We start from the raw sequence: 72,089 nt of genomic DNA, 5'->3' as shown, positions 1-72,089 counted from the left end.
CTAGTGCCTCCTATTCTCCTTGATTATTTGTATTAAAACATTCTTTAGCTCTACTAATTCTAATGAGAATCCACTATAATAAATGGTTCTCGAGAATCCACTATAATAAATAGTTCTCAATATAATTCCCACAATGTAAATAAATAATTGTAAACCTTTCCATTCTATTTTTGAGACTTCTATCAGTACTCACTAAATACATTCATAAATTGATAACCGATAGTGGAAGCTAGCAAACACACTAGATTGTCAAATAACTAAACACCAATAGACTCCTATAAGTACTGACTAGATACATCGTAAATTGACAACGGCTAGTGGAAGCTAGCAAACACACAAGTTAACAAACACACTCTCCCTCTTTCTTACTCTCTCAATGGAATCAAGTAATGATCATGATCAATGAAGCTTACCATTATATTCATAAGTGGAGTCATTATATAGCTGATGATTACATTACAATGATCACACAAGAACAATTAGGCAAGAAGAGGTCACTTAGTCAACTTGCTTTACCATTATATTCATAAGTGGAGTCATTATATAGCTGATGATTACATTACAATGATCACACAAGAACAATTAGGCAAGAAGAGGTCACTTAGTCAACTTGCTTTAGCTGAACAGAGCTCAAAATAGACAATATAAACATAAGCTCTTTCTACAAAGTTTACAAGGTTTTTATATCCATCTAGGATTTGGCAACAACTACAGACTTACTACACCCCATTCTACAATTGGTTACATTTACTAGCCACATGATCATGTTCTAGATTCCCTCCTCATCCTTCCCACTCACTCTACTAGCTCGTTTTTCCTTATGCGAACTTGAACCAACCCTTCAACGTTTCGAGTGAGACATTCAAAGAACTACCCAACAAGAAGCTATTTTATGATCTTTTACACCCAACAAGATAAGAATGCCTCATCGAAAACCATTTTGATTCCATCTAAGACCTATTTTTGAGAACTTGTGAGAATATTTTACAACCTAACAAATATTTCCCACCCTATTATATCTATTTGAGAGGCTTTCGATAAGGAAAAGGCCACCTAAGATCCTTTCTCTAGGAGAAAAACTTTTTGTGAGTATTTATGTGAGAGAGACAAAGTGATTTCTTGCAATTTCTTTAATGAGAAAACAACTCATTTGTAGTTCGCACAAAAGATTATTTTTCAATCAACTGTTCTATTTTAAAATCACTAGCTAAGATAAGTGGTTGCCAGAAATGTGGGCCAGAGATAGGGAAACATCGTTTCCCCGATTCTTGGATGGTGTGCATGTTTCCCTGTTTCTTGAAGGGGTGGAGGCAGACATTGAACTGACTAGCCAAAGATGGTGCGGAGAAGACAAAGTTCAAGGCATAACTCTCGGATTACAATGGATAGAAGGGGGATTTTGGCGAGGATGGTGCGACAGATGACATGCTTAATCTCTCTCTTATTGCATGGTGGGAGAACTATGTATTTTTTCAAGTATTATGTTAGCCTACCCTTGACATTTCCTTGCAGTTGAGTTTGCTATTTCCTCCCATTTCTTGGGGTTTACCGTTCCCAAACCGGTAATGTTTCATGAAACCTAGGCCAAAAATGAAACTGCAAGAAAACAAGGCAAAAGTTCACATGGACAATTTTAGCCTTGACAAATAATATCAAAGACAATGCTCTCTAGCTACTAATTTTGTGAAGGTTTTTAAGTGGATTCTAACAATGCACCCCCCACTATCAATGTCTAATGACCTACAAATATATGAGAACCACATGTATCTTCATAATTGTGTGTATATGCGTATGCACGACACATCATTATCCATGATGGTAAAAAAACTTATAGATCAAGTGATTCGTTTTACTGTACGCTTTAGATATTATGAATCAATTATAAAACCATGATACTCCTTCAATTCTAAATTATAAAAGTTCCTTTATACTTTACAGACAGCAAGCTTACTCATGGATTGAATGTCTAAAACTCATTTTAAATATCCAATTGAACTCAACTGAATCAATCTAATGGGACATTATTGCATTCGAAAGTAACTAAATAGCAATCAATTAGGTGGATAAAAATTATGCCTTTAATAATTCACTTGTTGTGTGTTGATTAACTTAACCTCTTCACCTCTTCTTTTTAATGGACAAGGGTGACAAATAGTACTAAGTTAAAGCACAATTTTAGACCTTGATTCCCTCTCAGTCCACCTATTATCTTTGGTGGAGGCCTCACAATGAACTATCTTCCTCACAAGAACACTTTCTAATTCTTTGTTCAAAGATAAATTAAACTAATTGCAAAGCTTATAAGGCCCGGTTTAAAAAGCATGGTTGCTAATTATTCCTTGTAAACCGCATGCCTGCGTTACAATCAAGCACGCATACAAACATCTAATGTAAAGCAACACAACTAGTAATCCCCATTAAAGACATGGTGTTCACAGTACTACTCCACGAACCAGCAGCATTCATATGCAAATATCCCCTGCACACCCAGTGCTCATGTGAAGGGAGTGAATCATGGCACTTAAGGGGCTCTGATCACTCCCTACAGTAGTTACAGACAGCAAAGAGTGCTGTCTGTAACTAGCTAAGCTTCTTGGTTGCCAGAAATGTGGGCTGGAGATAGGGAAACGTCGTTTCCCTGATTCTTGGATGGTGTGCATGTTTCCCCGTTTCTTGAAGGGGTGGAGGCAGACATCGGACCGACTAGCCAAAGATGGTGCGGAGAAGACAAAGTTCAAGGCACAACTCTCGGATTACAATGGATAGAAGGGGGATTTTGGCGAGGATGGTGCGACTTATGTGCATGGTGGGAGAACTATGTATTTTTTCAAGAATTATGTTAGCCTACCCTTGACATTTCCTTGAAGTTGAGTTTGCTGTTTCCTCCCATTTCTTGGGGTTTACCGTTCCCAAACTGGTAACGTTTCATGAAACCCAAGCCAAAAATGAAACTACAAGAAAACAAGGCAAAAGTTCACATGCACAATTTTAGCCTTGACAAATAATATCAAAGACAATGCTCTCTACCTACTAATTTTGTGAAGGTTTTTAAGTGGATTCTATCAATGCACCCCCCACTATCAATGTCTAATGACCTACAAATATACGAGAACCACATGTATCTTCATAATTTTGTGTGTATATGAGTATGCATGACACATCATTATCCATGATGGTAGAAAAACTTATAAATCAAATGATTGGTTTTATTGTAAGCTTTAGATATTAAGAATCAATTAGAAAACCATGGTACTCCTTCAATTCTAAATTATAAAAGTTCCTTTATACCTTACAATATAGCAAGCTTACTCATGGATTGAATGTCAAACTCATTCTAAATATCCAATTGTAAGCTTTATTGTAAGCTTTAGATATTAAGAATCAATTATAAAACCATGATACTCCTTCAATTCTAAATTATAAAAGTTCCTTTATACCTTACAATACAGCAAGCTTACTCATGGATTGAATGTCAAACTCATTTTAAATATCCAATTGAACTCAACTGAATCAATCTAATGGGACATTATTGCATTCGAAAGTAACTAAATAGCAATCAATTAGGTGGATAAAAATTATGCCTTTAATAATTCACTTGTTGTGTGTTGATTAACTTAACCTCTTCACCTCTTCTTTTTAATGGACAAGGGTGACAAATAGTACTAAGTTAAAGCACAATTTTAGACCTTGATTCCCTCTCAGTCCACCTATTATCTTTGGTGGAGGCCTCACAATGAACTATCTTCCTCACAAGAACACTTTCTAATTCTTTGTTCAAAGATAAATTAAACTAATTGCAAAGCTTATAAGGCCCGGTTTAAAAAGCATGGTTGCTAATTATTCCTTGTAAACCGCATGCCTGCGTTACAATCAAGCACGCATACAAACATCTAATGTAAAGCAACACAACTAGTAATCCCCATTAAAGACATGGTGTTCACAGTACTACTCCACGAACCAGCAGCATTCATATGCAGATATCCCCTGCACACCCAGTGCTCATGTGAAGGGAGTGAATCATGGCACTTAAGGGGCTCTGATCACTCCCTACAGTAGTTGTTACAGACAGCAGAGAGTGCTCATATTCTATGGGTGTAGAGTGTCTTCACGGGACAGTAGCCATCGAGACACATGATCTTTGCTGTAATCATAGCACTCAAAACCACGCGGCCAAGCGAGAGACACATACAAAAGGGAAGCTTTCCCTGCAATCTGCTAGATCCACAGTCAAGCACGAGAAAAACAAGCAGACACACAGAAGGCTTCACAGCGACTGGCACCGACGCCTCCATAGCAAGCGAAACCCTAAAACTCCCGACCTTCAAAGGGCTGCTCTAGAACACAACTTTATAGTTGAGCAGTAAACCCCTCCTCGCCCTTCGATCTTGGGAGATCCAATGGTTATAAGCAACTTGAGAAGGCAAATCAGTTTGTTTTTTGGTTTTTTTTTTTAATGAGAGAGAGAGAGAGAGAGAGAGAGGGGGGTAGATATTAATGGCGATAGAATGCAACACGAGGGCATATATGACCAACGGTGGGACTTGAACTCGGGTGAATTATGGCCTTTATTATAAGAGCCCTCGCACTAGCCAATCTGCCCCACTTGTGGGTGGCAGAGAGAGAGAGAGAGAGAGAGAGAGAGAGAGAGAGAGAGATCAATAAAGAAGCTCTCCCTCAAAGCACACACATGCACGTACACACACACAACAAATACGAATCGTGTACAAAAGCGAGACACACACATGCAGAGGATGCAATTACAGCTTGCATTAAGAGAAAAATGCTCATATGCATGTCATACAGATATAGGTGGCTCAATTTTCTAAAAGAGAAAATTATTAGAGAAACCCTTTCAAAAAATTGATGCCACATAGTTATTCACACTCTTTACTTATCATTAAATATCGACCCTTACCCATTGATAATCAATTAAAAGTTATATCTTGCCAATAATGCATGTTAGCTCAACTTTGCTTCCTTCCCCCTCTGTGTTTTCAAGACCCCAGTGTAGCCCTTTATATAGTAGTGATGTGTGCACATAGACTAATAATGTGTAGAGGCACTCTTTCCCTACTTAGGACATTTTTTTCCCTCAAGCATATGTACACTCTTATCAATGACTGTGTAAATGACCTTCCCATGTCACTTCACTTGTACTCTACTGATTCTCATCACTCAACATTGAGTGTTGTGCTTCTTTATAATCTCTGCTTATTTGTTGCATATGTGTGTGGGTTGCTACCGTAGTCTCCACTCTAACAATTGGTAGTATGAGAGCAGGTTTTTTGGCTCTCACCTCCTTCATTTGCTCCCGTCATCACCTCCTTGAGTTGCTCTTCTGATTTGTCCCATATTGAGCTATCCTCTTAGGTGGAGAAGGTATACTTATAGAGTGTTGTTATAAAAAAGTTGACAAAGGTTTTGTAGCTTTTAGGCCATTTCAGGCTCATTTCGAGGCCCATTCGCATGTTTTAAGGTTTTTGCAGAGAGGCTTTCAGCAGTGTGCAAACATTTGGTCAATTTTAGGCTTTCAACAATGTGCAGCAGCATAAATTTGGTGTGCAAACATTTGGTCATCGTCGCTTCTTTGTTATCATCGACATCGCATCTTTGAGCATCATCATCATTCATTGTCATCGACTTTTGCATCCTTACCACAGTAACATTTCTACACTTTACACTCTACCATTTGTTATACACTTTGCAGGTCTCTTCATCATAAGCGATATGTTGGTAAGCCATCTTGGTTGCATTGAGTGGGCATTTACAAAACTTGCGGGTTTTTGGGATATTTGCATTTTGTGCTAAGATTCATTATTTGCAAGTTGAATGGCAGGCAGTGATGTTTGGAATGCTTTCCATGGAGGATAGGCTTGATGGGACCAACTACATGTTATGGTTTTATATGATGTGCCATCTATTGGTTGTGCCAAAGGGCTTTGGAATGTTGTTATTAGCATTGAGGCATGCCCTGTCTCGCCAGCGCATGATAATAGGGATACTTCATATGGTGATACTAGTTCAGATTTAACTGTGGCATTTGCCTCCACACCTCTCACACAAAACAAGCTTGGTGGGATGATGGCAGTAGGGATTTTTAAACACATACATTGGTAACACTTTCCGTGAAAAGGAGCATTATTCCTCATATTTGCTCATGTAAAACTATCAAGGAGACTTGGGATGCACTTACTGTGCTTTACCAAGTGTGTAACAAAATGAAGCACCTTAGGCAATTAGAGTGCAATCATATGAATAAGGGAGACTTGATGTATGAGTTTCTCACAAGGATCAAATATCTCAAAGAGCAGCTTGTATGATGAGTCTTATCCAAGTAGTTCATTGGCGTCTACTATTCTCGCAGCTTTATCGAGTTTATACCAGAGTTTTGCATCCATACTATGCCAATGCCCTTATGTTTGATGAGTTGGTTACAATTCTCTTGCAAGAAAAGCAATCCTGATAAACTAAACCAGTATATGTATGTGGGAGATCAGGCATTTGTTGCCACTCTCAAAAGCGTAAAGGCAAAGCCTTCTCTTAAGGAAGCTATAAGACAAAGGTAAAATCAGCTCAATCTTTTAGAAATGATGATCAAAAAGGGGTTGATAAGCCAATGAATGCAAAAAACAAAAACAAAAACAAAAAAATAAAAATTAAAAATTGGAGAAGGCGCAGAAGAAAGAGTTAGGCATGGTGGCAGCGGCAAGTAGTTGATACATCAACACCAAGTGATGAAAAGAAGAAGTCGTTGAACTATGCACAGGATGATTGGCATTCATTATGTAGTGCAATTATGACCCTTCTATATATGATGCATGCATATCAGTGGACAAATCAATGTCTCTAGTGTTTCAATAGTGGTGCTAGCAGGCACCTTACTTCTCAGCGTGGGTTCTTTTCTTCCCTTGAGTCTTCTCCTTAAGAAGAAAGAGAGGTGTCCAAGAAAAGTTTCCTCCACCAATCTCCCTCATTAACTAACCCCCCCTCCCACTTTAGTTGTTTATGGCATGATGCCTAAACAAAAGTTTATAGGCATAAATCCATATGTGTCTCACTTGAAAGTGTTTGGACGTGTTGCTGATTTTCAAGTTCTTGATCAAGTGAGAGACAAGTTGGATCCAAAGGCAGAGAAATGCATCTTTATTGGTTATACTTTGGAGCAAAAAGGTTATAGATGCTACCACCCCCAGGAGATCAAGTAAGCAAAGATATTTTCTTTGATGAGATGAGTAGCCAATATGCACCTGAAGGAAATTCAAGATGTAGATGTAAGAAGTAATGATGCTAACCCACATGTAGATGTAAGAAATGTTGATGTATCATCTCGTGGTACTACAAGTGCTGGCATGTATCACGCAAAGGGAAGAAAAGGTAGATCAACCTTTTGTGCCTAATCTATCATCATGTCACTCTTATGTAAATGGTGATTCTAGTGGCTCCGAGCAACATAGACTTGATTAGGAGCTTGGCATTCCATTAGTGGTGGTTACTGCACGTGCATGGAGAACCATGGCTGTTTTGAGGACACCTGGCAGTGATCTAGGTGTACGTAGGTCTAACATCCATCATATATCAACCTTTTGTGCCTAATCTATCATCTAGGTGTACGTAGGTCTAACATCCATCATATATCAACCTTTTGTGCCTAATCTATCATCATGTCACTTATGTAAATGGTGATTCTAGTGGCTCCAAGCAACATAGACTTGATTAGGAGCTTGGCATTCCATTACTGGTGGTTACTCCACGTGCATAGAGAACCATGGCTGTTTTGAGGACACCTGGTAGTGATCCAGGTGTACGTAGGTCTAACATCCATCATATATCAACTTGGAAACCTTGTTGACAGGTTGATCATTCTCCTCAGCTCTAACACATGTGGTTGACATATCTCATAATTGATTAAAAGTTCTAAAAAGACCTTAGTATATAGGGCTTAATTCCCTATGGCCTCCCTTATTTCTCCATCAAGGTGGCATGCATGCGATCTGAGGGAGGGGGCTTGACCTATTGGTGGTTGTGTCGTTTGTTTCTTGATGTGCTATGCCTGTTCTTCAACTCTAACATGGTATCTGAGCTCTATCAGAGCCATCCCGTTTGCCGCCCCTGCAACCCTTGCTTCTACATCTTGTGTACAAGCTGTAGGGGGCATCGGCCAAGCCAAGCCCATGAGCCTCTATGCCCAAGCCTGCCATGTGCCCCTGAGCTAAACTATGACTGGAGCTAAGCCAAGCCTAGGTGCCTCTTAGCCCAAGATATCGCCAACCATCCCTTGTGGTCTAGCCTCTATCATGGCACCGTGTTGGTTGGAGCTGGCACAATACCTATGCCATAACTCTAGTACACTAAAGTAGCTATCACATAGCCTATAAACCACTGGAGGCATATTGTCCATAATCTCACCTCTTAGCCCAAGCTATCGCCAGCCTCTAAGAGCTAAACCATCCCTCGTGTTGTAGCCTCTATCATGGCACCGTGTTTGTTGGAGCTGGAACAATTACTATGCCATAACTCTAGTACACTAAAGTGGCTATCACATAGCCTATAAACCACTGGAGGTATATCATTCATAATCTCACCAACCATGCCAACAATTACGTAAGTGCAGAAACCAGGTGGGTCATCGATATCAGTAGTACTAGTTGAGCTCGATATCTGAGCTACCTTCACACAAAGCTAGAAATATGTCTAACCCTTGGACTAGTTCTTAATGACATATACCCACAAGATCACTCTCAGCCTGTTTTGATCCCAAATTCACCAATTCAAGCCAAACAAAAAAAAAGGCAAAGCTAGTATACCAGTGTCATCAAAATGGCCTCAAAATTGGTGTGAAGATGCTTCAAGGTTCAAGTCGCAAATATGTAAGCTCATAGTTTGGAACAAGATGAAGGGGGGAATTTTGGAACTAGGCATGGAAAACAAGATGATTTCTATGCCACATCAATTCCAAAACTGAGAAACCCTAACCCAGAATGCAAGTTGCCAGGTGTGGTCTATGGGGTATCTGTGCCAATTCTTGTCTAAATCTGCCTCACCAAGTATGAGATATTAGATGGCAAATGCTCTTTTCCCATAGAATTTTTAGTAGAACCTGTGTCTAATCAGACCTAGAGATGACCAAATAGGGAGAGTCGTAGTATTTCAACGTAGGTTTAGAAGGTGATTAGATCTGGGTAAAGAATCATGAATGATCAGCTAGCATTTGAGTAGATTAAAGTGTAATTAGAATTAAGTTTTAGTGTTAGAGCTCTCTTTCTCAGTATGGCATAAAGAGCTTCTTTGGATAACATATAGCTCATAGGAATATACTGGTAGAGCACTTTCAATATGAGCTCCAGTAGTGTTGTTAGCTACAACAACAAGTAGACCGTAGAAAGGGAAAAGATAAGAGCAAGGAGAGAGAAAGAAGAACATTGTACAGCCTACAGTAATGCTAGACAGTTCTAGAATGAACATAACCAGCTTAGCATCTTCTAATTATCTTTCCCATTCAGCTCTGATGCTTCAGATATTAAACTACCCTCAACGTCCACTTCATACACTGAAGTCTTTAAAAAAACCCTTCACACCACTTCTGACACAAGAGGTTGTTCACATGCTTATCTTTATGGACTTGCACACATGCTCTCATTGGTCTCCCCAATGAGAGCATGCTTATCTTTATGGACTTGCACACATGCTCTCATTGGTCTCCCCAATGACAACTTCAAGATCTTCATCACCATCAGCTCACTCTATATCGATGTCTTCTTCATTAATGGCCTCATCTTCAATAAATTCCTTACCATCATCATCAAATATCATCATAAAAAGTTTGGGAATCTACTACATCATTGATGAATATTTTCACCAAAATTTTGGATATGCTGCCAATATGAGCAAGCAAAGGACTGACCATGAGTTAAAAAGTATTGAAATTTCATGACCAAATGAGCACATGGTGTGTGGCAAGTCATTGGGCTTTCATGTCTACCATGAGCTTTTGTAACCATCAATGATGCACCTCACTATGTGTAGGTGTGTGGCAAGTCATTGGGCTCTCATGTCTACCATGAGCTTTGTAACCATCAATGATGCACCTCACTATTGTGTGGAGGGCATATGGATGGGCACTAGCACTCTATCATTTAGCATGGCACTATCACTCTCATTTAGCGTGGCACTAGCACTCTATCATTTAGCATGGGACAAGTCACCATCCCAAAGTGAGGATAAAAAACCATCTTGGAAACCTTTTAGAGTCTTGCCTTGCATTTGGGTCATTAGTTTATTTCTCTCGAAACAAAAGTATAAGATCTATGACACTCTAGGATCATTATATCAAGGGGGGTGTTGAAATATTGATCTTGGATCTTGAGTTTGGACAAGGGGAAGCATAAACCTGGGGCAGGGCAGCACAGCAGACAACTGTCTAAGCAATGGAAATGGATGTGATGCTCAAAGCTAGTCATGAGTTACATGATTCACAGGGTTGTGTTGTTTATGCATGGAAACCCTTAGAAACCTAAAGTTTGGGTTTCACATGAGTGTGTCCTTTCATGTAATGGGCAACTGTGGGCAAGCGAGCCTAGCCGTGCCTTGGAGGTGATTCACATGCTGAGCTTGGCGAGACTCTGGGCAGAGCTACATGAGGCAATGTGCATGAGTGTGTCCTTTCATGCAACGGGAAACTTTGGGCAACCTAGCCTAGCCATTCCTTGGAGGTGATTCACATGCTGAGCTTAGAGAGAGACTCTTGGCAAAGCTAGATGAGGCAATGTGCAAGGACCAAGGTGATAGTTGGCATCATAGACAATACTCCCAATGGCTAAACTTCACAACATCATCTCCAAGAAGCAAGCATAGGTTGCATGGAGAATGTGATTTCACATGCTACGTGTATGGGGTAAGTGCAACAATGAGAGAGTGTTACATGGATGAGTCATGCACACAATCCACGTGTATGGAGCATTGAATGGTGAGATATGGTGAGCTAAAAAAAGATTGGCAGTGGGTTGCAAGATCCACATGGATCAAGTGGGGCTAGGAGAGAATTGATTACATGGGAATGGGCAAGGAAACATACTAATAAGTTTATGCATAATGGCAAGCTCCACAAGTTCACACATTCACCTCCATTTCCCTATGGCAAGCCATCACATCTACTTCTCTCTGTAGTGGTGTTTCACCCCTCTCCATCCATTACTTTAGGCAAACTGCCACAAATTTGGGACTATGCCTCATCAATACTAATGGGATATTCATTGGTAAACTATTAAATGATAATGCGATATTCATTGGTAAGTTGTTAAATGCTAAGAGAGCTCCTCTAATGGGATATTCATTAGTAAACAACAAATGATAAGGGAGATCCTCTAATGGGATATTCATTGATAAACTAATAAATGATAAGACGGCTCCATTCATTGGTAAATAATAAATGATAAGGGAGCTCCTCTAATGGGATATTCATTCATAAACTAATAAATGATAAGAGGGCTCCACTACTAGTGGTCTCTCACTCAACACCTTCCCATGGTTTGTATTTTTATGGAGGGAAATTGTATTGGTTTACCATCTCATAATTACATAATTCCTTAAGAATAGCCATATTGGCCATTCCCTTCTTGGAGTCATTTCCAACAACCTGATGATCCTGACTTTTTCACTTTGACAAGGTATTTCTTAGATTTGAGATATCTTTTCTTCTCACAATAGATGGCTTTTCACTGGAAAATATTTGCACTATTAGTCACAAATTTGTCATCTTTGATTAGAAGAGTTTTCGGATGAGTAAGTGAAGTAGGAGTAGGTACAGACATATTTTTTGGTTGAGAAACCAAATGGAGCTAGGTGAAGCTCTACTTGGTGAGACATAAGTAGAGGGAGGAACGGGTAGAACAGCCAACAAACCACTTTAGGTGTTGAAGTTTTGTCATAGTACTAAATTCATTGCCCCACTGCCTAATTGATAATAAGTGGAACAGATAGGGCCCCAACAAACCACCTTAGCCATTGTTGAAGTTTTGTCATAGTACTAAATTCATTGCCCCACTGCCTAATTGATAATAAGTGGAACAGATAGGGCCCCAACAAACCACCTTAGCCATTGTTGAAGCTTTGTGATAATAGCAATGCCAGTGTCTCTCATTGATGCTACCCAACCTCAAGAAATGACAATTGTGTGCCTATAGCAAGTGGTTAGTTAAAAAGGCCAATAAGGCCACTCAAGGTCCCTCTATAAAATAATTTGTCACCACAATTATTCCATGGGGGGGTGTTATACTTCAAATGAGTAGTGAGAATAATATGTGAATGTAGATTAGTTTAAAGAGATAAAGTGCAATGTATAATATGAATATGTGAATGTAAATTACTAAAATAGTTAAGAGTGTAAGGTATGATATGAATATGTAAATCATGTGTGCGTGTGTGTGGTACACACGCCTATGTGCAGGCACACAAGATTTCCCCCTATATTTTCATGCATGCATGTGTAGGATCAAATTAAGATTGTAATATAGTTTAAATATTAAAAATTTAACAAAAAGAATATCCATATTATTGACCTAAATTTGTTATTATATAATCCTTAGGTGAGTATGATACTATTATCATTTTGATTTCATGTAGTGTTTTATTTGGTTTTATCATTGAGATGTCATTGCGATGCAAGTATAATGTGACTAATAGACTTTTCAACTCTAGTTGTTTAAAGTAATCTACAAAAAAGATATGTTTAATGACCACATTGATATGATATGAATTTTTTAAAGTCTAAAATGAGACTAATTTTTCAGTTTTCTCATTATAGACTAAAAGAACATGTGACAAGCTCATTTTGTGTATTTACTGTCATCTAGGAGAACTATCGCTAGTATTTTTTACAAAAAGATATGTTTAACAATTACATTGAACGCTAAGAATTTCGCAAGTCTAAAATGAGACTAATTTTCTACTATTCTCAATATAGACTAAAGGCACATGTGGCAAGCTCATTTTGTTGCTTTAGTGTCATGTAGAAAAACTATCTCCAACCAATCTTAATGTGATGATTCAAGTTATTCTTCACTTGGTTAAGTGCAACTTGTTGAGATTTATATATAAAGAATGGGGAGCACAGCTTGAGATGGTTGGTACATCAATGCATTTTAATAACAACCATGTTGTGATAGTCAACACAAAAATCAAAAAGTGATCATTCACACTTACCTTTCTAGGGAAAAAGTCACTTGACATATGCATCATGTAGGCATGAACGAATGGTTAGCTGATGTTAGATTCAAAAGAACTTTGATGTGAGTTTTGCAACTTATGAACATGTGAACTTTTTTTTTCTTTATAAAATTTTAATGAATTTATATTGTGTACATCTTGCGCTCAATACACCTAGTTAAAGTACCTCCATCAAATTTTTAAAACAAAATGAATGTTTACATGCCACTCTCACTCTCTTGGTTTTTCTTTTTCTTTTCTTTTTTTTTCCCTTATGTAAAAGCTTGGGTCACGTTCCTCTACACGAAGACATGCATACAGCGAGGAAGAGTGATATGCCACCTCGTTAGTTGAGCTATCAATTAAAAGGTGGTTATGAGTAAGCATTATTGTTAATTTGTAGGGACATCAAGTTAGCATGTTTGTATGATAGACATGTTCTACTAGTTTATGTGCCTAATGTCAAACTACGAGTTTTGGGTAAAACTATCACAAAGTTTTCCTCTATTAGTTCCTTAATGGAAAGGTTACTCTAGCAAAGTTTTAAAAAAGAGTAATTTCTTGATGTATTTCAAATTTCACTAGAAGAAGAGAGGGGGATGGAAGATGCCACATTACCTCAACCTTCACACTAACTTTAGTGGGAAAAAAAGGGGGAGGGGTAAAAGATGATGTAGGCATCTAATCTTTGACTCCATCTTCACACAGAAAGTATTTTGTAATCTCCAAAATGGGATGCTTACAAGAGATAATAAGTGTTTTATCTTTTGATTATTCTTGGAATTGGTAAATATTTGTCTCATTGGTGACACATAATAAGACTAAATAAGGGATGGAAAATCAAATAGAAAGGATTAAATCATTTGACAAAGCTCCCTTATTAGGGTTTGGAGACTGGTAGAACACTCTTTTTTTTTAAACACGCATTTTCATGAGGTTACTTTGTATACCAACACACAAATCTTGCATGGAGGTCAAAAACTCATCACACAATTGTTCCAAGCTAATTTCAATTCTAGATTGCATTGACCAACACAGAGAGTGCCAATCAAGGTTGATTTTTGACAGCGAGATCTCCCTTGAAAATGACAAGACACTTGCAAGTTTTGATTTTTTTTTTCAAGATTAAGTGCATTTTTTAATTGCTCTTAGAGATTTTTTGACTACTCTTAGAGATTTTTTGGTGTTTGGCCGAAAATCCCAAAAAAGTGCATGACGACCGTCAAAAATTAAGCCTAGTGCCAACATAGGAGCATAAGAGGGGGAGAAGAGGAACAATGAAGAACTTTAGTGTTTGCTATATTTCCACCAATAATATTGTCACATCACCTTGCTTTTAATGGAAAAAACGGGTAGGAAAGCTAGTGTGGTTGCTCGCATACCTTAAAAATAGTGCCACGTACTATCTCCTAGTATTTTGAAAAACCATCCATTTGATCTAATTGAACAAACTCATATCATCTCAAAACCTTGTGATTCATATGACCCAATTTTCATACTATCACACACAAATTGTGGATGGATGTGAACTTGTATAACTATGGCAATTTTGAAGGTTGATGTTAAAATTAATCTCTACAGTCACTTGGGAGCTATTTGAAAAATCGGTTAGAACAAGGGAAAGAGGAAGTTTTTTCCTCTCTTTTTTTGGGAACAATAATTATATATATTTATATTAACAAAAGTAGAGGCAGTTTTTTCAAAGGAATGGTGCCCACTTGATCAAGCTAGGGATTTCCAAACATATTTATGTAATAATATAAATTAATTGTTTGGTGAGAAGGAAGAATGTGAAGTTGAGTGGGCAAACAGTTTGTTTGTGTGGGGACCCCTTCAACAAAGTGAGTTGGAGCCTCCACCGCTTGTTGCCCTTCCTTTTTTTTGTACTTAAGCTCTACACAATGGAGAGTGTGACACTGTGAGAGAGAGAGAGAGAGAGAGAGAGAGAGAGAGTGCGTGTGTATGTGGGTGGTGTATGGGGTTAGGAGTGTTAGTGTATTAGCAATTCCATGTGCTTGTCCTTTGGCAAAGCTTTAGCCTTGGAGTTTGTGCAAGTGGAAAGCACTCACTCCCAGAAGTGGGAGGCACTTCTCCTTTCTCTTGTTGGTTCTCTCGCCCTTTGAGAAGGTGGTAGCCTGTTGGGCTCTCTCTCTCTCTTCATTACCATCTCTTGTTGGGTCTCTCTCTCCCCCCCGCCCCCTTGATCCCTCCACCCAAACTAGGCTATGGAGATTGTTGCCATTGCTAGATCTAGAGTGCAACTCTTGCCCATGGCGCATTTGCCCTTCCTAATGATGGTGTTGATGCTTTCTCTTACACCTTCTTCCAATGCACAAGCTCCCCTTGCATCCCCCATAGCCTCTCCAAGCCCAGCGCCTGCACCTGCCCCCGCCTTCTGCAACATAACCCAAGTCATAGAGAGTGCAGGCCAATTCTCGAGCTTCCTCCAGCTCTTGAGTGACACCAAAGTGGGGGAGGGGTTCCAAAACCAAGCCAATCAGACTGATGTGGGCATCACGGTGTTTGCTCCGATCGACAAGGCCTTTGTGAGTGAACCAGCTGCTACACTATTGAAGAACATAACCCAACAACAGAAGGTGAGCTTGTGTGAGTATCATGCTCTTACCAAGTGGTACCCTCTTGCATCTCTGCAGCAGACAGAAGAGAACATAACAAGCACATATGCAACATACAATGGAGGGGGCGGGAAGTATACCTTGAATGTGACAGATCAAGATGGGACAGTGACCATCAAGACAGGGTGGTCCAATGCTGACATTGTAAGCACTCTTTACAATGCAGCCCCCTGCAGCATTTTTGCCATCAATGAGGTCCTCTTGCCTGAGGACATCTTTGGCCTGCCTTCACCTGCGCCTGCCCCTTCCCCTTCCACAGGAGCCCCCCTCATTTCCCCATCTTCATCTTCCCCCTCTTCAGCACAGTCCTCTGCTGCAACAGGCCCTTCCGCTAAGCCCAACCATGCACCATCCCTCCCTACTTTCCACGCTCTCCTCTTCACCGCTCTCCTCGTCTGCATTCTCAAGCTCTCTCATTTGTGAAATTGAGGGCTTCCTGCCCTGGAACTAGGGCTTCTGGTCTCTCCTGTGGAGTTAGGGTTTCTTCTTTCCTATTCTTTTAGGAAACCCTAACAATGGCAGAGCATGAGATCAGCATGTGCTTACCAATACTTCTACAGATCTCGCATTTTGTGATGGAGCTGCCTGGAGCAAGATTTTTGAAGGAGTCATTCATTCTTAACGTTATTTATGTTTACGTTTTGTAACCTCCGAGTAAATAAAGTGCGCCGTTTATTCAAAAACTTTTTAAATTTTTGATTGGTAGCGTGTTTTGTAACATTGAAACCTCTCCTTTCCAATTTCAATTTCCACTATGGTGCCTGTGTAGAATTCACTTAATTCCCAGGTTTTTAATGGTGTTTATTGGCCCCAATTTGAAAATGGGTTGCAAAAAAAAAAATGGAAGAAAAATGGTTGATTGATTGCTTGAGAGTAGGTGGTAGATCTTCAAGTCACCACTCCCACCAAATAGGTGCCTCACCTTGAAAATTTTTCAGATGAAAATTCCAAATAGCCGGTTGAGAATTGAGCCAGTTGTAGAAAATGCAATGACGGTATACAATTTTCTAAAAGTGAAGCTATTTTCTTCAATTTTCCGGCTACATCAATGGTGAAAAGGAAGTGTGTGTGGCTACATCAATGGTGAGTAGGAAGTGTGTATGGTTCCTTAAAAAATGAGTTTCCCAAACACTGCTCCCACTATATTAATGTGATTCAAATGAAAATTTAGGGTTGGAACTTGGGTTTGGCGTCTAGCACCTTGCATAACCGTCGATCAAATTGACCACCTAAGGAAGGACTTGTGAACATAATGATGTGCTAAACAAACTTCAAAGTTCAAGAGTAGCTAACATGAATGATTTGAGGAATCACGTGATATGAGGTCTTGGTAGTTTTTGGATCTGCATGCGTTTATATTGGCTGCTGTGCACACTCACATAAGATAGATAATAAGTATAAAGTACACTTAAATTGATATTTTTGAAGCCCAAGGGTAAGTGTCCTGTTTCCTTCAGCCTTCCCTAGGCTCTCTCCCTCACCCTCGCCTCCCTTGAAGAATGAACACACTAAATTCATTGTGAAGATATCACAGAGAAAGCGCAATGGTGATCGCATTATGGATACTAGTTTGAAACATATTGCTAGCTAGTTTGGGCATGTTTGGCACCTACTTAGTTGAACACTACTCAATAGCTTGTTACACATAGCCATCCTACTCTCCGTTTCATGTCCATAGCATGGATGTATGTTGTAAAGCAGTTTGCATTGTAAAGTTACAATGCCCACAGTAAAAGTTGGGACACTAGGACCTCTTAGAGGAGCTTGATTGGTTTTCTTTACCTGCCCATCCCATGTTTAGTCTCCTTTGGCTTCACTGAAGGGTAGAGATTCAACGGGTCAAAGGTAGAGATTCGATGGGTTATCAGGAACATAGAAACCTTTGTGGTATTGTGAGTGACAGGTCTAGTCTTCGTTGGCTAACTCATCCCCACTCTTCTTCAGATCGCAAAACCAATCTAAGTGGAGCTTGATCTCTCTGCCATCCCTTCCCGTGTCCAGTCTCTTCTAGCTGCTCATCACCATCGCTACACTTATTCTGCTTGCATAACCAATCTATCCAGTAACCAATCTATTCTGCTTGCATAACCAATCTATCCAGTAACGCAAAAGGCACCCCATTGAAGCAGAGAGCAAAAGGCAGCCACCATAACACGAGAAAATTAGCGATTGCTTCACACCCACCAGGAGAAACCAGCATGCAACCAATGCTCTAGACACATGACGTCTTTTGCATGAGACCTCGCCTACCTGGGAGAAGCCTCCCACCCCTTACTATGGGTTCTTCAAACTTTGCCGGCTTGAAGAGCGACAGGCATAAAAGGAGAAAAAGAGTAGCCAGAAACAAATCAACACAAGAAGCACACTCAATTTTGCCAAAGAGAGAGCTAGCACTTCTCAGAAACCAAGTCAAAGCTGAAATCAAAATAAATCAACAGTGACAACAACGTACATTCGCACCAAAGTTGAATTACATTAACAAGCACATGGAATGCAAATACCCTGAGCCGCATTATAACTTTAGGAAGAAACCTATGAGAGGAGCTCAAGTTAGGGTTTGGTAGGGATAATGTCAAAAAGCAACAAGCTCTAGCACAAGCTACTTGGACTCCGAAGATTAATCTACCTGCCTCACCTTGTACCAAATCAGGTGATTCAATAACAGAAATGGATGGGCAATGGATCTGTGGCAAATTCTGAAGCAACCTGCATTTACTATTAGACTTTCAGCTGCTGCATTGGGAGTTTACATAGACTTTCAGCTGCTGCATTGGGAGTTTACACCATCTACGTGTTCAGTCTCAACCTTCTATCTCCAGAACCAAGGCTTTCCCACATAGACTTCCATTGTACATGTTTAGTTACAAATAAGGATGCTCTCTCTCTGTCTCTCTCTCTCTCTCTCGCCACACTCGCTTTCACCAAGGAGGCAATATCAACAAGGCAGATGAATTGAGTGCAATATCTTCAGCAGCAAATCCCTGAGCTCCACAAGCAAAAAGTCAAATTCAATGCAAAGTTCAAGAGGCTTGAAGAACAAGTGAACACATCAAGGGGATGAACCCAAAGCCAGGTTTTCAAGCAAGAGGTAGAACCCTTATGTGAATACAACATCAGAGGCCATAAAGAAGCTGTGACCACAGCACTGAAACAACAGAAACAACCCGCTCTTCAGGTAAGGGTTACAGGACAGTGACCGCCTAACATAGTCCTCAACATGGAGACAGTAAGGAGCACTACTGAAATGGAGACAGAATTCGAATCAGCAATGCAAGATTTGCCTCAAGCCACACAATTTTGTGGGACACCGAATCAAGAATCACAATTCTACAGTGAGCTAATGATCATGCAGTCATAACCTTGAAACCAAAAAAGAGCTGAGAACTGATCGATAACCTTCACCTCTTAAGCAGAACCGAGCACCTCTTAAGCAGAACCGAGCCACAATTCTCCAACAGTAAAACATTGCATCACACTAATTGTGGAGAGCAGACAAGGTCACACAGTGGAAGCAATAGCAGTTGGATGTGGTCTGAGCAGCACGATTAACAAACAAGTGGACAATGTTAAGAGGGGTCCAACCCCCAACAAGCGCTCTAAACATCGAAAACAAATACAAACTTTGACCATGTGATGGAGTAGGCTATCTTCCCTTTTCTGTTATCATTAGCTGATCATAAGATCCTCCGTTTTTTACTGGTGCCATAATGTAACCTGTCCTTCCTTGCACATTAAAATTATACTCACACGCGTGCCACATATGCATGCACACATCGCATGCTAATCTCACAGGCTGTGAATTTTGACCTCAAAAGACCATGATATAAGCTCTCTCTCTCTCTCTCTCTCTATCTCTCTCTCTCTATTTTGTAAAGGCTGCGATCAAAAAATAAACTTTACATAAGCTAATAAAGAAAAGCTATTAAGGTGTCACCATATAGTCACTCTCCCTGGAAAAATGTGTGCTACTTACGGTATTCTCATAGTGTGGATTAATAATGTACATTTCGCTCTTGAAAATTACCTTACAAAGATGCAGCTTTAGTTATTTGATGGTCCATCCCAACCTCTTTCGTAAGCTCTATGCCTTGAGGTTAAGGATGGGTATGAAAAGGGTACATACACGTTGCTTTAAGCCTTTATCCTCATAGCGGCCTTCATGGCATGGGTGTATCACCCATGAAAAATAGCAAGAGGTAAAATGTCTGGTTCAGATCAAGGACATTTTATGTATATCTCATATCAACAATTACACTTCTCACTCGCTTCTTGTAGTATGTAGGCTCCTTATCTTCTTTAATGGTACCCCCATTTTCAGAAAAGGTTGATGGGTCATGAAATAGCACCCATCTTTCAAACTCATCATCATTGAAGCCCTCAACGTTGTCATCTTGCCTCCTCGTCAAGCTATAATGACAGGGAAAGGTGATTCAAAAAATATCATTATTGAATTAGCAAAAGTAAAACATCTTAAACAAAAGCAACAATAGTGTCACCAAAATTTTGATTACGTTTGGCTTTGCTGAGGTTTATTTGAATGTTCTCTTTGCTTTGGACTGTGAAAAACAAAAGGGTAAAGTAAACACAAAGACAGGTGTGCATAAAATATTGTTAATAATGGCGAGAAAGCGTTCAGTCCTACCTTCTTCTGGGTTGATTCTCAAGCTCTCCAATGCCTTTCCTCGGTAGTGACTTCCATGGCAGACTTTCCTCATCCCCCCGTCTTCTATGTTCCAATTTATGTCTCGCTTCCTACATGCATGCAGCATAACACATTCCATCACACATCTGGTGGTGTTCTGAATCAATGGGAAGCGGTACACACATCCAAAATTGAAAATTCTTTTGGTTGTGGTGGTGGGACATACAACATGACTATGGTCTTTAGTTCCCATCATTTCAATTCTCCGGAGTTTGTTTGTCCAGGTCTCTTTGCTTTCCGTCTCACGCGCTCTTTGACTCTCTTTCTTTTTCTCTTCTTCCTTTCGCAACTCACTTTCCCGTTTTTTCATCTCAATCGCCTTTTGCTCTTCTTCCCTCTGCATCTTTTCCCTCTTTATCTTTTCTTCCTGAGACAATCATTGCATAATAAGAGCCTTATTTCAAGGTTATCATATACCAAACAGAAATGATATAAACATGTGTGGAATCCTTACCTCTCTCAGACGCTCCAACTCCTTCTGCCTTAGTATCTCTTGCTCAGCTAATGCAGCCTCTCTGTCTTTCCTCAGTTTTTCTTCCTCCCTATCAGCACATGACTCTGTCTTGTCAAAAGAAGACATGCACAAAGCATGAACTCACATTACCATCCCCTTTCAATAAGAAAAAATCACTTAAAAGTATCCTGTCTCATAACAGGCACTGTGATATTACACCTTAATCGTTCCATCCGTTCAGTTTCCATTCTTTCCTGTTCCAACCTGGCAAGTTCAGCCTGCCTACGAGCAATCTCTGCCTGCCGTGCCTCCATGAGGAGCTGCCGGCGCCGCAATTCATCCACTCGCTCTTTCTCAAACCTTCTCTTTCTAATGTTTCCTTCAGTAAAATATCCATCATTATCCCAGCTCACTTCATAGTTGGCCTTAAAACTGGAACCTTCCTACATCAAACATAAGCAGTACATAGCATACATGAGCAAGCAGAGACCTTCGCACTTTAGTATCAAAAAGAAATGGGAGAAAAATAGAAAGAATGCTCCTAAAGTAAAACAGATTACAAAAGATGAATTGTCAGCCGTTACTAACCCTTATCATTGAGCGGCCACAAAGGGCTCTCATAGCATTGTAGAAATTAGAATAGTGCTCAAATTGCACCCATACATTACATGAAAACGTTTCTGAATCATCTTCTTGTATGTCAAGGTTCCTGCAAAATATTTGTTGGATAATATCAGAGACCTTCCTGAGAAATCTAAATCCTACACACGAAACCGACAGAGACTTGAGAAGAATCTGTTTAAAAAAGATCCTTCAATTAGTAAAGGAAAAGAGCCTCCCCTCCAAAGAAGTAGAGTATACAATGTAGAATGGGAGGGAGATAACAGGGCCGCCGGGGCAGTTGTGTGTGTGGGGAGAGACGAAACTAGCCTCTTTGAAGACCACAACCCTCGTAAGCAAATTTTCCCGCGGCAGCAGACTTTCCAGAGGTCAGATTCGGAATTTCTAGCAAGCCACTCTTTTCAGCGAGCAGAATCACATCAAAGAGGGAAGAGAGAGATAATGAGATGTCCACCCTAGGTGTCAGGTAGAGACGACAAGTAACTTGTGGTGCAAGCTGGGATGGACACATGGTGGCTGATTGCTCCCTTTGTACAAAGGGGATAAGGTCTGGTTGGTGGCCATTGAGTTTTGTCTGCCCTGTGACATCAGTGCGTGCGAACAGAGGGTTAGTCATAATTTATAAGTGAGGTTGGTCGCCCAAAACTTAATGAAGTATGTACACACTCACTTATAAATTAGTACTAGTTTCTAAGGCTAGGTGTTGACCAATACTTACCACTTGTCACATGCCACATAACCATGTCAACAGACAATTTCATGTGCAAGGTTCACGAGCGGGCGTCCCCTTATCCGAAACTACACATTGGTCAAGCAAGCATGAAAACAGCATGCAAATTCAATTGCAAGCAAGTACATAAAGATGCTATGCAATGCAGCAATGGTACGAACAATCCCCGTGTAACTATTTGGCCCTCTTAGCTCTATTTCATATGATGGAACCATAGTTGTTAGGTACAACACCGTACAATACGATACCATACGGGAAAACACAATATGATATTAAAAAACTTCTTACCATGCGATAAAATACGGTGTTTAAAAAAAATTCTTATAAACTTAGGCATTTCCAACTAGCAAGAGGAGACTAAGCCCGATCAAAACGCTAAAAGCTGTTTTTTCAAAAAGCAACTCTAAGGCCAAAAAGCGAGGCCCTAAAACTAGAAAAGTAAAGCATAAAAGAACTTATTTTATTGTATAAAGTGAAAAAGGGAAAAGCAAAGGGAAAAAGGCAAAAGCAAAAGCATGGTTAAGCTTTTGGCAAAAAAGCAAGGCCCTCTTCAAGTATAAAAAGGCTTGAACCTCTCTTGTAGCATCATGAATGAGATCCTGGAGTGTGTGAAGACCATCTTCATCGTTTTCATCACCATCATCAAGCTTTTGAAGCGTACAGTTTCTACTACCGCCATCTCTCCACCTATCTACGCTAGTGTGCCGCCGCCAGTCACCTACCACTTGGTCGCCATCTGGTTTGAACACCACTCCTCAACGTTACTGCACCACCAACCTCTGTTGTCCATCTACGCCACTTGCGCCAACCACTTTTGTCGCCTGTATTCTTTGCTCCGTCAGCTGCCTGGCTGCTACCTCCAAAACTACCGCTAGCGCCAACCTCGGCGAGCGCTTGAACCAACTTCAGCTAGCGCTTGCACCAGCTATAGCTGGCAATTGCGCCAGCTTCAACCACCAGCAACAGTCGCGCCACTGCCCAGCTTGTCTCATCACCGCTTGAGCCAGCGCTTCCTGCACCAGCTGACAATGCTGCGCAGCCTTTTGATCTCTGTTTGGCTACCCCTCCTCCCTACTTGCTAGCATTTTTGTCACCAGAGCTACTGTTTGTAGCCAACGCTGCCTACATGCCATCTAAAGCTGCTTTCCCTGAACTGTTGGTTGCCGCCACCCACCTGGGTATTGCCACCACCACCAATGCTTGGACACATTGCTATTTATGGAAGGAAGAAACCTTGAAAGAGCTGGAACTTCTAACATATCTTACTAAAAATATCCCTAGGATTTTGGTGGGATTGGAAATTTCAAATAAAATCACCACAGCTCAAGAACAACTTTATCTAACACGAGAACACAATCTCATGACCCACGAGCTATGGGATTTATTAGGTCAACCAACACTCACGGCACATCCTAAAAGGATTAACTTTACACAAGACTTGAACATGCCATGTTTGTGGTACTTTGAACATACACTGTATATTGAAACTAACCCCCTCACTTGCAAGTTTTATGTGGTTGAGTATGTGTTGGAAGCAGATTTAATCTTGGAACATAAATGGACTGATTGCTACCCAAGCACCACTATGCTTTGCTAGCGATGGAGTCATCATGATGGTCAACGATAAAAAGTAGTGCAAGGAAGAGGATCCAACTTTAATGGATATCTATGATCTAAACACAAAAGGATACAAGCCTCTTCCACAAAAGCCCCTCTACATTATGACCTACCATCTGCGCCAACAACTGACTCTAATAAAGCATCTACTCCTTCAAACCCATCCTCACCTACGAAGTTTGATGCCAAGACCTCGCAATCAACATCTATTCTTGAAAAAATTCCCACGGCCAAAGTGCTGCCATCACCGACAGGAATTCTCAACATTTGACAATGCCACAAACACTGCCACCTACATGGCTTTCTTGGGCGCTGAACATCATACACAAATCTCCTATGTACCTTGTACATGAGCTTGGGAGTTATTTGGATTTGGACTTGGACTTGATTTTGGATATTGGATCTCGTACCTAGCATGGTGAGAGATTCTTGTAGGTCATTCACGTGGTGTGCTCAAATAACTCCACATCAAGAATCCAAGCACCCAAATTCGGATGCAAATAACAAGAAATTGGAGGCTATTTGAGGGAGGCAAGTACAGTAGAGCTTGATTAGTACACCAAAGGATTCAAAAATATTGAACTTTTCCCAAAATCGAGCAAAATGTGTTTCGTTTAGAAGCTTCATCCACATTTCAAAAGATTGTTCTAGAAACATTTTTCGTTTCAACAAAATTCATTCTTTTGCTATTGTGGTCCACATAGGATCTCAATGACATTGTGTTGCAGACCTCAAAGAGTCTAACAGAAGCAACGAATTAATCACACTTACTCGAGGAGATGAATAATAAAAGAGCAATTACCATGCGCACACTATTGGCCAAGATATCCACCCCGTTGTATAGAATTTACTTTGATACGTATGAGAACTTAGAACTTACACGTCAAACCATCAGAGTGTAATTGTCCAGTTTCATCTACTAAAGGTGCTTGGAGACCTTACTTTGATACGTATGAGAACTTACACGTCAAACCATCAGAGTGTAATTGCCCAGTTTCATCTACTAAAGGTGCTTGGAGACCTTCCAAAGATCCCCTAAACACAAGACATAAGCGTAGTTACTCCAAATTCGGATTCATCGGATTCACCTCCCCGAGCTCACCACGCAACCTTAGATCCGGTACATCGAATCATAGGAACCAAGGCTATACTCACAACAACCAGCCTTGGAGTCCCATACAACCAAAACCTGACCTAAGAGACAATCGCGAAGCTCGAGATCTAAGATATGAGCCTAGTTGTAGGCCCCATACATCCTATCATGATCATGATCTGCATGCCAAGCATGTTACACAATAATCAGGATAATCAAATCCAAATAACTCCGAGAAATTAGGGAATTGTGACATCTCCTCGACTTCTAATCAGTTGTTTGCAACTGAAAAGTCTCCAAAATTTCACAAGGTATCAGTGGATAATGTTGTCCCTAGGGTCCTTCCATTCCTTATGAAATACAATACGCTCATATTGTATAACCTCCTCAAGCTCATTGTAACAGGCCTTCGTAAGGGCTATGGCATGGGTACTTAGCTTATCTTAAAGAAAACAACATATTCACATAAAACCTTGAGAAAATCTGAAAATAAATAAAAGAGAGACTAGAGAGAGAAGACACCACACTAGGGGTCAGAATAGCCTTGGGCTGACCCCCCCCCTTTGAGTTATATTAGATAAAACCCCTTGGAGGAGTCTTGAGTACAAGTTCTTAGAGCTGGAGAGCTCTCTTGTCTTTTTACATGTCTCAATAATGAGAGAGTAGCTGAATTTATAGTTCTTGTCCAAAAGCACTTGGAAAAAGCGCTTTAAACTCACTCATAGCCTTTTTAATAATAAAAGCTCCTCTCTTTTAAGTATTTAATCATTTGCTTTCCAAAAGCTAGTCTCATCATTCCAAGTCTGCAAGGTTGCCCAGCGTTGCTATCTTGCCACATCAAATTTTTTTTACCTTTTTTTTGCTATTTGCATTTTTGCATGTCACCAACTTGTATTTTGATGCTTCGGTGACATCCCCCAAACTTCTTAAACAATTGTCCTCAACTGATAGGTCTAGCTTTGTCTTAGCTTTTTCTTGTTTTTCTCTGCTTTTTTCTTGTTGTGGACCTAGCTCCTCTCTCTAGCTCGAGACATGGTTCTTCATGCAGAATGTGATGTCACCAATTGGCCGACCATTTGGTCCATCTCCAGTTTTTGTGTCTCGTTCACTTGAGGCCAGGCCGGTGTCTCATGTGAAGAGGCCAGTATTTTTGCTTGACATGGACGGGAGCCAGACTGGTGCCACCCATGTGTTAGCAGGAAGGTGTCGTATGGATGGGAGCCAGACTGATGCCACCCGTGTATGACCTGGACTGTGTTCTATCCATGGTTAGTTAGTACGAAAGGTACGATACGGTACGGTACGATAAAATACGGTACTAATTGGTACCTTAAAATTTTTTGAGGTACAGTACGATATTAGTACGTTTTTTTTTTTAAAATACTTCCTAAACTTAAAAATTGTAGACAAGAAGTTACAAAATAGTAGAACCATGAACACAATGTCATCATGCCATTAGAGTACAAAATTGCTACAAAAGGATAGGCCAAAAACTCATGGCATGGGCGACCGCCAACATGCGTACATACATGATACAGTATACTACATACTACAAAGTCTACAATACATCATCGATGGGCTAGAAGGAGATAGATGCCCAATGCCTAGAGAGCTATAACATATCAAAAGTCTACATCATCACCAACATCTGCATGATCATCAACATGATCACTACTAGAGTGTCCATCAAGAGAGTTCTCTGAAGAGGACTCTTCGAAGGTGGACGAGATACTCTGGGGATCATTCTCGCTAAGTAGGTTGCCATCATCATCAAACAAGGGCTCTCTAGGCAGTGGGGTATCATCATGAGGGAGCAATGGAAGCTCACTATAGAGCTCCATGAAGATTGCCTCCTCCTCCTCATCAGGCAATATGATCGCTTGCCTAATATGGCAATGGCAATGGCAAGTGCACACGCTCCTGACAAACAGCTTCCTATAGGCTGCAAAGGGCGATGAATGGCTCTCTAGAAGAGTGAAATTGCTCCACACAACAACAACAACAACACCACCACCACCACCCCCCCCAAAAAAAATATCGTACGGTATCGTACGAATCCGTACGGTACCGTACCGTACGGCAGGTACGTACGATTTCAGTCGTACGACGTACGGAACTAACCCTGGTTCTATCCATGGGATTGTCACACCATGGAAGAGCCAGTATTATTGCCGTGTCTTGCCTATGGGACTGTCACTCCATAGGGAGGCTCGTACCTGGAACTGTGTCTTACCTATGGGACTGTCACTCCATAGGAAGACCAGGATTTATGTTTTACGTCGTGCCATTTTTGTGCCTAACAGATATTTTGTACTTGTTCCATGAACGGGAGATATGTCCATGATACTATTTGCACATGCACTCATGTTCTGCATGTTTGAAACTGTTTTTGCATGACTTGTAGTTTTGTGTTTGCCTGTTTGACGTGTTACTTACTGAGCGGGGACGCCTGCCAGTGAGTCCTGAAGTTTGCTCTGTCTTCTGACGAGTTTTGTTGCGTGTGAACAGGTGGTAAGTGTATTGCACATGTTGGTTTAATAATTTTATTTCTAACCCTTTGTTTTATAAAGTTGTATGTTCACATACACTTAAAAGTGGGCACCCACTTAGGGGCCAAGGTGGGGAGCCACACTTGACTTGTGTGTGTGGGGGGGTGGGTGCATGGCCACCTACCCATACCACCATGGAACTGGCCGCCCACATGCAAACCTGGGGAGCCAGCCAAATCAAATTGTTTTACTCCCCTTCCAACCTTTAAAAAAAGAAGCACCACGACCATCCTTCCACACACATGATCGTCCGCCTCCGTCTTCAGGCTGTGCCACCTTCACCTCTACACCCTGACGGCTGCACACAGCAGGCGGCGGTGATTTCCTTTACAGGCTGCAGCCCGGTGGTTTCAGCATCACTGCAGACATTTTGGTGCGCCTCCTCCCTTCAGGCTGCGCCACCTTCACCTCGTCCACAGACGGCTGCGCATGCTTTAGCTGGTGGCTGTTTCCTTCCATCAGCGCATGCTTCTCCTCCCATTCAGGCGGTTGTTTCCTCTATGCTACAGGCTGCGTGAGGCTGCTCCTCCACGCCTCTTCCTCTTCAGGCTGCAACTAAGCGACTACAGCAACACAGAGGCGGCTGCTCCTTCTGCCCTGCAAGTGGCTGTCGACTGTGTGCTACACCTCTGTCCAGCAGGCTGCGCCTGTCTACTGCAGGCGCCTACACCACCTCCTCTCCTGCAGGCGGCTGCGCAGGTTGCAGCCAGGCATTACACCTCTCAACAAGGCGGCTGTCCATCTCATGCAGGCAGTGCTCCAACTTCAGCAGGCGGCTGTCCACTGTGTGTCCTCTCCCGCAAACTGTGCACTACAGGCCGGCGGCTGCAGGCTGCCATCCCTTCTCCACTGTAGCCTAGCAACCATACAGGCTGTGTGTCACCTCCATACAGGTTGCACTGCCTTCACAGCAAGCCCCTGTGAATCTATCTCCAGCGGCTGCTCCTCTTCTCCTTTGTAGGCGGTTGTGCCTCCTTTACATAGGCGGCATCTCTTTTCTTCAGGAGGTAATACTTTTCCCAAAGCAACTACTCCTCTCGACACGCTGCTGTGGCTCGGTGTCCCTCTCAAGTAGCTGCACATAGACACCATGGGTATTGGACTTCCATCTGCCATCCACAAGTAAGTGAATTTTCAGATTTAAGTAAAGTACTTTGTGATAAATCTGATAAGGGATTCTCTCCACGGCAACACCCGTTCGGTGCCGGGAAGTCCAAGCTCTTGGAGAACCACGGTCCAAAGGTGCTGAGATCGGGCGAGCCAGGCGTTAGTACGGGAGCGCCTGTTTGTGCATGGTCCTGGAACACCAGTGGGGCACTCTCCGCGGAGTCCAGTGAAGGCACAGGACCGTAGAGACTGGACCACTCAAGTGGTCGCTCTACTTCGAACGTCGACTTCGAGCCTTTTGTTTGGTACTGTATTCATTTGTACATGGACATCATCTGGTTCTTGAACCCATGGACCATTGTATTTGTTAAATACTCCCAATAAATATATCATATATTGAGGGGGGGGGGAGTCGGCCTGTTCCGGCCCCAGTGCTGGTGTCCATAAGCAGTGATCTATGTCACTCCTCTTGAAATCCTGGGATTTCATGAATGTATCAAATTTATGATACCATTCCCTTGGTGCCTGTTTGAGCCCATAAAGACTCTTTTTCAGCTTGCATACAAGCTTCTCCTTTCCATTCACTGCATAACCCTCTGGCTGTTGCATATATATCTCCTCATGGAGATCACCGTGAAGAAAAGCAATCTTCACATCCATCTGAATCAAATCCAGATCATCATGAGCAACCAAAGCTAATACAACTCTAAGTGTGGTCATTTTGGCCACTGGAGAGAAGATCTCATCAAAGTCCACACCATATTCCTGCTTGAAGCCCTTAGCCACTAACCCGGCTTTGTATCTTGGCTTTGCATCAGGTGCAACTTTGAGCCTGTAAACCCACTTGCATGGCAAAACCTTCTTGCCTGTAGGCAAATGCACCAACTTCCATGTTCCATTTTTGTGCAAAGAATCCATCTCTGACTTCATAGCACGCTCCCAAAGAGCCTTGTCTGCCCTCTGTAAAGCCTCCTTATAACAAGAGGGCTCCCCACAGTCAGTGAGCATCAAGTAGTCAACCCCTGGAACAAACCTGTTAGGGGGTCTGGAGGGTCCCAATGACCATCATTTGCAGGTTTCTGTCCAGCCTGCATATCACCTATTGGTGGCTCCTGTTCCATGCCATAAGGTTGAAAGATCATGCCCGATATCTCCTCTAACTGTGGGGTATCCATAGGGATATCTTCTGCCATCTCTGGCTGTCCATTTGGACCATTTTCAGCACCATTTAAGGGCTGGTTTTGTTGCTGTAATGGCTGATTTACAGCCCTTGGTTGTTGTCCATGATGTCCATCATCATCAAAGATGACTCTGCCAGGCTCCTGTTGCCTTGCAGGCTCCTTATACATGCATGTTTCATCAAAAATAACATCATTGCTGCGTATAATCTTTCTATTCACTGGATCCCAAAGTCTATACCCCATTTCACCTCTGTCACCATATCCTAGGAATATGCATTTGTGAGACTTAGGATCAAGTTTGGTGCGTATTTCCCTGCGTATGTGCACGTACGCAACGCAACCAAACACTCTCAAGTGCTTGTAAGACGGCAGCTTCCCTGTCCATACTTCCTCCGGCACTTTCCCACCAAGCCTCGTGTTAGGTGACCTGTTTATAAGATAAACGGCTGTCGTAACAGCTTCAGCCCAAAAACCATGAGGTAACGCAGCATGTGACAACATAGAACGGACCTTCTCCTGAATGGTCCTGTTCATCCTCTCTGCTGTCCCGTTTTGTGGAGGATCATAAGGAGCAGAGAGCTCCCTCTTGATGCCTTTAGCATCACAAAAGTCCTGAAACTGTTTGGACATATACTCTCCACCATTGTCGGAACGCAAAGCCTTCAGTGTTTTGCCAGTTTGATTCTCAACATGAGCAACAAACTTCTCAAACACTGAGAATGTATCACTCTTCAAACGAAGAGGATAAACCCACACCTTGCGTGTGGCATCATCAATAAAAGACACAAAATATTTTGCCCCTCCCAAAGAAAGCTGAGGCATCTCACATACATCTGTATGCACAAGCTCTAACTGAGCATCTTTCTGTCCAAGAGCTTTCTTGTGGGGGCACTGGAGTTGCCTGCCATATATACAATGCTCACAAAACTGAAAACTTGAGAACTTTAGAGAAGGCAAGTAACCAAAACGAGACAATTGCTCCATTCCTTTGACACTCATGTGTCCCAACCGGCTATGCCACATAGAGATTTCCGGCAGCTCGGTTGCATTTACATTAGCACGGTGACAAACACCAGCATGCATGAAGTAAAGAGTGTTCACCTTAGAGCCTCTGGCAACAACCAGTGAGCCCTTACTAATCTTCCACTTTCCACTACCAAATGTGGTAACATAACCAACATCATCAAGCTGTCCAGTAGAAAGCAGGTTCTTCTTGATCTCAGGCACATGCCTGACATCATGGAGCATAAGCTGTGAGCCATCTGAAAACACAAGCCTCACATCACCTCTGCCAAGAATTTGGCATGCATGGTTGTCACCCAAATAAACTACTCCTTCATTGCCAGCAGTATACTGACAAACAAGTCTCTGCAACCTCTGACATGAAAGGAGGCACCTGAATCAATGATCCATGAGTGCATACCATGACCATCTCCTGCATGGAGTGAATGGGCATCAAGTGAAGACATGAATAGGACTTCATCTCACTGTCACCTGCAGGTGACACATTGACTTCTTCAATCTTGACTCCACTTTTGCTCTTTGGCTTTGCATCTTTGGCTTCATCTTTGTCTTTGTCTTTGCCTTTGCCCTTTTCCTTTTGATCATTCTTTCATTTGTAGCATTGCTTTTTGAAATGTCCCTTCTTGCCACAATAATGGCATTCCAAGTCCCTTTTGGAGCGGGACTTGCTCCTTCCCCGTTCTTGGCTTTTACCCCTTTGCTGGGATCTCCCACGTGCATTCATTGCATTGGACTTTCCAACAGAGTTGTTCTTCCTGTTCATCTCCTCTTGAAGGAGAGCACCCTCCACATCTGCATATGACAGCATAGCATTTGAATTGCTAGTGGCTGTCCTGAATGTGTCCCAACTCTCTCGCAAAGTGCATAAGAGAAAGGTGGCTTTGAACTCATCGTCCATTGCCAACTTTTGATTGATGACCTGGCTGACAACACCATTAAACTCATTTAGATGGGCTGTCATAGACGCCCCTTCCTTCATTTGAAGACCTATGAGTTTCTTCAACCAATACACTTTGCTTGAGGCACTTTGCTGGACATACAAGTCCTGAAATCTTTGCCACATTCCCCAAGCTGTCTTCTCTTCACGTATGCTGAAAAGTAAAGAGTCTGACACAGACAACATGATGGTGGATCTTGCCAGCTCATCCATATCTTCCCATTCTTCAACAGTAAGAGAAGCGGGCATTACACCCCTTTCTTTGATGGACTTGTGCTGCTTCTTCTGGAGCAACACATTATAGCACTGGGTTTGCCAAATGTCATAATTATGTGAGCCCAAAGCACACAAAGTGCTCACAGTTGTTCTCCCAAAGTTGATCTCCCACTGCGGAAGCACGAATGCAACTCTCCTCCCACTGAATGTGATAAAATCACCAAAACCTGGTTGCTGCAGATTTATGACAGCACCTTAGATGTGCTCTGTTCCTCTTCCAAAATACTGTACAACAGTACTAAGTGCTCACCAATGATGTACCAAATCTGTACCGGCAAGTACAGCAACTGAAAATGAGCCTTTTCCTCACTCAAATCAATGTACAGCCATGCCAAAACTTGTACAAAGTTGTACCAAATCTGTACCAACAAGTACAGTAGCAATAAATGCTCTCCTGGCTGTCCAAATGAGTGAAAATCAGACCTTGACAGTCCCCACCACTGCATACAACAGTCCCGGACAGAAATTGGGCAAAAGCCCCTTGACTGCAAGTGGATTACTGAGGGTTCAAGGCATAAAAGTCTTCCCTGCTGCTTTGCGAAGCTCAACAAGCACAAAATCTTGAAAAGCCCCTTGATTCAAGATCAATTTCTGATCATGAATGGTACATTAATGCACATGAAGGCATCCAGAGTCTTCACAATGCTTCCCCCTGGCCACATATACATCCAATACATAAAAGCCCCTTGATTTACTCGCACATTGAGTGCTTGACAGGCATCAACACATTGCCCAAAGCATCAAATGCCAGTGCCTGCATGCAAATCAACCCAATTGGCACAAAAGCCCTTTGATTTGCACTCCAATTTCCTGCAATTTAGCCCCGAATGTGAGATTACTCACATCATACAGCACATATGAATGCCCAATGGCACAATTACATCAAAACCCCCAATTGTTAACACCCAATTTCCTGCCAATTGACCCGGAATGTGACCAATGTCACCCAATGTTGCCAATTGTGCTCAAATCTGAGCCATTAGGACCTGTACCTGCTCAATTGATGATAATGGACATGCAAATCCCAAAATTGAAGCAAATACCTCTGAAATTTTTTATTTCTTGCGATTTGCAGACTGAATTTCTTGATTTCTGTTGCAGGAAGGGGGGCGTCGTATTTGCTGACTCGTGTGCTGATGCTGCTGCTGCTGCTGCTGTGCAGATACGGATGCTGCTGTGTGCTGTACGGCTGTTGAAGGGAGCTGCTGCTGGACTTGGTGCTGCGAGCTGAGAGCTGTTGCTGTGCAGGCTGGGAGCTGGCTGCGCTATGATGCTGCTGCTGCGCTGTGGTGCGCCTGGCTAAGCAGCAGCTGTTGGCTGCGCGGTTGGGCAGCAGCTAAGCAGCCCACGCTGTGGTTGGGCACGCCTGGCTCAGCTGCGTGGTCTGTTGGCTGCCTGCGTTGGGTAGCCAGGGCAGTACGACCAGCAACAATAGACAGGGCTCTTCGACCAGCTAAGTAAGACCAGCAGGCGCACAATAGACAGTGCGACCAACAGCAGGGTGATCACGTGCAAATGGTACGGCCAGTAGGAAGCGACCAGTAGCGTAATCAACAGGGGACTGTGAGAAGAGGGAGGTGATCAAGCTCTGATACCAGTTGAAGAAGCTAAAGAAGCTCAGCTGAAATAGTTAGGGTTTCATGTGGGAGACACACACAGAGAAGAAGAGAGAGAGAGAGAGAGAGAGAGAGAGAGAGAGAGAGAGAGAGACATGTGGGGATAAGTCAACTCACAAAGTATGAGTGTGTGACTCCCCTATCACACATGTATATTTGCTCTAGTGCACATAGTGCACTTAGTACTTTTAATGTACTAATTGTACTATGTACTATAAAACTTATGGGCTTGTACACACTATAAGGGTGGGCATAATGCCTTTACCCCAACATGTATTACTTGCCAAAAGGTGAAATTTGACAGGCAAAAACCTCCAGGTTTGCTTCAGCCATTGCCTATTCCCTCGCAACCTTGGGAAAGTATTACTATGGATTTTATTATGGACTTGCCTAGATCCCAGCATGGGAATGATGCTACTTGGACCATTGTGGACAGGTTTAGCAAGCAAGCTCATTTCTTGCCCGTCAAGAAAACCATTAAAGCTGATCATATGGTAAAGCTTTTTCTTGCTAATATTTTCAAGCATCATGGTATGCCTAAATCCATTGTTGGGGATAGAGATCCCATAACTACAAGCCTCTCTTGGAGGGCTTTATTTGATAATATGTGGCACTAAACTTGAGTTTTCATCAGCTTATCATCCCCAAAAGGATGGCCAAAGTGAAGCTGCAAATTCAGTCGTGTTGGATTTGTTACAGTGTTATGTGGCAGATCAAAAGACTGCATGGGAGAAGTATCTTCCACTTGTTGAGTTTGCCTACAACAATACGATCCATACCTCCACGGGAAAGGCTCCGTTTGAGATTATTTATGGCAGAGTGGTATTGCCATCCATCCTTCGTACAAAGGATGAGATTTTTGCAGTTGATGAATATGTTCGTGACTTGGATGTAGCCTTTGGTCAGGTGCGGACAGCCATTGCAAGGTCACAAGATAAGCATAAAATGGCTGCTGACAAGCATAGAAGGGACATGCAAGTCAAAGAAGGTGATTGGGTTTTGCTGAAATTTGAGAAGGCTAGGCTTCGGAAGAGGCCAGGACGAGAAGGATCATATCCTAAGCGCTATTATGGACCCTTCAAGGTGATTCAGAAGATCACTGAAGTGTCATACAGGCTTGCTTTACCTAGTCACTGGAAGATTCACAATGCATTTCATGTGAGTCTATTTCGGAAATATGTGGGGCCAGATCCTGACGAGCCTGTCACAGAAGATCCACCAGAGATTGATGAGCTTGAGGAGATCCTCCAGCCAGAACAGATTGTTTTTCACAAGGAGCGAAAGCTGCGGGGAAGCTTTCCAGGAGATACCTTGTGAAGTTTAAAAATTATTTGCCTATTGATGCACAATGGGTAAATGAGGACTATTTTGTTGACTACCCACAATTGTTGCAGGCATATCTAGAGGCTTTTAAGTTGAGGACAACTCTTTAGAAGCCCAGGGGGGATGTCACCAATTGGCCCACCATTTGGTCCATCTCCAGTTTTTGTGTCTCGTTCACTTGAGGCCAGGCCGGTGTCTCATGTGAAGAGGCCAGTATTTTTGCTTGACATGGACGGGAGCCAGACTGGTGCCACCCGTGTGTTAGCAGGAAGGTGTCGTATGGACGGGAGCCAGACTGGTGCCACCCGTGTATGACCTGGACTGTGTTCTATCCATGGGATTGTCACGCCATGGGTCTTACCTATGAGACTATCACTCCATAGGGAGGCTCGTGCCTGGAACTGTGTTTTACCTATGGGACTGTCACTCCATAGGAAGACCAGGATTTATGTTTTACGTCGTGCCATTTTTATGCCCGATAGATATTTTGTACTTGTTCCATGAACGGGAGATATGTCCATGATACTATTTGCACATGCACTCATGTTCTGCATGTTTGAAACTGTTTTCGCATGACTTGTATTTTTGTGTTTGCCTGTTTGACGTGTTACTTAATGAGCGCGGACGCCTGCCAGTGAGTCGTGAAGTTTGTTGTCTTCTGACGAGTTTTGTTGTGTGTGAACAGGCAAGCGGCTGTCGACTGTGTGCTACACCTCTGTCCAGCAGGCTACGCATGTCTACTGCAGCCGCCTACACCACCTCCTCTCCTGCAGGCGGCTGCGCAGGTTGCAGCCAGAGCCCAGGCGTTACACCTCTCAACAAGGCGGCTGTCCATCTCATGGAGGCAGCGCTCCAACTTCAGCAGGCGGCTGTCCACTGTGTGTCCTCTCGCGCAAACTGTGCATTACAGGCCGGCGGCGGCTGCAGGCTGCCATCCCTTCTCCATTGTAGCCTGGCATCTGTACATGGACACCATCTGGTTCTTTGAACCCATGGAGCATTGTATTTGTTAAATACTCCCAATAAATATATCATATATTGAGGGGGGGGTCGGCCCGTTCCGGCCCCAGTGCTGGTGTCCATCTATTTCATTTCATTTCAATTTCAATTTCAAGTAGTTATTAAGTTGTCCATTTCAAATTGTGATATTAAATTGTGCTATTACGCGTGTGGGTGTCCAACGGAGTCTATTCCCACTTGACGGGATCGGTTTCAATGTTCTCCTCTTCTCTTGTGCTTGGCTTCGAGGATCATCTTGCTCTCGCAGTTTTCACCCTTCACATAAAGTGACCTTGGATTTGACCGCTCTTGCACATACTCCCACCCCTTGCACCTCTAGGGTCGCCCTCAAGCAGGAGTTTCCCAATATGATTCTCTTCCTGTCAAGATCAACATGCATCCGTTATATGTCAAAAGACACAAACACATGCACATATGCTCGTCCTTGGGCTTAACCCGGCATCCCCAACCCTTAGCACACATACACAGATATGCTCACAAGCATAAATCAAATGAACAAATCCATGCACAATCAGTTCCTTGGTTTTGACACTAATTTTTTGGTTTTTACACCAGGTCGTACTTGTCACATGCACTCTGCACTCAAAGGTTCAGGAGATCTTAGATTGGGACATTCCTAAGACCGCCCAAGAAATCCGTTCATTCGTAGGTCTTTGTCAGGCCTATAGTACCCATGTCCATCAGTTTTCCAACCTTGCAGCACCTCTTAACGACTTCCTCAAGGGGGTGAAGACTCACAAGCAGAAAGTCTCAGTTACAAGCAAGGCTTGATGCATTCCGTGCGCTCCAGAAAGCTGCCTCAAAAGCAGCTGTATTAAAGTTAGCATCATGGGACGAACCTTTCGAGGTCATTACTGATGCCAGCAATGTAGCTTTAGGGTGCAGTCCTCCAGCAGAACAATAGACCCGTGGCATATTACAGTAGAAAGTTGGATGTCGCCGAAAAGAATTATTCGTTATATGACAAAGAGCTTTTGGGTGTGATCACAGCGCTCAAGCATTGGAAGCCTTTTCTTTATGGACAGGCTTTCACAGTGAAAACAGACCACCAAGCACTTAAGTGGCTTCAGACTATGCCAAGTGCCCAGTGGAGTGATCGGCAGGCCAAGTGGAGTCAAATGTTCCAACAGTTTGGAGGTATAATTGAATACATCCCTGGTAAGCATAACCCAGTAGCAGATACTCTTAGTCGAAAGTCCAGCATCCAGGCAGCCCAAGAATCTACCATTCTCGAAATCACGGGGAAGGACTTAGATAGTATGAAAGACCAATATGTCGACTCCCCTGAGTTTGGTACTCAATACAGTTTGGCCCTCAATTCTGAGCCTGGCCACTATTCAGTACAGAACGGTTGGTTGTTCTACAAGAACCGTCTCTGTGTTACTCAAGAAAAGCGTTTTGCTCTTCTCCACGATACCCATGACTCCTTAGTTGGAGCACATAGGAGTATCAACAGTACCCTCAAGAAATTAGAACGGTCCTTTTATTGGCCAAAGATGAGGCATGATGTGTATGCACATGTACGGCCTGTAAGATTTGTCAAAAAGTCATGGTTCCCCATACAAAGAAGACAGGTTTACTTCAACCTTTGCCTATCCCCGACGGACCTTTCATCGACATATCTATGGACTTTGTAGGGTCTCTACCAGCATCCACCGGATCCCGTAACACTCAGTGTTTTACCATTGTGGATCGCTTTAGTAAATTCTGCATGCTCATCCCATACAAGCATACGGCCACAGTCAAGGACATGGCCCGTCTGTTTCTCAAGCATTGGTATCCAGTTTGTGGTTTGCCTAGCACCATAACATCAGATAGAGATTCCCAGTGTACCTCGCATTTCTGGAGGGCATTATTTGAAAACTTCGGAACTAAGTTGCAATTGTCTAGTGCATTCCATCCGCAAATAGATGGCCAAATAGAAATTTATAACCAATTGGCCTTTGATGTTCTCAAGTCATACTGTCATGACCAACAGTCCAAATGGGAACATTATCTTCCATTGGTCCAAGCTATCTTCAACGACACTCATTCATCCAGTGTCGGACGAACTCCATATGAAGCAGCCTTTGGTCGCCGTTTTTCTTCTCTTTTGACGAGAATGGTGTCTCCATCTTTAGAGGCTAATAAAACCACGAATGCATTTTCCGAGATCATTGAGTCAATTAAGGACCGCTTGACCAAAGCTCGGGAAGCATATAATAGACAGGCAAATAAGTCTAGATGAGATGTCCACTTCAAGGAAGGGGATTGGATCTATTTGCGTATCATGAAACAGAGATTGAAACAAGTGGGCAAACGTTGTCCCAAGCTTTCATTCCGTAGTTTTGGCCCTTCTCCAATAGTCAAAAAGTTAAGTGATGTCTCCATGAAGTTAAAGTTGCCTACCAGATGGACAATGCATGATGTTTTCCATGTTTCTTGGCTAAAACCATATGTTAGTCCAGAAGTGTTCGATGTTTCAAATGAACAGGAGCCAGACGTGGTAGACGAAGCAAATGTTATTGAGACCGAGCAGATCCTTCTTCATCGATGGAAGCATGCTTCCGGTCGACGGATACATCAATTCTATACGAAAATCCGAGATCGAAGCACCCACAAAGCCGTATGGTGAAGAGAGAGAGTTAGGGTTTCATGTGGGAGACACACACAGAGAAATAGGGCGAGAGAGAGAGAGAGACATGTGGGGATAAGTCAACTCACAAGTATGAGTGTGTGACTCCCCTATCACACATGTATATTTGCTCTAGTACACATAGTGCACTTAGTACATTAAAAGTACTAAGTGTACTATGTACTATAAAACTTATGGGCTAGTACACACTATAAGGGTGGGCATAATGCCTTTACCCCAACAACCTCCCACTTAAAGGCAAAGTGCCCTTAAATGAAGGAAAAGAAAAATCAGCATGTACATGATAATATACAAGGCCATATCAAGGCTGAAACTGGCCTCATCCAATGCCCATCAAGTGTCTGCAATGAGCAAACCACTCTGGAGGCACAAACTCTTTGTCAACAGATCAACCGGGTTGTCATCCGTATGAATCTTGACATGCTGAATAAGCTTGTTCTCTATCACCTCTCTGATGAAGTGATACTTCACATCCACATGCTTCGTCTTTGCATGAAAGACAGGGTTCTTTGCCAACTGGATGGCACTCTGACTGTCACAATGCAACAACGGAATATCCCCTGTATAGCCCAAATCAACCACTAACCGAGATAGCCATAATGCCTCCTTGCAAGCCTCTGTGGCTGCAATATACTCGGCCTCTGTAGTAGATATCCATGACACAGCACCTCCTGTGAATATAAACACATAACCGGTAGTAGACTTCCGGTTATCTGGATGACCGGCATAATCCGAATCCGTGTAACCATGCACTAATGCATCCTGTTTGCCAAAGCAGATGCACATATCCTGTGTGCCCTTCAGGTATCTCATGACACCTTTCACTGCTTCCCAATGCTTCTTACCAGGTTTGGCCATGTATCTAGTAACCACTCCCACTGCAAATGCAATGTCCGGCCTGGTAGCAACCATGGCATACATGAGACTGCCACAAGCTGAAGCATACGGAATCTTGGCCATATCAGCCCTGTCACTATCCGACTGTGGGCTGTCCATAGCACTGAGTTTCACATATGGAGGCAAAGGAGTACTAGTCTTCTTCCCCCCCTCCATATTGAACCTCTGCAAAACTTTGCCAATGTATTCCTTCTGAGACAAATACAACACATGCTGATTTCTGTCCCGAAGTATCCGCATACCCAAAATGTGATTTGCATCACCCAAATCCTTCATATCAAAGGTCTGATGCAGCCTCTTCTTCAAGGCATCCATCTCTTTACGAGATTTCCCGGCAATCAACATATCATCAACATACAAGATGAGGATCAATAGACTGCCCTCCAAAGCTTTCTTGGTGTATAAGCAGTGATCTATGTCACTCCTCTTGAAATCCTGGGATTTCATGAATGTATCAAATTTATGATACCATTCCCTTGGTGCCTGTTTGAGCCCATAAAGACTCTTTTTCAGCTTGCATACAAGTTTCTCCTTTCCATTCACTGCATAACCCTCTGGCTGTTGCATATATATCTCCTCATGGAGATCACCGTGAAGAAAAGCAGTCTTCACATCCATCTGAATCAAATCCAGATCATCATGAGCAACCAAAGCTAATACAACTCTAAGTGTGGTCATTTTGACCACTGGAGAGAAGATCTCATCAAAGTCCACACCATATTCCTGCTTGAAGCCCTTAGCCACTAACCCGGCTTTGTATCTTGGCTTTGCATCAGGTGCAACTTTGAGCCTGTAAACCCACTTGCATGGCAAAACCTTCTTGCCTGTAGGCAAATGCACCAACTTCCATGTTCCATTTTTGTGCAAAGAATCCATCTCTGACTTCATAGCACGCTCCCAAAGAGCCTTGTCTGCCCTCTGTAAAGCCTCCTTATAACAAGAGGGCTCCCCACAGTCAGTGAGCATCAAGTAGTCAACCCCTGGAACAAACCTGTTAGGGGGTCTGGAGGGTCCCAATGACCATCATTTGCAGGTTTCTGTCCAGCCTGCATATCACCTATTGGTGGCTCCTGTTCCATGCCATAAGGTTGAAAGATCATGCCCGGTATCTCCTCTAACTGTGGGGTATCCATAGGGATATCTTCTGCCATCTCTGGCTGTCCATTTGGACCATTTTCAGCACCATTTAAGGGCTGGTTTTGTTGCTGTAATGGCTGATTTACAGCCCTTGGTTGTTGTCCATGATGTCCATCATCATCAAAGATGACTCTGCCAGGCTCCTGTTGCCTTGCAGGCTCCTTATACATGCATGTTTCATCAAAAATGACATCATTGCTGCGTATAATCTTTCTATTCACTGGATCCCAAAGTCTATACCCCATTTCACCTCTGTCACCATATCCTTGGAATATGCATTTGTGAGACTTAGGATCAAGTTTGGTGCGTATTTCCCTGCGTATGTGCACGTACGCAACGCAACCAAACACTCTCAAGTGCTTGTAGGACGGAGGCTTCCCTGTCCATACTTCCTCTGGCAGTTTCCCACCAAGCCTCGTGTTAGGTGACCTGTTTATAAGATGAACGGCTGTCATAACAACTTCAGCCCAAAAACCATGAAGTAACGCAGCATGTGACAACATAGAACGGACCTTCTCCTGAATGGTCCTGTTCATCCTCTCTGCTGTCCCGTTTTGTGGAGGATCATAAGGAGAAGAGAGCTCCCTCTTGATGCCTTTAGCATCACAAAAGTCCTGAAACTGTTTGGACATATACTCTCCACCATTGTCGGAACGCAAAGCCTTCAGTGTTTTGGCAGTTTGATTCTCAACATGAGCAACAAACTTCTCAAACACTGAGAATGTATCACTCTTCAAACGAAGAGGATAAACCCACACCTTGCGTGTGGCATCATCAATAAAAGACACAAAATATTTTGCCCCTCCCAAAGAAAGCTGAGGCATCTCACATACATCTGTATGCACAAGCTCTAACTGAGCATCTTTCTGTCCAAGAGCTTTCTTGTGGGGGCACTGGAGTTGCCTGCCATATATACAATGCTCACAAAACTGAGAACTTGAGAACTTTAGAGAAGGCAAGTAACCAAAACGAGACAATTGCGAGCTTTTGAGGCATCCAAACAGCTGGCCGAGGCTGGACACACTGGATCTTGGTATGCACAGATGCTACAGTGGTTCTCACATCATGGGATAGACATTGAGCGGTTGCCACCTTTTCAGTATGATCAGTCTGCTCCACGAGGGTACCTCTCTCTCAATGAGAGGAACAGAGTGATGAGACAGGACATATGGCAGCACTACATACAGGAGACATGGACAGCACCAGAGAGCCCACTACCACCGAAGATGCTGTATTACAGAGACCACTTTATGAGCGTCTCAGGGGATGGGTTTATACATCGACCGCTGTACATGGATGTATACATGCCACACAGCTCTCGCGTTGCTATTGGACAGCTACGAGTCTCATCACATCAGCTAGAGATAGAGGCTGGGAGAGCGGCACGGGTTCCCAGAGCTGAGCGGATATGCAGATTGTGCCGCGAGGAGGTGGAGACTGAGGATCACTTTGTATGTAGATGTAGAGCCCAGATATGCAGGATTGTTTGAGGAGCACTCTTCACTACATCAGTTGATGGAGGCCTCGGACCAGCGACATCTTGGCAGACTACTACTAGAGCTTCATAGTTCTCGAGAGAGACGACTCCAGACACCCGCTCCCACTAGGGGTGGGAGACAGTCCCAACTCACAGATTTCTTCCAGAGAGCATTGCAGTGCCAGCTGATGTACCACGTGGGGTGACCGCACAGAGAGCAGAGAAATTGAGAGCCAGGAGGAGACCTAGACAGACTGGACATAGAGCACCCCGACTCCGTCACCGAGAGCAGCTATCCGAATGAGACACCAGATGGAGACACACGAGAGGCTAGCTCGCTTTCACTCAGACTCAGGGTAAAATTTGGGACTTTTCATCATTGAGCCTGCAATTGCAACATTGGCATTGATTTCAGCAAATTTGGTGCGTAATTGCACTAGAAATTTGGGGATTTTGCAGAACATTATTTGCAGGTCTATCATAGACATTTACAGGCATTTTGGGTGTTACACACACATTCACTTGACATTGGGGCATTTCCCCCAATTTTTTGGGCATTACAACATTTGGTGCTGGTGACAATTGCACATTTGGACACTTTACCAGATTTACAAGTGCCGATTCAGATTTGGTCTAATTGGCTACCTAAAAATTGGGGCTTTTCTACATTGAGCCCATTTTTGCAACATTCGACCCATTTACCATTGATTTTGCCGGGATTTGAGCACTTGCAGCTCTTACAGGTGTCAGCTGATCGTGTTTTTCACAGCACATGTATACATTTGTGGTTTGCTGCAGTGTATGTATGCCATTGTGTACACTTTGACATATTTGCATTATCTGCAGTACACTTGCAGATTTGGAACATGCATATGTATTTCTTGCGGTGAAGGAGTTCCCTTTCAATCCATTGATTATCCTGCTATTTATCTCCCCCATTCTTACAATTTTGCTGGACATTGCCTACTCTTGTGGTGACCTGTGTGACAGATTTGCTATGTTGTCATGGCCAATAGCAACAATGACCTCTTTGGCATGTGAATGGGAGAGTTAGAATTAGGGTTAGAGTACATGTGGGAGACATACACAGAGAAACAAGGGAGAGAGAGAGAGAGAGAGAGAGTTGTGGGGATAAGTCAACTCATGGGAATGAGTGTGTGACTCCCCTATCACACATGTATATTGCACTTAGTGCAGTTAGTACATTAAAAGTACTAAGTGTACTATGTACTATAACTTATGGGCTTGTACACACTATAAGGGTGGGCATAACGCCTTTACCCCAACAACCTCCCACTTAAAGGCAAAGTGCCCTTAAGGAAAGGAAAAGAAAAAATCAGCATGTACATGATAATATACAAGGCCATATCAAGGCTGAAACTGGCCTCATCCAATGCCCATCAAGTGTCTGCAATGAGCAAACCGCTCCGGAGGCAAACTCTTCGTCAACAGATCAGCCGGGTTGTCATCCGTATGAATCTTAACAAGCTGAATTTGCTTGTTCTCTATCACCTCTCTGATGAAGTGATACTTCACATCCACATGCTTCGTCTTTGCATGAAAGACAGGGTTCTTTGCCAACTGGATGGCACTCTGACTATCACAATGCAACAATGGAATATCCCCTGTATAGCCCAAATCAACCACTAACCGAGATAGCCATAATGCCTCCTTGCAAGCCTCTGTGGCTGCAATATACTCGGCCTCTGTAGTAGATAAGGCTGTGCACTTCTGCATCCTGGATATCCATGACACAGCACCTCCTGTGAATGTAAAAACATAACCGGTAGTAGACTTCCGGTTATCTGGATGACCGGCATAATCTGAATCCGTGTAACCATGCACTAATGCATCCTGTTTGCCAAAGCAAATGCACATATCCTGTGTGCCCTTCAGGTATCTCATGACACCTTTCACTGCTTCCCAATGCTTCTTGCCAGGGTTGGCCATGTATCTAGAAACCACTCCCACTGCAAATGCAATGTCCGGCCTAGTAGCAACCATGGCATACATGAGACTGCCACAAGCTGAAGCATACGGAATCTTGGCCATATCAGTCCTGTCTCTATCTGACAGTGGGCTGTCCATAGCACTGAGTTTCACATATGGAGGCAAAGTACTAGTCTTCTTCCCCTCGTCCATATTGAACCTCTGCAAAACTTTGCCAATGTATTCCTTCTGAGACAAATACAACACATGCTGATTTCTGTCCCGAAGTATCCGCATACCCAAAATGTGATTTGCATCACCCAAATCTTTCATATCAAAGGTTTGATGCAGCCTCTGCTTCAAGGCATCCATCTCCTTACGAGATTTCCCGGCAATCAACATATCATCAACATACAAGATGAGGATCAATAGACTGCCATCCAAAGCTTTCTTGGTGTATAAGCAATGATCTATGTCACTTCTCCTGAATTTCTGGGATTTCATGAATGTATCAAATTTATGATACCATTCCCTTGGTGCCTGTTTGAGCCCATAAGGACTCTTTTTCAGCTTGCATACAAGCTTCTTCTTTCCACTCACTGCATAACCCTCTGGCTGCTGCATATATATCTCCTCATGGAGATCACCGTGAAGAAAAGCAGTCTTCACATCCATCTGAATCAAGTCCAGATCATCATGCGCAACCAAAGCTAACACAGCTCTAAGTGTGGTCATTTTGACCACTGGAGAGAAGATCTCATCAAAGTCCACACCATATTCCTGCTTGCCCTTAGCCACTAACCTGGCTTTGTATCTTGGCTTTGCATCAGGTGCAACTTTGAGCCTGTATACCCACTTGCATGGCAAAACCTTCTTGCCTGCAGGCAAATGCACCAACTTCCATGTTCCATTTTTATGCAGAGAATCCATCTCTGACTTCATGGCACGCTCCCAAAAAGCCTTGTCTGCCCTCTGTAAAGCCTCCTTATAACATGAGGGCTCCCCACAGTCAGTGAGCATCAAGTAGTCAACCCCTGGAACAAACCTGTCAGGGGCTCTGGAGGGTCTTGTGGACCTCCGTACCCAATGACCATCATTTGCAGGTTGCTGTCCAGCCTGCATATCACCCATTGGTGGCTCCTGTTCCATGCCATAAGGCTGAAAAATAATGCCCGGTATCTCCTCTAACTGTGGTATATCCATAGGGATATCTTCTGCCATCTCTGGCTGTCCATTTGGACCATTTTCAGCACCATTTAAGGGCTGGTTTTGTTGCTGTAATGGCTGATTTACAGCCCTTGGTTGTTGTCCATGATGTCCATCATCATCAAAGATGACTCTGCCAGGCTCCTGTTGCCTTGCAGGCTCCTTATACATGCATGTTTCATCAAAAATGACATCATTGCTGCGTATAATCTTTCTATTCACTGGATCCCAAAGTCTATACCCCATTTCACCTCTGTCACCATATCCTTGGAATATGCATTTGTGAGACTTAGGATCAAGTTTGGTGCGTATTTCCCTGCGTATGTGCACGTACGCAACGCAACCAAACACTCTCAAGTGCTTGTAGGACGGAGGCTTCCCTGTCCATACTTCCTCTGGCACTTTCCCACCAAGCCTCGTGTTAGGTGACCTGTTTATAAGATGAACGGCTGTCATAACAACTTCAGCCCAAAAACCATGAAGTAACGCAGCATGTGACAACATAGAACGGACCTTCTCCTGAATGGTCCTGTTCATCCTCTCTGCTGTCCCGTTTTGTGGAGGATCATAAGGAGAAGAGAGCTCCCTCTTGATGCCTTTAGCATCACAAAAGTCCTGAAACTGTTTGGACATATACTCTCCACCATTGTCGGAACGCAAAGCCTTCAGTGTTTTGGCAGTTTGATTCTCAACATGAGCAACAAACTTCTCAAACACTGAGAATGTATCACTCTTCAAACGAAGAGGATAAACCCACACCTTGCGTGTGGCATCATCAATAAAAGACACAAAATATTTTGCCCCTCCCAAAGAAAGCTGAGGCATCTCACATACATCTGTATGCACAAGCTCTAACTGAGCATCTTTCTGTCCAAGAGCTTTCTTGTGGGGGCACTGGAGTTGCCTGCCATATATACAATGCTCACAAAACTGAGAACTTGAAAACTTTAGAGAAGGCAAGTAACCCAAACGAGACAATTGCTCCATTCCCTTGACACTCATGTGTCCCAACCGGCTATGCCACATAGAGATTTCCGGCAGCTCGGTTGCATTTACATTAGCATGGTGACAAACACCTGCATGTATAAAGTAAAGAGTGTCCACCTTAGAGCCTCTGGCAACAACCAGTGAGCCCTTACTAATCTTCCACTTTCCACAACCAAATGTGGTAACATAATCAGCATCATCAAGCTGTCCAGTAGAAAGCAGGTTCTTCTTGATCTCAGGCACATGCCTGACATCATGGAGCATAAGCTGTGAGCCATCTGAAAACACAAGCCTCACATCACCTCTGCCAAGAATCTTGCATGCATGGTTATCACCCAAATAAACCACTCCTTCATTGCCAGCAGTATACCTGACAAACAAGTCTCTGCAACCTGTGACATGAAAGGAGGCACCTGAATCAATGATCCATGAGTGCATACCATGACCACCTGTAAGAAGTGAATGGGCATCAAGTGAAGACGTAATTAGGACCTCATCCTCACTGTCACCTGCATGTGACACATTGATTTCTTCAATCTTGACTCCACTTTTGCCCTTTGGCTTTACATCTTTGGCTTCATCTTTGTCTTTGTCTTTGCCTTTTCCCTTTTCTTTTTTATCATTTTTCCATTTGTAGCATTGCTTTTTAATGTGTCCCTTCTTGCCACAATAATGGCATTCCAAATCCTTTTTGGAGCGAGACTTGCTCCTTTCCCGTTCTTGGCTTTTTCCCCTTTGCTGGGATCTCCCACGTGCATTCATTGCATTGGACTTTCCAACAGAGTTGTTTTTCCTGTTCATCTCTTCTTGAAGAAGAGCACCCTCAACATTTGCATATGACAGCATAGCATGCGAATTGCTAGTGGCTGTCCTGAATGTGTCCCAACTCTCTGGCAAAGTGCATAAGCGAAAAGTGGCTTTGAACTCATCGTCCATTGCCAACTTTTGATTAATAACTTGGCTGACAATACCATTAAACTCATTTAGATGGGCTGTCATAGACGCCCCTTCCTTCATCTGAAGACCTATGAGTTTCTTCAACCAATACACTTTGCTTGAGTCACTTTGCTGGGCATACAAGTCCTGCAATCTCTGCCACATTCCCCAAGCTGTCTTCTCTTCACGAATGCTGAAAAGTAAAGAGTCTGACACAGACAACATGATAGTAGATCTTGCCAGCTCATCCATATCTTCCCACTCTTCAGCAGTAAGAGAAGCGGGCATTACACCCCTTTCTTTGATAGGCTTGTGCTGCTTCTTCTGGAGCAACACATTATAGCACTGGGTTTGCCAAATATCATAGTTATGTGAGCCTTCAAGCTTCTTGATGTGAAGCAATGAAGAGCTCTCACCTGTGGTTGCCATAGCAAAATGCAACCTGTCAATGCCTGACTCCCTGCAAAATGTGCAAACACTGCACCAAAAGCACACAAAGTGCTCACAGTTATTCTCCCAAGCTTTATCTCCCACTGCGGAAGCAAGAATGCAACTTTTCTCCCACTGTATGTGATGAAAACACCAAAATCTGGTTGCTGCAGATTTAGGACAGCACCTTGAATGTGCTCTGTTGCCCTTCCAAAGTACTGTACAACAGTACCAAGTGCTCACCTGTAATGTACCAAACCTGTACCGGCAAGTACAGCAACTGAAAATGAACCTTTTCCCCACTCAAATCAATGTGCAACCATGGCAAAACTTGTACAAAGCTGTACCAAATCTGTACCAGCAGGTACAATAGCAATAAATGCTCTCCTAGCTGTCGAAATGAGTGAAAATCAGACTTTTACAGTCCCGAACACTGCATACAACAGTTCCGAACAAAAATTGGGCAAAAGCCCCTTTGACTGCAAGCTGATTTTTGAGGATTCAAGGCATAAAAGTCTTGCCTGCTACTTTGCCGAGCTTAACAAGCATAAAATCTTGAAAAGCCCCTTGATTTAAGATCAATTGCTGATCATACATGGTACATTGACGCACATGAAGGCATCCAAAGTCTTCACGGTGCTTCCCCCTGGCCACATATACATCCAACACATGAAAGCCCCTTGATTTACAGGCACATCGAGTGCTTGTCGGGCATCAACACATTATCCACAGCATCAAATGCGATTGCCTGCATGCAAATCGATCCAATCGGCACAAAAGCCCCTTGATTTTCACTGCAATTTGCTGCAATTTTGCCCAAATGTGCGATTTCTCACATCATACAGCATGTATGAGTGCTTAATTGCACAATTACATCAAAAGCCCCAAATTTCGACATCCAATTTCTTGCAAATTGATCCTGATTGTGACCAATTTCCTGCAAATTGATCCTGATTGTGACCAATGTCACCCAATTTTGCCAATTTTGCTCAAAAAATTGAGCAATTCGGCACCTGTATCTGCTCAATTGATGATTGTACCTGCTCAATTGCAAATCCCAAAAAAAAAATTGAAGCAAGATACCTTGTAATTTTCTGATTTTCTCTGATATGCAGGCTGAATTTCTGTTGTTGCATTTGCTGTTGATGCTGCTGTACACACTGACTGTGTGTATGTTGAAGGTACTGCTGATGCACCTGCAGCTGTACGGATGGCTGGGCAGCGTAGCTCTCCTCAGCAGGCAGCGTGTTGCTCTTCTTGGGCGTGGCTATGAGAGGCGCCGTGGCTACCACCCTCTTCTGCCAGCTTCACGACATAGGCCGCCTGGTGACGTTGAGGCGGGCCTTGGCGGACTGCACCTTGGGTGACGTGGACACGTCGCCTGTTGTATTGACGCCTAGCGCAGGTAGCCAGCCGACGACCAAAGCCTCCACACCTGCTTCGCCTAGCGCCAGTCTACGCCCAGCGCTCGAAAGCCTTCGCCTAGTTGTATTGACGCCCAGTCGACGACCAAAGCCTTCGACGCCTCCACCTAGTAGCGCTACACGCGTTGTGTGCCTTCGCCTGTGTTCGCTCCACGCTCAATTGCCGCCGCCTTGGCCTGCGTATCTTACGCCTTGTGGCCAGCGCTTCTACACGCCCTTCGCCTAATAGCGCTACAAGCTTCGCTGCTCGAGCTTGCCTTCACGATTACACGCCTGCGTAGCCTTCGCTTCACACACCTTGGCCTTTCCAGAGTATACACAGACGAAAGGGAGTCTTGGGCTTTCTTTGCTCGATCAAACAGAGAGGACGGGCCTGCTCTTGCTTCTACGCTTCAGCTACGCGTTTCTGAAGAAACTCAGCGTCAACCCCTAGTCGACCTGCAGGCTCTGATACCAGTTGAATGGGAGACTTAGAATTAGGGTTAGAGTACATGTGGGAGACATACACAGAGAAACAAGGGAGAGAGAGAGAGAGAGAGAGAGAGAGAGTTGTGGGGATAAGTCAACTCATGGGAATGAGTGTGTGACTCCCCTATCACACATGTATATTGCACTAGTACACATAGTGCACTTAGTACATTAAAAGTACTAAGTGTACTATGTACTATAACTTATGGGCTTGTACACACTATAAGGGTGGGCATAACGCCTTTACCCCAACAGCATGTTGTCTCGAGAGGACAAACTCAATGGGGATAACTACCCTATGTGGGATTAGATGCTGCGTCATGTATTGGTTGCCAAGAATGTATGGCTATATGTGGATGGCACTGAGGAGCGTCCTCTCACACCTACTCCAACGGAAGGTGAAGTGATTCCTCCTCACCACCCTCCACGTCCACCTCCTCCTTGTCCTCCTACCCAACAGCAACGTACTTGGGATGCTAGCAATGCTCAAGCCCATGCGTTGATTGCTCTCTCATGCCGCAAGCATATCATTCCGCACGTTCGTTCCTGCACCACCGCAAAGGGTGCATGGGATACCTTGGTGGCGTTGTATTCAGGTCACAATGAGGCTCGTGTAGCTTACCTTTGGGGCAAGCTTGACTCTGACCGGATGCTTGAAGGTGACACTATCGATCAGTACCTTACACATGTGAAAGACCTTCGAGAGCAACTCATTAACATTGATGAGGTCTTGACAGATGGCTATCTTGTTCAGACAATCTTGCGTAATTTGCTCGACTCTTATCAGACATTTGGCACCACTTTGCGGTTGTTGGCTGGCAATGCACCTAATGCGGTCACTTTTGACAACCTTGTGACTCTCTTGCTCAGTGAAGAGCAATCCCGTTCCAACAGGAACAACATGATGTCTATTGAGCCAACAATGACTGCTCCCTTTCGTGGGAATCGATCTGGACCTAAACCTAGCCTATCGGATCCTCCCAAATCAGAGGACAAGCCTGAAAAGAAAAAGGGTTGTAATTATTGCAGGAAAACAGAGCACACCATAGAGGAATGCAGGAAGCGTATTGAGAGTGGAAAAAAAAAGAAGTTGGCATCTTCTTCCCCAGGTGCAGATCAAGCCAATTTGGCTACACATGTATCAGCCTTGACCATTACATCTTCATCACCTACAGAGATGTCTTCTGATGCCGTTGCTTTTGATGACACTATGCTCTATAGTCACTACTTCTTGGTATGCATTGTCTGGCAAATGCATTTCACAGGGGGATTTTACTTGCCCACATGCAGTTGGTGATGCCTCATGGTCACTTATGCTTGTTGACCCTTATGCTTATCTCTGCTAGACGCTTTCTCTTATGTGATGTATATTGGAGACACCTTTTATGTTGCTTTCCCTTGCAGCGGGATTGTTTCTACAGTGTTGACATTGTCACTTTCTCACATGTGATGTTTACTGGGAGTGCCTTCTACACACTTGGCCAATGTTGGCTTGCCCTCATGGTTTTGACATGTCACATGTATATTATTCATTGTGGGATTATGCATCTTTACACTTGCCATACATGCCACTGATCATGGCATCGCTGAGAGTTTACCCATCCTCTCATAGCATTGGCTGATGCCCGCCCCGAGCCCCCACTTTTTCTCCCAATTTTCAGCTTTCCCCATTGCTGAATTTTTACTTTTATCAGCCCTACCATTGCTGATTTTTCCTCATCAGGCTCTCCATTGACGAGTTTCTCTCTTGCAATTTACATTGCATGTCTCACAAGCATGACTTCTGGATCCTGTTGCCTTTTACACATGCGTACTACTATATCTTCTTATGCTTATCACTGGTGCAGTTACAAAGCTATGCTTTGCTCTCTTGTTATCATTGATTACATGCAGTTCACTTTGGCATTTGGATGCTTGCCTTCAAGGGGGTATTATGCAATGCCTCTTTATTTGATGCAATTGATGTCCGCACGATCCTTGACATGCATTTTAGGTGATGGCACCAAATGGAGATGCAAATTTTGTGGGTTGCTTGCAGGTGGCACAAAACCCGTGTGAAGGCCCATTTCATGGGTCTCAAAGGGTATGCACAGGGTATGCAAAGGGAATGGAATTGGCTCTTATCGCAGGTCCCTTGTCAAATTAAGAAATCCTTTAGAAATAAAGATCGATGGAAGGGCAAGAGCTAAAGGAGCCTAGTGAAGACGATGCCACTGAGAATACAGAGGATACAAAGGATGCATCCAAGAGACATAGGATGGGATGCAAAACAAGAGCTTCAGAGCCAACCTAACATTCCTAGTGATTCTAGTTTTTCTCCACGAGCCAATAGAACCCCTTTGGCCACCCGCACCGCCGGACCCTTAAAGAGGAAGCAATAGAGCCAATGTGCAAAAGCAAGCAATAAAGGAGGCCCCCAAGAGTTGACGAAGCAAGTCATACAGCATGCTTTGTCTTTTAACATACACTAGAAAAAAGCGTTGAAGGCATTTAGTCACATTGGTTGAATGGGAGGAACATGCATAAGACAAAGCTCAAGAAGAGAAAGATGCAATGGAATTGGAGATTGAGTTACTCAAAAGCACATGGGCCAAGAATGGATGCTGACTTTTATGTGATAGGTGAATAGTTTCAAGAAAGAGGAATGTGTAACATTCCGGTGTCCTCTTGTAAGGGCACGATGTTTTTGCATGCGATATATGCGTCCGTACCAAGCATTGTAGTGGCGGGTGAGTTCATATGGAGACACCTATACAAGGAAGTGATCAAGATTGGCCTACAATATGTCGGGCAAGTTGTTACCAACGATGGTTCAAATTGTGTCTCCATGGGAAGGATACTCGAGGATGGTAGACTCCATGTGCTACCCACAATTTGGATGTGCTCATTGAAGATGTGGCAAAGATCAGTCGGATTGCCAACATCTTCAACACTTTTTGCAACATGGTGAAGTTTGTGATGAAGAGCCCAAGATTCTTGCCATTTATCCACAAAGTGACTTGGAGCTTCTCAAGCCTTTCACGACCAAGTTTGCCTACATGTTTATTGTGGTCAAGGGGTCAGTGAGTGTAGCATGACTACTATGCGAAAGCGTGCTTAATGATGATTAATGCAAATCAATAAATATTATCGCTAATCACATGCTCATGACATAGAGAAGTAGAGAGAAGGAGAAGAGAGAGACTCTTTACCTAACCTACTCCTACTATATATTACTGAATGAATTGAGTAATTACAATGATTGTCATAGATCCAATGTAGATCTAGATTGTGAATGCTATACTTGAACTAATGCTTGCTGTCCTCCTCTGTGTTTTAATGGAAAACACTGATTTGGAGATGTACTTGGCTCATCCAAACTGTTAGACTGCATGCCCTTGGTCTTGGTACTACAATCCCCGTCTTTGAATGATTATGAATGACCCATGACCTGCCTTTATATAAGAAAGTGAAAGCAAGTCATAATCAAGTCGGTTTTCACTTTTCAAGCCATAAAAAGTCATCAAAAATGTCATAAAATGTGTTCATATTGTGCCCATAATATGTCCCAACCATTGTTGCATGTCTTGGACACCTCTGAGCACCTATAGGGCCACAAAAATGGCTCCGAACTACCCATATATGACCTCTAACTTTGCCCTTAAGGCGGTTGTAAGGAATAATCATATCTACGTGGCACCGGATTAAGGTGTGCATATGACATCCCCTCCTACTAAACTTGGAGCTGGGATGCACATGATGCACCTTTATTGCATGCTGTCGATCCAAGTGCGGACTAGATCTCCCATATGGTGTCTCCACCACAATCTCCTCGGGAACTGCAAGCACTGGAACTGGCCCCTTTGCCTCTGGACACTCTATTGGCATGGTAGACTCCAAGTCTCCATGAAAACCTGATGAACTGAAGTACTTATGTTCTCCTCCTCGTCAATGGATTTGGAGATAAGTGTGGGAACCTCGCGAATTGTCACCTCCTCAATGGCTATGATGATCTCGAGAACTCGCATGGAATCTGGAACTGTTTGTGGCTCTGCATGCTCGAACAATTGCACCTCTTGATTAAACTCGACCTATGGATCCGACACGGATTCTAGTGCCTCTTTGGTGTCCCTTTGTCCTTGGTCTTCTACTGCAATACTTTTGTCTTCTTCCTTGGTCTTTACCACACTTGCTTCCACTACAGTACATTGCGAAAAGCTGCTTTATTTCATTCCAATGCTTTTCTTCTCCTTGTCTTGCTTCTTCTTCACGTTGTTCCCTTCTTTGCCTTGCTTCTTCTTCACATTGTTCCCTTCGGCGATCTGGATCTTCATACGCTTGTCAATAAATCTTTGCGCTTTCTTGGGATGCTCATTCAAACCTTGCCCAATTAGCTTCACTTTGCCTTTTCATCAAAGCCAAATATCCTCCATGGTTCCCATGAAGAACCGCTTGGTGTTTGTCTTCTATAATCAGCCTGAAAACCCTAAACCTAGGCTTCTACATGCATCCTAGACACCCTAGAACCATGCTAGACTGAAATCTAAACTTTCTAGTACTACACTATGTTGACAATGAGTAAAAAGCTGATGCAAAAAGGCTTATTGCAAAAACACAAATCCTAATTTTCATTGTAAACCCTAATTTTTTTATTTACATGCAAACCCTAGTATTGATGCAAAGCTTTTCCTAGGAACAACCTAAACATGCTCTGATACCAATGTAACATGACTACTATGCAAAAGCGTGCTTAATGATGATTAATGCAAATCAATAAAGATTAACGCTAATCACATGCTCATGACATAGAGAAGTATAGAGAAGGAGAAAAGAGAGACTCTTTACTTGACCTACTCCTACTATATATTACTAAATTAATGAGTAATTACAATCATTGTCATAGATCCAATGTAGATCTAGACTATGAATGATATGCTTGAACTAATGCTTGCTGTCCTCCTCCATGCGTTAATTTTCCTAGGAATAACCTAGACATGTTCTGATACCAATGTACTATGCGGAAGCGTGCTTAATGATGATTAATGCAAATCAATAAAGATTAACGCTAATCACATGATCATGACATAGAGAACTAGAGAAGGAGAAGAGAGACTCTTTACCTAACCTAATCCTACTATATATTACTAAATTAATGAGTAATTACAATAATTGTCATAGATCTAATGTAGATCTAGACTATGAATGCTATGCTTGAACTAATGCTTGCTGTCCTCCTCTGTGCGTTAATGGAAAACACTGATTTGGAGATGTACTTGGCTCATCCAAACTGTTAGACTGCATGCCCTTGGTCTTGGCTCTACAATCCCTCTCTTTGAATGATTACAAATGACCGATGACCTGCCTTTATATAGGAAAGTGATAGCAAGTCGTAATCAAGTTGGTTTTCACTTTTCAGGCCATAGAAAGTCATCAAAAATGTCATAAAATGTATTCATATTGTGCCCATAATATGTCCCAACCGTTGCTGCATGTCCTGGGCATCTCCACGCACCTTTAGGGCCACCAAAATGGTGGCCCTCTGAACTGCCCATATACAACCTCTAACTTTGCCCTTAAGGTGGCTGTAAGGAATAATCATGTCTACGTGGCACTGGATTAAGGTGTGTACGTGACAGTGAGAGTCCGCCAAAAATCAATGGGGAGTGGGACTAGAAGGAAATAGTCCTAAGGCGGAATTATTTGCGCGCAAAGTGATGAGAGACACTTGGTGGATACAAACTAATGCTCTAGTCAAGGCAATTTAGCATATATATAGTGTTCTCTGCATCACAAACATGGAGGGCGGTACCCTTGGACTCTTGTACAAGTTCATGGACAGGAGCAGTGAAGCACTGAAACTATGCACTCTCTTGTCTGCTAAGAGGTATGAACTAAGTTGTCTTGACTCTTCTTAATCTTGAACCTTGATTCTTGACTCTTGAGATCGATTCTTGAGTCTTATGTAAAATCTATCATGGCTACTTTGTAGGATCCACGACATTTTATCCATGTGGAACCTACATTGAAATTGGTTTCATGGACGAATCCATGTTGTTGCCCACATATTGCATCCTCTCCAGCAAAACAAGGAGCAATATCACAATGACAAGCTTGAGAAGGGATAGCAAGAACACATACAGACATGGACAAAAGGGGATGTGGACCACTTGAAGTGGCTAGATGATAAACAGCTTGCTTTTAGGAACGTTAGCTTTGCTTTTGGGAGAGCCATGGTAAGAATGTGAGACACAACTTCACCCTCTCATGGTGGGAGAAATACAGGCAGAGTACCCCTCTTGGTAAGATAGAAGCTAGTACTTTGTAAATTGTAATTAACATCGGTTAACTAGGTCTTATTGTTACCAACCTGGACATTTCCCAGTATGAAAGGAATCTGGTGGACTCCAGGATGTCTAAATATTTAAAAAGTATACAAGCTTTGGGAATGGGGGATTATCCTAGAATACAAAGGACCACACTCCTAAAATTTAGGAGAGTTGCTATTTTTGGCCCAACTCCGATGGAAATTCTATTCGCGTCATTACATCTAGAATTGAGAAGATACCAAGAGTGGGCAAAGTGCCTATGATAGAATGTTTACTAGTTGGGATATTTTTAGAGGTAAAGATTATGGGAGAACCCATCTCTTAGATTGGGACATGTGGCAAGAAAGTGGATCAAAGTGAGACAAGTGGCCTCACACTTGTCACTCCAGCTATTGTGTGGCTCTCCACTTGTCATCATAGCCTTCTCTTTCCATTTTCACTCATGGGAGCCCCAAATCTATAAATTGGAGCCCCCTCTCTTCATTAATGGAGGCTCTCTTGGTGCACACTAGCCTCTACCACCGTTACAGGCTACCCTAATGATGGCTACTCTCTTTCTCTCTCTCTCTTGAAGGCTGTCCATGAAGAATACCGGCTGTTGGGGCCTGTTTTGGAGGCTTCCATCGCGAAGAAATACTTAAGGCAAGGGTATTTAATCATTTTATTATGATTTCTAGCCATTGTACTTGTTGTACCAGCCCTTGTACTTTCTGAACTTGCTGTACCAACCACTGTACTGGCTGTACCAACCCTTGTACCTGCTGTACTAGCCACTGTACCGACTGTACCAACCACTGTAACTACTGTACCAACCATTGTACCTACTGTACCCATATTTGTACTTGTTGTATCGACTGTACCAACCACTATACCAACTGTACCAACCATTGTACTTGTTGTACCGACTGAATGGAGAGTTGTACTTGTTGTACCAACTCTATTGCATGAAGACCCGTGGTTTTTGGGAAAGAATCAGTACCCACACGGAGGTATATGGATTATATTGCCGGTTCGGCATTTCTACAGCCTGTGTTCTGGCTTGGTAGCCTCGTGTTGGGCTATGTTATGGCATTTGTATATGGATTAATCCGGCATCTCCCATGGGGAGAGTAAGGCCCTCAAAGCTTGTACATGATATTATTCTCCTTGGGTAATAAAATACTCCAAGGGGGGGGTCGGCCCATTCCGGCCTCTATGTGGTGTCACATGTGCAAGCTCCATTTTCAACATTTGTGGATGTTTTGTCTAGCTTTTATGTTTTATGCAAAGTGATGATCGATATGTGTTAAGGCTGTGGCCATGTTTAAGTGTTTTAATATGCATTGATGGTATCAACAAGTGTGTCAAAGGCCCTAGTCCCCCAGGCATCCGCGAGTTACGCTTATTACCTCTTTTAACCAGCCTTTTTGTCACCTCATGAATCATGACATAAATGCCACTCAAGTCCGTGTGTGAGAGAAACTAGAGCACCTAGGTTCTCTTCCACACAAAGAATGTCTACAGCTCAATTAGAGCGGTTGGTGTTTTGCCATTGCAACCTCCACTTCATTGGGCAATCAAGCAATGCAATAGAGCCTTGGCAAGTTAATGTAGACAAAATCGACATTGAGAAAGTCAAAGAGATCCCAGAGATTTCTTAGGAGCGCAACATTTATGCCATGCTTTACGAGGAGATGATGGCACCTACTCACGTCAGAGTTGTAGTGTTAAAAAATGTGGTCTAGTTTTGTTTGCAAGGCTCATGTAGTGAAAAATGTGGTCTAGCTTTGTTTGCAAGGCTCATGTAGTGAAAATATGAAAGGTAGCAAATGGTTAAGGTGTAAGGATTGTCTGATGCAAAGCCTACTTGCGGCACTAGTACTCCACAGACTATCGATGCACAAGCTCGTGTTCATAGAAGAAAACAAGAAAAAACTCCCCTCGCCCTCTAACACTACCAATAACTATTTTCTCTTAGCTATTCAGCCATGGGCTGAATAAGCACAACCATTGGGCAATCTCATAGCCCAAAATCAATTATGTAGTATATTGTGTAATCTACTTCAAGTGGAGAGCCTCTTGTTACCTGCCTTGGACACACATTGCACATGGTGGAGCTAGAAGGGTGCACGCAAAAACCTAAATTGGTGGCCAATTTGAAATTGTACAAACATGAAGTTATAACACTCACTCAATCATCATAAAAAAGAAGCTAAGAAAGACGAGGGCTAGCAACAACACAATTTCTGACCCACCTTATTGTACCAAAAAGAGAGAAGATTGTGTGGGTCACTAAAACTGAAGCCTTGGAGGAGACACGAAGTTCTGCCAACCAACGGGATGGAATACCTCTTAAAATCATTGTGTCTGGAAAGCCTGCCACAAATGAACAAAAAAACTATCAGAACTCCAAATTAATCAAGTTACACTGATCTTTGGCACTCTGCATCCTAAAAGTTGATTCATTTGTTTGTAATTCATCAACAATGCAATAGATATCCATATGTATGTAAAGTTCATGACTATCTAAGTTAAAAAACACAAAAACCATGCAAGAAACTTAAAAAGATAAGCATGATCTTGTAAAATGGCAAACATTGTTTGATCAAAGCAACAGCTTCCCACTCCCTTCTCGCTAATGTTGTAAGTACGACTGAGTATTGTCATGTGCATTCCCCACTTGGATGCCGTGGCCATGACTGTGCAGGATGAGTGCAAGCCCTATGGAAGGTCACCTATGCAAAGATTACATGGCGATCATGAGCTTGTGCATAGGCATTAAGAGTGAGAAAGATATGGAAGAGAGAGAAAGAGAGAACTATGGCGACTGTAGGGAGAGATAGAAGAGAAAGTGATTGCACAACTCAATGATGATTGCTTGATTGATAATGAAACCTTCCACAAGTTCATGCTTTTGTAGGCTAGTAGCCTTATCTTTTGACCCATAGAAATCACACACACACACACACACACTATATTAATGACATGTCACACTTATTATATCCTCTCATAACAAGGTGTTCACACACACTAAGCCCCAAATCGTGACAAACCCCAGGTGGAGATGCTTTAAAAACGTTCAATAATCATCGTGGTTTGGACTCGAGACGGCACCATGTGCTCAACGGAGAGACAATGGCCCAACACCCGAACTCTCATGCCGAGCCTAATATAAGAGATAGCCTACATCGGTCTATCAAGACAACCCTCCCTAGATCTAAACAAAGGGTATGCAAAGAAATATGGAGCCTTTTATAAGATTCAAGGCTTATTACAAAGATGAAACACACACATAGAAGAAAAGACTAACACATCAATCTATCAAGACAACCCTCCCTAGATCTAAACAAGGGTATGCAAAGAAAAATGGTGCCTTTTATAAGATTCAAGGCTTATTACAAAGATGAAACACACACATAGAAGAAAAGACTAACACACTGATGGGGAGAGAGTAATGTTGACCAACAAGATATTCAGCACATTTAACCAAGGATTAACAAGGGGATTAAGGAGATTACGCATGAATCGTGGAAGGCATATTTGGATTATGAAAATTGGTCCTTTTTATAGAAGAGCCCAATCCAACCACCTATTCCCTTGTGTTTTTCTCTATGTTGTCCGCCATTCAACCCACTGTCCAACAACATTAAAGCCTCCGGTAGAACTCAACCAAACTCTTTGTTTAAAGCCTCCGACAGAACTCAACAAACTCTTTGTTTCATATAGCTGGTAGTCACAAAACCTCTTCCGCATAAAGAATGACTAAGATCTATGGTTACACCCTTAAACATGTGGATACGAGAACTATCAAGGAGCAAACACTCCTACTTTCTCCATATATATGAAGCGATTCCAAGAATTGTCTGTGCTCTTCCTCATTCACCTCTTACTCGGCTTTGTCCTCCGCCCTAAGTGTCCCATACCACTGAGCCTTGGAAGGCAAAAAGGAGCCCATAGATTAGAACCCGAAAGATCCACGCGATGGATTTTCTCCTCTCCTTCCAGAGTGTTTCCCACTTAATTCTAGTAGGTCTGGCTCTAATACCAATGTCAAGCCCCTAGGCTAACAGACCCTACGATTAAGTATAAACAAAAAGGAAAACACAGACTCACACATCGAGCTCACCGGGCCATTCATGCTCGCCCCTAGGATAGGGGCATCATAGACATGGCTCCGCGAGCAAAGTCCCTGCCATAGGAGCAGTCCTCCAGCAGGACAATAGACCCGTGGGATATTACAGCAGAAAGTTGGATGTCGCCGAAAAGAATTATTCGGTATATGACAAAGAGCTTTTGGGTGTGATCACAGCGCTCAAACATTGGAAGCCTTTTCTTTATGGACAGGCTTTCACAGTGAAAACAGACCACCAAGCACTTAAGTGGCTTCAGACTATGCCAAGTGCCCAGTGGAGTGATCGACAGGCCAGGTGGAGTCAAATCTTCCAACAGTTTGGAGGTATGATTGAATACATCCCTGGTAAGCATAACCCAGTAGCAGATGCTCTCAGTCGAAAGTCCAGCATCCAGGCAGTCCAAGAAGCTACCATTCTCGAAATCACGGGAAAGGACTTGGATAGTATGAAAGACCAATATGTCGACTCCCCTAAGTTTGGTACTCAGTATAGTTTGGCCCTCACTTCTGAGCCTGGCCACTATTCAGTACAGAACGGTTGGTTGTTCTACAAGAACCGTCTCTGTGTTACTCGAGAAAAGCGTTCCGCTCTTCTCCACGATGCCCATGACTCCTTAGTTGGAGGACATAGGGGTATCAACAGTACCCTCGAGAAATTAGAACGGTCCTTTTATTGGCCAAAGATGAGGCGTGATGTCTATGCACATGTACAAGCCTGTAAGATTTGTCAGAAAGTCAAGGTTCCCCATACAAAGAAGGCAGGTTTACTTCAACCTTTGCCTATCCCTGACGGACCTTTCATCGACATATCTATGGACTTTGTAGGGCCTCTACCAGCATCCATTGGATCCCGTAATACTCAGTGTTTTACCATTGTGGATCGCTTTAGTAAATTCTGCATGCTCATCCCATGCAAGCATACGGCCACAGCCGAGGACGTAGCCCGTCTGTTTCTCAAGCATTGGTATCCAATTTGTGGTTTGCATAGCACCATAACATCAGACAGAGATTCCAAGTTTACCTCGCATTTCTGGAGGGCATTATTTGAAAACTTTGGAACTAAGTTGCAGTTGTCTAGTGCATTCCATCCCCATACAGATGGCCAGACAGAAATTTATAATCAGTTGGCCTTTGATGTCCTCAAGTCATACTGTCATGACCAGCAGTCCAAATGGGAGCACTATCTTCCGTTGGTCCAAGCTATCTTGAACGACACTCATTCATCCAGTGTCGGACGGACTCCATATGAAGCAGCCTTTGGTCGTCGTTTTTCTTCTCTTTTGACGAAATTGGTGTCTCCATCTTTAGAGGCTAATAAAACCACGGAAGCATTTTCCGAGATCATTGAGTCAGTCAAGGACCGCTTGACCAAAGCTCGGGAAGCATATAGCAGACAGGCAAATAAATCTAGACGAGATGTCCACTTCAAGGAAGGGGATTGGGTCTATTTGCGTATCATGAAGCAAAGATTGAAACAAGTGGGCAAACGTTGTCCCAAGCTTTCATTCCGTAGTTTTGGCCCTTTTCCCATAGTTAAGAAGATAAGTGATGTCTCAATGAAGTTAAAGTTGCCTGCCAGTTGGACAATGCATGATGTTTTCCATGTTTCTTGGCTAAAACCATATGTTGGTCCAGAAGTGTTTGATGTTTCAAATGAACAGCAGCCAGACGTGGTAGACGAGGCAAAAGTGATTGAGCCTGAGCAGATCCTTCTTCATCGATGGAAGCATGGTTCCGGTCGACGGATTCGTCAGTTCTATACGAAGTTCCGAGATCGAGGCACCCACGAAGCCGTATGGCTCGACGAGGAGTTCTTCCAGGAGTACCCCTAGTTATTGGCGGACTACTTGGAAGCCATGAACCTGCCGCCGCCTAGCTAATCAGGAGGGAATGTCACATGCACTCTGCACTCAGTGCATGGTGACAAGATGGCTCATCATCAGAAGTGCAGCAGTTGTACAGTTTTAGAACCCAATAGGATGATATTTGTCGTACGCCGTGACCCCATTGTACATCCTCAGTCCAGGATAAGTCAGGCACGAGCTACGTAGGTCATTCCTCAACCTTAGTGGGTCAGTCAGTCAGTCAAGTCCCTTAACCCACTTGGAGAATCATTCATGCATGTAGAGTCAGTAGAAGCCTTAGGGTTTGCATCAGAAAGCACTCTGCATCCTGCATAATATGCATTCATATGCCTGTGCATCATTTAGAACATCCCCAAAGCCTTAGGGAATTTACTGGGATTTATCTGGTATTTTTTTCCATATTTATTAGTATTTATTTATCATTATTTGCATTATTGGGCATTTATAAATATTAACTTTATTAAATGACCAACCCCCAATTAGTATAAATAGGCTTGCCTAGAGCCTCTTTTCTCATTCAGTCTTCATTGTGCTAAGAGCTCTCCTCTCTCTTGCTTTCAGCCCAAGACTAATCCAACCCTAGAGCCCATAAGCTTGCTTCTCCAGCCCTTGAGAAACCCTAGCTTCATTCAGCCCTAGGTGCTTGCATTCAGCCCTGAATTCAGCACTCAGTTCAGGCCTAGATTCAGCATACCCTTCACCTTCAGTTCAACGCCAGTTTGCAGCCTGCATACACCTGCGTTTTCTGATCCAGCAGTACAGTAGGCTGCGTTTCTGTCCCAGCCGTACAGCAGCAGCTCCTGCAGTCCTGATTCACATGCGTTTCAGTCCACAGCATCCTCCTCACCTCAGCGTTTCTGTCCACAGCAGATTCCAGCCCTGAAGCAACAGTCTACAGCAGTTTCCAGCCCTGAAACTGTTGTTTGCATCAGTGTCCAACCTTCTATGCATCATCAACACATTCAGCAGTCATCTGGTGAAGGTAACACAACATTCATATGTGTTTTCAGCATTCTAACAGTGTGTAGAACAGTCCACCTTCTTCTTCTTTGAGCCTCAGGTGTGCAGCCCTTCCTCATGCCCTTGGGAGGAGTGCATAGGCTCGAGATCAAGTCATTGAGGTGTTTCTACAGCAGTGTACAGATCAGCCACTCTCCGATCCTCCGAGATCTTGCGTTCGGCTTATCTACAGTCCAAAGTCGTTCTCTCTAAAGTAATAAAGCAAATACTATCTCGTTATCGGGATAGGGGGGCCTTCAATGGGTAATTCGGGACCCAATTTGGTGTACAGTTCTCATCTATCTCTCTCTCATCTCTTTAAAGTTTGAAGTAATTAAAGTGGATTGCTAAACTCACGAAACTCAGGATACAGAAGACGGTGTGAGCATATATTTTTTTTTTTTTCCGAGAAAAGATCCTTTCATTAGTTATGTAAAAAACCGCCCGTAGGGCTACAAAAGAGAACTCTCCTGCTCCTAACAGAGAGAAGAGCAGTGAATACATCATGGCAGCCCGGGAGACTCTCCCTAGGTGCTGCAAAATACAAGCATCAGTCTAAAGAACTGAGCGGCTAAATCATACAATAGGGGGGGGGAAGAGCCAAACAGGTGGCCTGTAGTGCCAACAGGGGGATCCCGTGTGTAGGGTGTAGAACGGGCCGCAGCGCCAAGTGGTATGAAAGGCCTGGCGCCGTAAGATCGCCTCATCCGAGTCTCCCCGGATGCGGTCGTACTGTCCTCGCAGGGTGTGGATCAACTCCTGCCAAATCCCCCGAACAGTCTCTGCTGGTGGCTCTAATCTCCCCTCAAAGGCCGTAAAGCACCGGGCCCTCTAGGTGAACCAGATGGTGAGGCTGCTGAGGAGCTCCCATCGTAAATCCCTCTCCTGTGTCCAGCTGGCAGACGAGAAATCCGGTGCCGGAACCAGGCGAGGCTGGCCCCTAATAAATCTGATGGCCTGACTGCCCTGCTCCATCTCATAGCCCATAGCAGGCCCTGATGAAGTCGACCAAGCAGCGGCACCCCACGTAAACATACCCTCTGGAGAGAGGGGGGCCAGAATACGCAGCATCCGCAGCCAAATCTGCTGTGCCTGAGGGCAGTCCCAAAGGCAATGTCTCTGTGTCTCCATAGGGTGGCCGCATCGGACGCAGGCCGCCGGAAGACCGCTGTAAACAAGCCAAGTGCCAACCGCTGAGCCCCTGTGGGCGACCAGCCACTGAAAAGCCGAGATCCTGCGGGCCTGTCGACTAGCCCAGAGCCGAGCCCAGAAATCCTCCAGGAACTCCTGTGATAGTCCCTGCAATCGCCAATGCCCCGCTGCCGCTGGAGAAACCGTCCTCCTCGCCGTCAAAATATGCCGTCCCAGCCGAACAGTATACTGGAAAAAGGTGATCTCTGTGGCCTCAAGGGATGCATAAGGATCATGCCACTCGTACTCCCCGGGGTCCCACTGTAGCCGGGCCAAGGGGCGCGCTGCATATGCCCATATGCGCCAATCCGGGAGCACGTCAGCAGGGTCGGGGTCAATATGCCACTTCCGAGAAGCGGCAGCCACTACCCGAATCCTCTGAAAAGTGCACTCTGCAACCAAAGGCGACTCCACCTCCACTCTCTGGAGTCTGCCCTCATCCTGTATCTCATAATAGAGGCATCTGCCATCCTCAGTGCTAGCTCTGACAGCAATCAGGATCTCCAACTGTGTAAAGGCACCCATCCACCGTGGGGCCACTGGCTCGAGAGGTGTGAACCACTCCTCTGTAAGTGCCTCCTGAATATCATCCCTCATAATCAACCCCCCTCTGAAGTGACTCAGCCTCTCCACCTGGGTCTCCTCTGGTAGACTGCAGAAAGCCTGCCAGTCTCCAAAACTACGAGCTGGGCCTGCCGCTAAAGGTCCCCAGGCTAGACGAGGCCGAGAACCCAGCATATGACCCTGCTCTGTACGAACCGCTGGGCTCCAGATGAGCGGCTGCCTGGCCCGCTCCTCAACACAAGAAGGAGGCCGCTGAGAAAGCCCCGGTCTCAGCAGCTCCCAAGCTCTCAGGATACTCAAAGCAAATCTGTCCTCCCATCCTCTACTGAGGCCTGTCCTCCTCATCTCTATGAAGATCCAGCGAATCTCTGGTGCCCAAGTACCCCCTGCAGGAGGCGCCCGGGCCTGCAGTCGCTGCAAGAGGAGCTCTTTCCAAGGCTCAGCGCCTGGAAGCAACCCCCGAACAATAAGCTTCCCCAATAAGGCTCTACTCTGATCGACTGGATCTATAATGCCCAAACCGCCCTTAGCCAGCGGAAGTGTAATAACTGCCCATGCAACCTTTGCCCGAGCTGGCTGACCGTCCCGCCCAGACCACAGAAAGTTCCTGATCAGCCTCTGTACCTGGCTGATGCAAGAGCTCGAGAAAATCCAGCAAGACGTAATGTACCACATAGTCGCTAACAGCACCTGATTTGCCACCACCACCCTCCCAGCCAAGGATAGTCTAGCTGTACTCCAATACAATAGCTTCTTCCGAATGCTCAGAAGAAGCGGGGCAATCTGCTGCTCAGGTGACAAATCAAGGCCAATCTGGCATCCCAAATACCGCACTGCTGTGCCTGGAGGAATCCATCTAAAACCGGGGTCCGGGCTCCATGCCGGAGTGGGAGCACTACTGATCCAAAAGGCCACTGTCTTGCGCCAATTGATCAATGCTCCCGAAGCTGTACTAAAAACCTGGAGCAACTGCTCTGCCCGAATAAGATTGGCCTCTTGGCCATGCAAAAATAAGCCCGTGTCGTCTGCAAACTCAGCATCAAGCAAATCCTCCCCCCGGACTGGGAGCTGAAGTCCTCTCAAACCAACCTCCTCTGCCGTCAAATACATACTCATAGCCTCCGCAAAGAAGAGAAAAAGGAAAGGGGCGAGAGAACACCCCTGACGGACTGATCTGGTCAGCTCAAAACTCGGCCCCCGACCTCCTGCAATCAGCACCTGGCTGCGAGCTGTGGAATACAAAGCTGCCACCCCTCTGATCCATCCTGGCTCAAAGCCCAGGCGTAGCATAGTGCCCTCTAAGAATCCCCAATCAACTCTATCGTATGCCTTCTCAAAATCGAGAAGCATCACGACCAAGTCCTCGCCAAGAAACCTAGCTCGGGCCGTCGCCTCCCAGAAAGTAAAGATGTTGTCAAGGATATTGCGCTCCTTGACAAATCCTGTCTGAGTAGCATGAATCAACTCCCCCAGGAAGGGCTGGATCCTCAAACTCAAGGCCTTTGCTAAGACCTTGTAGACAGTATTGAGGATCGTAATAGGCCTCCAATGCCGAATGTCATCCGATACTCCCTCCCCCTTGGGGATAAGATAGATCAAGCCCTCTGAAAAGCTCTGCGGCATCACCCCAGTGTCCAAAACATGCTGAAAGCCCCTGCGGAGGCCTGGCCCCAAAAGGTCCCAATAGCGCATAAAAAAGGCCGGCGTCAGTCCGTCCTCCCCTGGGCAACTATGTCGCGGCAGGACCCTCAAGGCCTCGGCAAGCTCAATCTCTGACAGAGGCGCACCTAGAACTGTGCGCATATGGTCTGTGACCCTCCTCTGCACATGGGCCCACACAGTCTGTCTGCACACATCTCGATCCTCAGTGGCTGGCTCCGCTGAAAGCAAGTCACTATAAAAAGCAGTGGCAATGGCTTTGATCTCCCCGAGCTCAGTAGCTATCGATCCATCCGGTCTACCAAGCTGGCGAACTCCTGCTCGCGCATGACGGGGTCCAGTGATCTCAAAAAACTCCCCAGTCACTCTATCACCAAGCTGCGTCCACTGAGAGGCCTGACAACGATAGTAAAACTCATGTCTCTGCTCCTCTACCTCTCTAACCTCCTGGCGTGCCTGGCTCAGCTGGGACGCCACCCACTCACATGCAGGCTGCTGCTCCTGAAGGCGCTGTAGCGAAGCAAGGCTGCGTCTCAGCCGTTGCTCCCGCTCGCGAATCTCTCCCAGTCGTGTCAAAGCTGCAGCGTGTAGAAAAGAGCTAAGATCAATGAGTCCCTGGGCACACTGGCCCGCTGCATCCTGGTCAGAGCACTGACTATCATGCCAGATCCTCTCAATGTCCTCAGCGAGACTGGGATCTGTAAGTACCCTCTCTGGGATCCTCAACTGCAAGCTGGGCTCCCGTGTCCCCTCCTCCAATGTCAATATAAACGGTGTGAGCATATTGTGTGACAGAACAACCAATACAAAGACTTCCGCTACATATCACAACTACCACATCCGAAATTCGAAGCATTCCGCACTGCTTTGAATTTGTTTCCTTTTGGTGGATGATGTACAGAGATCACATATCACTCCGGGGGGGTTTGTTGGGTTTTATGTTGTGTATGCACCCAAGGGAGTGCTAGTGATCATCAGTAGGTTACTGGGGCACTTTTTACTTCAGTTAGTGGAGGTTTTTTTCCCCAATTTAGCTTAGTTTCACTCATAGTGATTTATAAGTGGTTTGGTCCACCTGGCACAGTTTATGGCCGGACCATGTGAACACACTTTAGGTCACATCTTTTATATGTGGCTATTGTACTCCTTTTTATAATTATCATCATATGAGCAAACGTGTTCCTCTCTCTCTCTCTCTCTCTCAGGCCTCCTGTTCATGTGCCTTCCAAAACCCTAACCCTAACAACCATATCCTACAATTCTTTGACTTATAAAATGACGATTCTATGTCTGCATTGGTAAGGTGGGTTATCCTATTCCTTTGGTGTGTGCAGCACACCTGCATTTGGTTAGAAGCTAGGTGCCTGAGCATTTGACCAGCACAAATGCAGTCAGGCAGCAGTCTGAGGGCCAGGAGCAGAAGTGTTTGAAGCCAAGAGCAATTCTCTACAAGGCTACACTCTGAAAAACAATCTGCATCAGAGTGCTGGGACGAGCGCTGAGGTCTACAGCAGCGTAACAGGCTAGATCTGAGATCCACATTTTCAGTATCATTTTGTAGTTAGAAAACAGTCATACACTTTTTCTTGTATATCAACATACAGTAGGAATCAGGTTACAAGTGTTGTGCTTGTGTTTTCTATTCCGCTGCACTTCTCTTCTTTGATAAACACTTGCACAAGGGTTCAAGTAGTCTACAGTGTGTGTCTGCATGGGTTTTAGGTATCATCTTACTGGAGTTGACCCGGCCAAGACAAACTGATTTTCAGAAGGTTAAGCTTGCAAACCTTAAAAGGTTAAAGGAAGTTACTGTAGGATTTAAAGGGAAAGTTTGAAGAGCTGCTGTGATCTGCATTTCAGCAACCTCTTCACCAATAAGAGTGGCCTTCTAAACAAATGCACTAAGCCCCACACCCCAAGTTACACCTTTCAAAGTCAAAACTGAAGTGTATAAAAGAGCACGAAAAATCAGTTTATACTGTACTCATGATCAATACCATGAGGCAACAACACTAAAAGCTTCCAAATGCCATGTAAGAAAGGCCTAGATTGCCAAGAACTTCCAACGTTTAGAACCATTCAACAAATGTGTACATGTGTGAGATCTGGATGGCACTTGCCGCCGGATGTGATTGTCCTTGCTACATATGGAAAGGTAAAGCTTCTTCGCAAAAATGAACCCTAAAGGTGGTCTACACCTTGACATACATCCAGGTTTCAAAAGGCCAAGGAAAAAAACCTGTTTGGAGGGTCTCGTGAGCTTCATGCCACAAACGTTTCACAGAAGAAAAGTTATCACAGTCCTCTGAGTGTGCGTGGCACCTCAGCTTCAGACCACCAAGATTGAGCTCTATGCCTGTTAGCTTATCAACAATCAGAGCCTCCTTTCTTTGAAGCATGGTATCTGCATCCTCCCTGTGACTCCAACTCTCTCCCCTCAGTGCCTGCACCAGATTACTTTGATCAATAAAAAACAAATTTTGCCTGGTTTTTCTTGATAAGATTTTGTAAAATTAACAAATGCAGAGTAATATCTGCAGCCACGTTTTTATTAAGACTTGTAAATCTTAAGTATGTGACACTTTGTATGTGAAAAACAAAAATCACACATCAAGACTCTACACACGAAATCTATAGGTGGAAAACCTTGAAATTTATATACAGATACACAAAAGCACATATACAAACGAGTAATGTAAGACATAAAAGTTTGCAAAGATCAAAACATATTATGCGAATTTGAACCCTTACTAACAAAACAAAGGGGCTTTATGTTGATCTGGAAGTCCCAGACATAGAACATTCCAGAGGCAACAGCCCAATTGCACTCAAATACATTCTTGGGAGTATATCTGTGTGCACGCATACACACGATAGATGGATGCATGAGTGTGGGGGGGGGGGTGTACACATGCATAAATGGATGCATGTGTGTAGGTGTATGCGTGTGTGTTACACAACTCGCAAATTTTGTAAGTAGGTGTTCACGTGGGGGGTGTGTGTGTGTGTGTGTGTGTGTGTGTGTGTGTGTTCTTATAGAATCTTGTAGTTTTGAATCCCGTGTGTATGTATGTATGTTAATTTCATGCATGTATGTATTATTATGCTATACATGAACGTATGTATGTACGTGTAACTGCACAAGCATGAATATATATTACATATGCATGTTATGAATCTGCAAACATGTATGGATGCATCTACATACATGTATGTCGAGTATGCGTACATGAGGGTGTACGCGAGCGTGTGCAGAATTCTAAGCATAATTTACTACTGCAAAACAGAGAAAACTGCAAGCATGCAGGTTATTTTGTGGGGGCAAGACTGACCTGGATGTCCCAAATGTAGAGTACACCGGAGGCAACGGCGTCGTTGCTGCGCTTCTTGTGGGGGTCTCTGTGTTTGTGGAGGGAGAGGTCCTTGTCGGAGACAGATATGGAAAGGGCGTCGTGGAGGAAGGCAAGCAGAGACTGGCGGAGCTGCCACTCGTCCAGGGGCCTCACGGAGAGGTCCGCGCGCGTGAAGGAGAGCAGGACACGCAGGCGCGGCACAAGGGCCAGTCCGCCATGGCCCAGCTCTACTGCTTCCCATCGTGATACCACGAGCGGGGAAGTCGAAGAAGCCCTCGCCATAGCTCAAAGCCTACTCTCTAACATTACCACTAAAATAACCACAGTAAGTCAGTTCCCCAATTCGCTGTGTGGAAGATTCTCTTCTAGCATTACCGGTAAACCCTAAAATATTTATATGTTCCCCTAACTAGTAGGGAGATTCTCCTAAGGTTTAATTACTTAACCTAAGGACTCTCAACCAACTCTTTTATTAGCCAATATATATTTGGCAAATGGTGACCCCTCTTCACAAAAAACCTTCAAAATATGTACAATGAACCTAGAAGATTTTCATTTTTTATTGTATGTATTATAAAATTTAATGCATTATGAAAGCTTTCAAAAAGAAACTTATAATTTTTTGAGGTCATGAGTTTTATGATGAAATGAAAATAATGTTTCTAGTGAACGCTAGATATAACATTATTGGCGGTAAGCATGTTTATCTCTCTCTCTCTCTCTCTCTCTCTCTCTCTCTCTCTCTCTCTCTCTCTCTCTCTCTCTCATGACAACCCATGTGTTAGAGGATCCCAACACCTTTAATTTCACGATCTTCTCTTCATAAAAGAAACCTCATGCAAAGAAATAAGGGGCATTGGCGATGGCACGTCCAAATGTGAGAAAGGGGAAGAGAAAGAGGGTTTTAGTGAGATGAGGGTGTCTTAGAGAGAGAGAATGTAAAGAAAGAAAGTGGTGGGGGGTCCTAAAAGTGGAGGGAAGAGAGGAGGGAAGGCTTTTCAGCCATTTTGAATTTGGTAAAACCAAAAAGTTACCCCCAATTTAGCTCAAGTAAATATATATTTAAAAAAATAGAAATTCAAATAATGATTGTATAAAGATTCCCTTTTCAGGCCTAGTCAAAGTTTGCTTAGAGTCCTTAAGCAAAAGTACTTAAAAACATAATATGGCAGCTTAAAGGGCCCCCATAGACCTCAACCTTCCCCTAATGATTCCAGGAATTCCGGTATGAAATTCAGAATGAGGACAAAGAGGTGTTTTGTGAGGAGAAGGGGCAATGTAGAGCTCACAATTTTTTGGGGGGACCTTCAATGTTAAGGTCATATCATTTAATGCACGTGTCAACAAGCATTAATTGATATACCTAGATTGAGTTTTCTCAATACACATTTTTGTCAACACTAAAAGAAAATATAATGTAAATGTTATATTGATTTAGTATACACATATCCAAGAAATTCTAGTCCCTTTATTGTTAGGCAAAAGTTGCTAAGATTGACACCCTTCTGATTTGAAAAGGTCATATATAACTTTTTATCAAAAGCAATAAAAGAGATTTTGCAGAGGAAGAATAAGAATAAGAGGAAATTTTTTTCCCCTAAAAGTCAATGTTGAGGTCAATACCTTAGCATAACGGAAACCCTTACTTGATTTCCTCCAAATTTTTAGTGCGCCATCCCTAGACCAACCCTAAAATGTGCATACACATGTTCACTCTCTTGTAGTGTTGGGGGATGGCCTGAAGTTTATGATGTTATTCTACCAAGAGAGAGTATCATTTGGAGCAAAAGCTCATGAGAGAGAGAGAGAGAGAGAGAGAGAAGTTTATGATGTTATTCTACCTAGATAGATTCAAAGAGATCAAAAGAAAGAGAGAGATTTCAAGTTACATGAAGAACTTGTGGCAACATCTCAATTTTGAAGGTTGTAAAGGTTTAATAGTAAAAGTGTTTATTAGTGTAAGGTTACTCCTCAACTAATTAATGGATCTCTCTCTTTTTTGTTGACTTTAGTTCCCTATTGGCTAAATAAAAGTGGTACTACATAGTATGATTGAGGCCCACTACACAATAAGCTTTATTGTAGGAACTCTAGACTCTTCTGGATATTACCCATACGATTAAGGCCAACTATACAATAAGCTTATTGTATGATTGAGGCCCATTACACAATCAGCCTTATGGGTAATATCTAGACTCTAGGTATTAGCCATATCTTTACCTACATGTCATTACTATCTCAATATATATAAGTAAAGATATTAACAGCTATGGCATGTATATGTAGTGTCTCCTACACTTGTTTTAGAGAAAGTTTTGACTTACAACTTTTGAGCTGGTAAAATTTGGTATAGTGGTATCTAAAGAATGAGTATTAGATGCCCTAAGAAGTTTCCTAGATATGAAACTACATTTAAGATAAAATGCAATTTC

At 43.5% G+C, this 72,089-nt stretch overlaps 2 protein-coding genes and 1 non-coding gene across 3 annotated transcripts; 1 reads left to right on the top strand and 2 right to left on the bottom strand.

Moving 5' to 3' along the window:
• Positions 1–4,073: 4,073 nt before the first annotated feature.
• On the bottom strand, positions 4,074–4,160 carry LOC147605716 (small nucleolar RNA snoR8a). The gene has a single exon (XR_015265197.1). It is a non-coding gene; the product is annotated as a small nucleolar RNA snoR8a (small nucleolar RNA).
• A 10,970-nt stretch (positions 4,161–15,130) lies between these two features.
• LOC147605715 (fasciclin-like arabinogalactan protein 7) lies at positions 15,131–16,519 on the top strand. Its single transcript, XM_086793243.1, has one exon. It carries the CDS (start codon positions 15,426–15,428, stop codon positions 16,257–16,259), a length of 834 nt encoding a protein of 277 aa, XP_086649369.1. The 5' UTR covers positions 15,131–15,425; the 3' UTR covers positions 16,260–16,519.
• A 3,268-nt stretch (positions 16,520–19,787) lies between these two features.
• On the bottom strand, positions 19,788–70,031 carry LOC147605714 (uncharacterized). Its single transcript, XM_086793086.1, has 10 exons — positions 69,637–70,031; positions 68,544–68,748; positions 58,150–58,270; positions 21,581–21,701; positions 21,212–21,435; positions 20,993–21,080; positions 20,705–20,905; positions 20,479–20,588; positions 20,348–20,392; positions 19,788–20,243 (listed from the first exon to the last, which is right to left on the bottom strand). The coding sequence occupies exons 1-10, from the start codon at positions 69,937–69,939 to the stop codon at positions 20,063–20,065; spliced, it is 1,599 nt and encodes a 532-aa protein (XP_086649212.1). The 5' UTR covers positions 69,940–70,031; the 3' UTR covers positions 19,788–20,062.
• Between the last annotated feature and the right edge of the window lie 2,058 nt (positions 70,032–72,089).

The sequence above is a fragment of the Cibotium barometz genome, chromosome 59, assembly GCF_041138505.1.
Source record: "Cibotium barometz isolate CiBa-2024 chromosome 59, ASM4113850v1, whole genome shotgun sequence".
Taxonomy (NCBI): Eukaryota; Viridiplantae; Streptophyta; class Polypodiopsida; order Cyatheales; family Cibotiaceae; genus Cibotium; species Cibotium barometz.
The sequence above is the reverse complement of the archived record's forward strand: the minus strand, read 5'-3'. Positions and strand labels throughout refer to the sequence as shown.

Excerpts from the sequence above, each read along its gene's own strand:
- LOC147605715 (XM_086793243.1), top strand. The coding sequence starts at position 15,426 with ATGGAGATTGTTGCCATTGCTAGATCTAGAGTGCAACTCTTGCCCATG.
- LOC147605714 (XM_086793086.1), bottom strand. The coding sequence starts at position 69,939 with ATGGCGAGGGCTTCTTCGACTTCCCCGCTCGTGGTATCACGATGGGAA. Across the intron at positions 21,702-58,149 it reads TCTCTTTTTGGTACAATAAG|GAACCTTGACATACAAGAAG; the intron begins GTGGGTCAGAAA and ends AATATTTTGCAG. Across the intron at positions 21,436-21,580 it reads GTGGCCGCTCAATGATAAGG|GAAGGTTCCAGTTTTAAGGC; the intron begins GTTAGTAACGGC and ends TGTTTGATGTAG.